At 38.4% G+C, this 72,089-nt stretch overlaps 1 protein-coding gene, 2 long non-coding RNA genes and 1 other non-coding gene across 4 annotated transcripts in view; 3 read left to right on the top strand and 1 right to left on the bottom strand.

Annotated features, from left to right (window-relative positions):
* Positions 1 to 1,549, top strand: part of LOC138708333 (uncharacterized) — a 2,857-nt gene extending 1,308 nt beyond the window's left edge. The window contains exon 2 of the long non-coding RNA XR_011334707.1: positions 507 to 1,549. This is a non-coding gene — a long non-coding RNA (uncharacterized lncRNA). The remainder of the gene's footprint in view (positions 1 to 506) is intronic.
* Positions 1,550 to 4,343: 2,794 nt separating this feature from the next.
* On the top strand, positions 4,344 to 5,444 carry LOC138708872 (uncharacterized; the record flags this gene model as incomplete). The annotated part of the gene is made up of 1 exon (XM_069839144.1): positions 4,344 to 5,444. A coding segment is annotated over one exon (1,101 nt), but the record flags the coding sequence as incomplete, so codon positions are not given.
* Positions 5,445 to 26,110: 20,666 nt separating this feature from the next.
* TRNAL-UAA (transfer RNA leucine (anticodon UAA)) lies at positions 26,111 to 26,194 on the bottom strand. The gene has a single exon. It is a non-coding gene; the product is annotated as a tRNA-Leu (tRNA).
* A 10,145-nt stretch (positions 26,195 to 36,339) lies between these two features.
* On the top strand, positions 36,340 to 49,181 carry LOC138708307 (uncharacterized). Its single transcript, XR_011334706.1, has 2 exons — positions 36,340 to 47,156; positions 48,192 to 49,181. It is a non-coding gene; the product is annotated as an uncharacterized lncRNA (long non-coding RNA).
* Positions 49,182 to 72,089: the final 22,908 nt, after the last annotated feature.

The raw sequence follows: 72,089 nt of genomic DNA, 5'->3' as shown, positions 1-72,089 counted from the left end.
GTAATTGAGAAGGCAATTACAAGATATGTCCCAGATAGAATTAAATTAATAGGAAACTTTTCGAAATTTCACTCACACTGTTTGGTAATGAGTCAATGTATTTGGAACTGTTGATATTGATAGATGTTTTTTGAATCTTACACTCCAACCATGAATTCCCGTTCCTCGTCACGTAACAGCTGTGTGGATGGGAATCTGTTTGTCGTTGATAAGAAGGCTCATAAACCTGAGCTTTAAGCGTGTTACCAACTCTTACAAGATTTAACATTACTAGGTTACATAAGAACAGATTATCTTTGGATAGGCAGCAGTTCCTCCTTTCTGGCATCATCTGTTCTTGCTTACATGCCCTTGACATTCCATCTTCTTGGTCTTGATGATAAAAAAAATAGTATTAGCAGATAAGTTCTTTTTTTCTATGCCTTGCATTATTTTACTCTAAATTTTAGAAATGCACAAATAATGATGTTTCTGATATTTGTTCGTTTTTACATTCTTGATTACAGGTTTGCAGCAAGCTGGACATGAAGATCAAGTTACGTCATGTCTTGAAGCTACTCATTTGTCAGAAGTTGCTGATCTAGTCCTGTTATGTGATTCATCGTATTGTTACTGTACTCCAGCTACGAGAAAAGCTCTGCGTGAAGGTCATCATCCTGTGTTGGCTGGGGGTTGGAGTGAGTTTTGTCAGCACTTGTGTTTCTAGGCCTCTTCTTGGTGGATGACGACACACAACTATGTAAGATGTGGCTGCAAAACAGTATCTGTCGGATACAGGGGGGAGAGCCATTAATCCTTCCCATTGAAGGCTTTAAGGAACCAACCTGGACAAATACCCAATGTCCCATCCCTACCTTCCCGTGGTGCAGCTGTTAGTAAGCATAATTTTACAAGCTGAACTAAAGGGAGGGGCTCCTCATCAATTAGCACTATTCAATACCTAATTCTCTCTTTACCCTTTCCTATCCAGTCCTCTGACTGAACTCTTACTTTCTTCGACCCCGACAGTATTAGAGCATTCGAGGCCTAGGGGTTCATTTCACTTTCCTTCCTACCCTTCCTACTTTTCTGTTCCTAGTGCTGACCTGCTATGGCACTAAAATCGTCCTCCAGTGGCTTAAGGAGGGAAAGCTGGTGATCAACAAGATCTCCCAACTAGGTCCAGTGGACCCGTCGACCAACGGCAGCTGTGGTCCTCCAGACATTCTGGGGGTTGTGTGTGAATGAAGTAGCCACCAAAACGTTAAAATATGGTGTTCACTTAAATCGGCTACAACTTGCCATCTTTTGCCCATTGTGCAACTCATACCAAGAAATGGATTCGGAACACCTCAAAATCTGTGCTTCAGTGGCTGGCCATGATAATATCTTTGAAAAATATTGGAGTGCAAGAGGTCAAATGACTTTATTGTCAAACGCCTGGCATTAGAAAACAACAACAACACAAAACCATTTTGAAGTACTTGTTTCACAGTTTACAAATGTGACGACTTGGAACCATCAGACTTCACAGCATGAAAGATGAATAAATAGAAAGTAACAAATTTAATTTCGTCCACTGTTGGACTTAATATGTTTTGAAACGATGCTCATATATTATGTTCCAAATGACCTTCATTCCATTTCATTGAGCAATGCAGCATTGTAATGTGATCATTTTCAGGCCTTTATCCTCCTATGTACACACAAGGGAATATCACACTATGTAGAGGAAATGCTCGTGATTGTCATGCCTTGACTACATGACTTTGTCATCTTGTTCACAGTGCAGCGAATAACTGGATGTAATCAATTTGGCATTGATCTTCAGTGCTATTAGTGTTGTTCAATTTTAATAGAATTGAATAAGAATCTGTCGTCTGATTCTCACAAATAGTATGTGCATACAAGCTTAATACCCAGTACTAGATGGAGGATAGCAGTTCCTCTGTTTATACCCCTTGTCTAATACATTTTCCTGTACTGTACTGTACTGTACAGGTGCACTTCAAAAGTAACGTATAAACACTTCTCAGAATTATTTATTTGCACGTACATGTCTGATACATCTTAAGGTATGGTCACACGTCGCTACTTTTGCAGCGCTGCAGTACAAAAAACTGCACAACTCTTGTACTGTGACGTGTGAACAACGGTGCAACCCGAAAAGTAGTGGCTGCCGAACCTGCTGCCCGCTACTTTTCCATGCTGCGTGCAGCTTAAAAGTAGCGACGTGTGAACAGGGTTCTCAAGGTTGCAGCCGCAGCATTTTTGATATCGGTTTTGTTGAAACTTTTGCTGTGGTTGCAACCAGTGTTACCACCCAAATGTGCCAATGATACTTTTATTGTTTGGATATATTTTTATGTTAAATGTGATGAAAATAAATTATTTGTAATAGTTATTAAATACACAACACAGTCTGAGTATAATTGCTGACGATATAATTCATTTTTTAAATTTTCCGTAGCGTAGTTCCAAACAGGAAGGTTGCCAACGTTGATTACGTGAATATACTGTTTGTTATCATTTAAGTATATAGGCGTTTTTAAAAGCTTTACAGTAAAAATAATGTCAATTTCTGAATACTAGATACGACAGAAAAGCTAATAATAGATAAGGAAGCTTTCGCATGAGTTTCTTAATAATGCGAACATAACCACAAAATGTATATTGAGAAGTCAACACGGAGATGGAAACCAGCATGACTGCTGCTGCAAAGTAGTGCCTTGTGTGTGAACAGACACGCAACCTCCAGTTGCAACTTTTGCAGCACTCGGGTTGCGCAGCACGAAAAGTAGCTTGCAGCACACTACTTTTGGCTTACGTGTGAACACAACACTTTTGCAGCTGCAGTACAAAAGTTGCACTGCAAAAGTAGCGACGTGTCACTGTACCTTTACTTCTCTACATAGTCTCCTTTATCTATGCACAGTTGCCAGCGTTCAACCCACTTTTCATAGCATGTTTTATACAGTAGTATTCTTTAGAATGCTGTTTCAGAAACTGGTAAACTACAGAATCTAGATTTGCTCTTGGTGAAAATTGCCTCCCACAAAGACCAAGTTTCAGCATGTGAAACACCAGAAATCACTGGGATCAAGGTCAGGTGAATAGGGAGGATGTCTCAGTGTTGCAATACCATGCTCAAGGAGAAATTCTGTTACAACATGTGCCCTTTGGCGGAGGGGGACACATCTTGATGCAAAATGAAATTTCTCACCAATTCAGGTCACTTGTCTGCAATTGCAGGCAAGAGTTTGTTCTTCAGGATGTCTTTGTAATGTTCACCAGCGATTGTCATGCCCTTTGGGAGAGGATAACCCCTTTTTGGTCCCAATATATTGAGTAAGATTTTGTCAGCTTAGGCGCCGATTTTGAATTTTTATTGAAGTGGTGCGTTTGCGTGTTTCCACTGGCTTGACTGTCATTTTGTTTCCAGATTGAACAGAGGAATCCATGTCTCATCCATAGTGATCATCTTGTCAAGAAAATGTGGGTCTGAGTGGTGTCTTGTCAACATCTCTTCAGAGCAGGTCATTCGATTTTGTATTTTTCTTCATCGTCCAGCATCCTTGGCACCCAACAAGCATTCACTTTCACCATTTTAAAGTCTTGTTAATGATTCTCATCACTGTTCCATTGGTTAAGCCTGTTCGAACGCGTTTCAGTTGCCTCACAGTTTCACAAGGAACAGCACGGGTAGTGGGTGGGAACTCTCCTATGGAGACAGTCCCACTTCAGGGACCAGAGCGACCCTGCCCACGTGAGCTCCAGGTTCCTCCAGGTGCGGGAGGTGGCAACCTGAAAGGACCCACCTGAGGTCAAGCCTGACGAGTTACCCTCAGGTGTAAGAAGACAAATATTTGTCAGAAGTATGAAGATTTTACTTCATTCTTCAATTACATTTTGCAAAAATGTGTTCTTCAGATGGTGTCCTTCATTAGCTCGTTCATGGAGCCATAACGGGAAATTTTCTATCATCGCTGCAAAACTTCGGAGAGATTGTCACTACTTCGGCCGTAATATTCTGTTTAAAATCCACTGTTGTCGTTGGTTGGTTCTGGTACACCCTACCCGTGAGGTACCCCCAAAGGAAGTATTAGTCTCTTTCTTCTGCAAATGCCTTGAACCACCGAAACATCTGGGCCCTTGACAAAACACTGTCTCCGTAGCCCTACCGAAGTTTGTTTCTGTTACACTATGTCCAAGTCTGAAGCAAAACTTGACCGCACACCGTTGCTTGAAATTCGTGTCACTCATTGTCAGAACGCACAAGCAAAACCTGTTTTACTACAACACGTGCTGTGGACATCAACATGACTCTAGCGAGGTCCAACTCGCACTGACGATGTATCACATGTTCATCTGTGTCCCCTCCAAGTCCCGCATCACCAGTGTCCCCTCCAAGTCCCGCATCACCAGTGTCCCCTCCAAGTCCCGCGTCACCTGTGTCCCCTCCAAGTCCCGCGTCACCAGTGTCCCCTCCAAGTCCCGCATCACCAGTGTCCCCTCCAAGTCCCGCGTCACCAGTGTCCCCTCCAAGTCTCGCGTCACCAGTGTCCCCTCCAAGTCCCGCATCACCAGTGTCCCCTCCAAGTCCCGCATCACCAGTGTCCCCTCCAAGTCCCGCGTCACCTGTGTCCCCTCCAAGTCCCGCGTCACCAGTGTCCCCTCCAAGTCCCGCGTCACCAGTGTCCCCTCCAAGTCCCGCGTCACCAGTGTCCCCTCCAAGTCTCGCGTCACCAGTGTCCCCTCCAAGTCCCGCGTCACCAGTGTCCCCTCCAAGTCCCGCATCACCAGTGTCCCCTCCAAGTCCCGCGTCACCTGTGTCCCCTCCAAGTCCCGCGTCACCAGTGTCCCCTCCAAGTCCCGCATCACCAGTGTCCCCTCCAAGTCCCGCGTCACCAGTGTCCCCTCCAAGTCCCGCGTCACCAGTGTCCCCTCCAAGTCCCGCGTCACCAGTGTCCCCTCCAAGTCCCGCATCACCAGTGTCCCCTCCAAGTCCCGCGTCACCTGTGTCCCCTCCAAGTCCCGCGTCACCAGTGTCCCCTCCAAGTCCCGCATCACCAGTGTCCCCTCCAAGTCCCGCGTCACCAGTGTCCCCTCCAAGTCCCGCGTCACCTGTGTCCCCTCCAAGTCCCGCGTCACCAGTGTCCCCTCCAAGTCCCGCATCACCAGTGTCCCCTCCAAGTCCCGCGTCACTGTGTCCCCTCCAAGTCCCACGTCACCTGTGTCCCCTCCAAGTCCCGCATCACCAGTGTCCCCTCCAAGTCCCACGTCACCAGTGTCCCCTCCAAGTCCCGCGTCACCAATGTCCCCTCCAAGTCCCGCATCACCAGTGTCCCCTCCAAGTCCCGCGTCACCTGTGTCCCCTCCAAGTCCCGCGTCACCAGTGTTGCCCAATCGAACACTACACGACCAGTCTCATTACTTTATTTACACACCTTTTACCCACCTCGTAATTCTAAGTGTAGATTTGTAATTACACAGTTTTCCGAAGTTCAATGAAAATCTTTATTAGTATAAGAGTGTCCAAAAGACTATATTGAGGTCTGTTGGACAGAACATTTTTGATACATTCCTGCGCATAGTAACATATGATTAAACACAGTATTAGTATAGAATGACTCTTTTCTACATATCGTCGTCACATTAGGCACTTTTTTTTTACAAGTGAGACGTTTCTTCCCTCTTCTGCCAGCACATGTTTCGTGGTATCATCTTTTACATTCTTGACACAACACCCAATCTTCTGAAAATTGTTTGTGGTTCTTATTCTCCAAACACTCTGCAATAATTCTCACTATCACTCTCGCGTTCATTGCTGCTATTCTCTTCTGGGTGTGGACGTTTTCTAGTGGTAGCACTCTGCGATGTATCTTCTGATAATGTGTAGCGTTTAAAAACTGCTCTATAGTTAGATTTTCTCCTTGAAGTGATCCTTGGGGTATCGGTGAAACTTCTTCGAAGGGTATTATTGCTGGTGAATATGATGTACTCTACATCGAAACATTGTTCCTCTTCATGGGCGTGATTACATTGGTGGTGGCTGCATTGTTATCTGTTGCATTGCTATTACTTTGTTCTGGTGTTTGTCCGAAACCTTACACGGAGCAAGAGCAGCCATCAGAAATGGCGTGTGTATTTCTGGGATACAAGCCACCAGCTTGAAAACCATGAACAGCTGTGGTAATTGTAGATGCTCTTTCCCATGCTTCAGCAAATAGGACACCAAACTTCAGCTCTGTTATACGTCTGCCATGATGGTTTCTTATCCATGTACCACAGGCTTGATTTAAAGCTGTCTTCAAAGGTTTAAAGAAAGCACGATCCAACGGCTGCATAAAGTGAGTGGTATGGGGGGCAGGCATATCAGTTGGATGTCGTTTTCTTCTGCAAACAATAGTGCCTCTTCATTGTTGACATGGGAACCATGGCCATTCAGGAAGAGAATCACTGGTCCAAGAGTTCGATGACTATAAAAATGTTGAAGCCAGAGAGTGAATAGCTTGGAGTTTTATGTATTCACTCTGAAGACATTTTCACCACAGATCCAGGTGGCATTCCGTCATGGGCGTGGTTACATTGGTGGTGGCTGCATTGTTATCTGTTGCATTGCTATTACTTTGTTCTGGTGTTTGTCCGAAACCTTACACAAAGCAAGAGCAGCCATCAGAAATGGCGTGTGTATTTATGGGATACAAGCCACAAGCTTGAAAACCATGAACAGCTGTGGTAATTGTAGATGCTCTTTCCCATGCTTCAGCAAATAGAACACCAAACTTCAGCTCCGTTATACCTCTGCCATGATGGTTTCTTATCCATGTACCACAGGTTTGATTTAAAGCTGTCTTCAAAGGTTTAAAGAAAGCACGATCCAACGGCTGCATAAAGTGAGTGGTATGGGGGGCAGGCATATCAGTTGGATGTCGTTTTCTTCTGCAAACAATAGTGCCTCTTCATTGTTGACATGGGAACCATGGCCATTCAGGAAGAGAATCACTGGTCCAAGAGTTCGATGACTATAAAAATGTTGAAGCCAGAGAGTGAATAGCTTGGAGTTTTATGTATTCACTCTGAAGACATTTTCACCACAGATCCAGGTGGCATTCCGTCATGGGCGTGGTTACATTGGTGGTGGCTGCATTGTTATCTGTTGCATTGCTATTACTTTGTTCTAGTGTTTGTCCGAAACCTTACACGGAGCAAGAGCAGCATCAGAAATGGCGTGTATATTTATGGGATACAAGCCACAAGCTTGAAAACCATGACCAGCTGTGGTAATTGTAGATGCTCTTTCCCATGCTTCAGCAAATAGAACACCAAACTTCAGCTCTGTTATACCTCTGTCATGATGGTTTCTTATCCATGTACCACAGGCTTGATTTAAAGCTGTCTTCAAAGGTTTGAAGAAAACATGATCCAACGGCTGCATAAAGTGAGTGGTATGGGGGGGCAGGCATATCAGTTGGATGTCGTTTTCTTCTGCAAACAATAGTGCTTCTTCATTGTTGGCATAGGAACCATGGCCATTCAGGAAGAGAATCACTGGTCCAAGAGTTTGATGACTATAAAAATGTTGAAGCCAGAGAGTGAATAACTTGGAGTTTTATGTATATACTCTGAAGACATTTTCACCACATCCAGGGGGCATTCCGTCGGTGAACTCTGGTTTGTTTCTCTTGCTTTTGAAAATTACAAATGGGTGAATGTAATTTCCTATGGCATTACAACAAACCATTACCGTAGTTGTGGCTCCCTTTTCAGCATTTGTGACCTGCTGCATGATTTTAGCACCATGTCGTGCTTTTACTTTCTTTGGCACTAAAGTATGCTGTAGACCAGTTTCGACTGCATTGTACAGACACTGTGCTTTACTTCTTAAATTTAAATTGTCAGCAATGGCTTCAAAGGCAGCATAAAACTCAACAATTTTGTTTTGGTTTAAACACGTTGCTTTCTCATACGATATCACTTCAGTTTTCCTTAATGAGAGCTCTGTATTGTGGCATTTGATTTACGCCACTGGCATTTTCTTTTGTCTTTATATGCTTTTTCCCTTTTCGTGACCTAGATGGCAGTGCCGGACATTTATTATCTTTAGCCTGGCATTTTTGTGGTCTGATACAAGGCTAGATGGTTCAACAGTTATGGATCAGAAAGATCTCTCTCTCTCTCTGTGTCCTTGTAGTCTGCAGACCAAATGGATATGCTTGCACATGTTCCATTTGATAGCAGAGTCAATACAAGTGCATGAATATCTGTGAATGCAAGCATTACACTCTGTACACAGCAATCGACAATTACATTGAGAAGTAACTTCTGACACTACATAAAGTTCCTTAACATGTGTTCATGAGGTCTCAACTAACCAGACACCATTCTCTTTCGTTATAATGTTCTCACTCATTTTAAGACTTGTCTTGTGTCTTTTTCTCAGCTCCTTTATTTTACTTGTTAATTTTCCTTTGTGCATTACTATTAGTCTGTCCACTAATTTATCCCTTATGAAGATCATAATAGCGTGGATGGCTTTGTCCAATCTTTTCAGATTTTTGCCATTTAAATATGAATACTTAAGTGTGTGGTGCATTCGTTCTAGTGACATGTTTGTGTTGAGACCAGCATGTAGTCTGTTGTGCAGTATGCCCAACACTCATAATTATTGGCATAATTATCTCTGAAATAATAACCGAATTCTTGTGTGTCAGGATTATTAATCATAATATTTAAAGCTTCAGGAAGTATTTTATGAAATGTTTCTGGATCTTTTTCTTCCATTAACGATCTTACTATCTTGTACACGTGAATTTGTGCTTCTTTATTTTTAATTTTACTCAGATTCTTCTTCCAGGCCCTATCGACATGTCATGTAAGTCTCTTTCCAGGCACTCCCATTGACATAATCCATGCATTGTAGAAAGAGTCGGCCATGTCTGTCATGAAAGTCTGGGGGCATATGGTACCTGATTTATCCCTCACAGAATTCAAGAACAATGAAATAACAGTAGTGTCACTCCTATTTGTTATTAGAAATGCAGAAAGAAACCCTTGTCGCATATCATCAATGACAAGAAGCGTAATTAATTCAAATCCATAGGCATTTGTTCCGTGCGTACCACCTAGACAAATGCAGTCGCTACCATACTTTTTCAATATTTCACACTGCGCTTCAGTCATTATTATTAACACAAAATCTTCTTGTATGATTTGAGGCTTTCTCGGCGTTGGTTCGCTAATATGTTTTCGCGGGATATCAGCCGAGTTAAGATTTTGGAATGCTCCAAGCTTTCGACTGCTATCTCTGCAGCCATCTTCAGGGAAATGATGTCCGAACAGAAAGTCGAAAGTTTATATAGATGTTAGGCTGTCTCAGGTGAAACGGGATTGGTTGGCGGATCAGCCAATCCGGGGCCGGGAATTGTCATCGCTCGTAAGCTCCGCCCCTCCCGGGATTCCTGCGTGAAGTTTGGCGGGCGGCGAGCCCTGTTCCGCCGGTTGGAATCGGTTGCCGTCCTCGGTCCGTGATCTTCATGACCTTGATTGTAAGAGGGCCTGAGTTGGTCTAAGGCCGGTGTCCATGCCTGACTGAGCTGGAGTCCACTGTCTCTGTTAAAGTTGTTTTTCTCCAGCTTGATCTCTATGGCCTCCTTGATTGTACGATCCCAGTAGTGGCTTGATTTGTTAATGACCTTGGTGTGGTCAAACAGTATTTTATGCTCCAGCTCAGTCAGGCATGGACACCGGCCTTAGACCAACTCAGGCCCTCTTACAATCAAGGTCATGAAGATCACGGACTGAGGACGGCAACCGATTCCAACCGGCGGAACAGGGCTCGCCGCCCGCCAAACTTCACGCAGGAATCCCGGGAGGGGCGGAGCTTACGAGCGATGACAATTCCCGGCCCCGGATTGGCCGATCCGCCAACCAATCCCGTTTCACCTGAGACAGCCTAACATCTATATAAACTTTCGACTTTCTGTTCGGACATCACTTCCCTGAAGATGGCTGCAGAGATAGCAGTCGAAAGCTTGGAGCATTCCAAAATCTTAACTCGGCTGATATCCCGCGAAAACATATTAGCAAAATCTTCTTGTTTAAGCAACGGATGATTCGGAGAATTTGTATCCTGAGGCTTGTAAAATAAGACACAAGAATTTTCCTGTTCTTGCATTTCTTGTACCCAAGCCTCTACACTTATTGCGTCATTCTGATGCCTGATGGATTTTGAATTCAGTTTGTATGAAGCTTCAATGTTATACAGATCCTTTCTAATGAGGAGATGCTGTCTCTCTAGATTAGTACCACTTATAGAGGAACAACTTCATCCAGAATTACATTAAATGGTACCAAAGAAGCTATCTTTGCTGCAGATTGGTCCCTCTCTGATGCAGCGACTGTCAAATGGCCTAAATCATTTTTATGACCTACATGGGTTTTATTGAAGGCAACAGTGCACTTTCCGTCATCATTTTCAACTAGTTTAATACTAGCAGGGGAAGTGGCATTAATTTTGTTCGTGCTCTGTATTTTTAGATGTTTGATGCCCTTTCCTTTAGATATGTAATAGCCTGATCTGTGACATGATAAATATTCATGGGTACACCCTTTCAAATTTGAAGAACTTTTAAATTTAGTATATTTGGAAAATGACTCCTTTTCAATATTACACTTCCATTTATCATACTGGTCCCTATTTTGAAATTCTACAGTCTCTCTATCAACTGTAATAGAATGTACTGTATGCAAATGATTACATAATTCTTCTGTTGATCCACAAGTAAAATTACATAAAGGGCACTTTTTACTTTCATGAAGAGCTGAGTTAGAGGGCAATCCATGAATTTTTCCGCTCATGAAATGTAGCATGATATTTTTGAATAAACATTTTGTCACAGTAAGAACATTTAAACTTGTATTTACTCAAGTCAGTTTGTCTCAGTTTAGGAGCAATTTCGTCTACTGTCCCAGGATGAGATCTATTTACATGCTTCCTAAGGTTATAATAATCATACTCCCTGTCGCACAGCTTGCAAACAAATGTTTTCCCCATTATTTAACTGTTAATACCTTATTTTAACACGAATACAATAACTTTTAACTTGAACAAAAACAAAGTCACTATTTTTCGGCTTTAGTGTTGCCGCCATCTAGCGCCAAAAGATTCTATTAATACGAAAACTGTAACACCACTGCCACCTGGTGAGTGAAATCTAACTATTTACTCAAGTGGAAGCTTTTGATGGTTGGGCTCTAGACGCAAGTATGGAAAAGCAGTGCCCAAATTGCCTTCCTCATTTCGATTACGCTTTTTGTATTTTGCCTGACAGCCTGACCATAATATCTTTGCAGTCTGTCTATGACTTCATCTATTAGTCTGCCCATACCTTCAATGACTTTACCGTCAGCTAATAATTTTTTTTTCTAGTTTTGTTTTTAGACTTCTCAATCGAGAACCCATTCTCTTTTGGATGTGGTCTATACATTCAATTTTTTTTTATAATGTCATAACCATATGGTTTCAGTGCCTCAATTGTTTTGAATGATTTGCAGTCACTATCTCTAAGAAATTTATATATCTGGCATTATACAAGGGAACTGATCTTTCATATATATTTCTCACACCCTGAACTTCCATCGCACCACTGTTTGCTCTGAAATTGGCTCTTCATTTATCTGTATGAATGTCTGTACTTTGCTGAGAACATCTACAATGTTTTGAAAAATTTATCCCCAGTGGTAGCTGTAACCACACCGTTGCAGGATTGGTGTCCTCGTTTCTACCAAGATCTATCTAAAGCTATGGTTAGATCTCTATTTTGAGGGTTTTCATGTTCATTTACTGTCTCAATAGCATGTTTCATACTTCCCTTGGCTACATCCTCTACTGCAGATCCCACAACATTGATGTAACTTCCAAATTTTGTCACAGGCTTTGGTAAATTCATCATTCCACACAGCATTTCACTGGCAGCAATACCTTTCTCTATAAAGTGAAGGACATAAACTAACCTAATATTTAGCTCATAAAGTTTCCTCTTTTTTAAGTCACCTATCTGAACAGAATTACAATTAAAAATGATACGTCATGGCCACAATTATTACATACCAACAATATTTCGCATGCAAGACCAATATGACGTTTTACAGAGAATTTAACCCTCCACCACAAAGTTTACAAGTCACGTGATTGAAAAATATCAGACAGAATTGGAATATTTCTTATCTCATTTGTATTCTTTTCATCACTATCTTTCAAAACCTGCTTGTAATTCTCATCACAGGAATTCAGTTTTTTCGTAGAAGACCTGAGAGAAACTGTAGGAATGTCACTATAGCTGGAATATGAGGTGCCCACATTTATATTTTCTTCACTTCGTGGTTTCACTTATTTATTTAATCCACTCATCAATGTAATTACAGAGTAGATAAAATGAAAATAACAGTAGTAATACATATAATAAATGGTATTTAAACTTAAACAGTTACAATCCAATACTACTCAGCAAAAGATATTAAGCAAATATTGCATGTACATCTCGGTAAACAAAAACAAAAGTATTTACAGTATGAAGAAAACTTAGATTATATTAAAGTAATAGAGCAAGTGATGAAATGCAAATAACTAGTCACAGATTAGTAACAATAATATAATAACTGATGAGGGACTAGACCTACGTTAAGTCAGAATTAGGAGTGAGTTAGTAATGATAATTGATATTAAATAATTTAAGAAAGAAGACCAAAATCACAATATGCAAACCAGTTAAGACCTATTTATTAGCAAAATACTTATGGAGTGTTTTGAACGCTACCAGTATTTATTTCCCTCAAGAGTGTGGTTCTATCCTGAAAGATGTCAATATTGCTCATCACTTTTTATTTCACACTGTTTTCCCATGTTCTTTTGCTTTTTAAAGTTTCTATTACTCGATTGTGGCATAATTATAACACACAGAAATTTTCCAGTCAACAGAACTTCAAACACTGAACGAAATATTTACTTTCTTGTACTTCAACACAAATGAAACGCATGTGTTTCTATGGAAGCAGCCGTGATAGATCAGTGTTGCCTTTTCTCAGGGCTGTCAACACACGAATTTCCCACAAAATATCACACTAGAAATAAAAGCGGTATCTTCGAAAATGGTATTTTTTTTTTACATTCTGAAACAACACTGTCAAGACGTCAGATTTGAAGTGCCACGCCCACAAAACGCAACACAATAATTCTTCAATAAAAATGGTGATACGAACATAAAAATTGCGGCGTTTTAAAGGAGAAAGTTAATAGTTTTTTTTATATGCAAACATTTTAATTTTGATCAATTTTTGCCTACCAGGTCCCCTTAATTTAGTGAAACAAATAAGAAATGGTGTCATTTTGTGCAAGTTTCTATGAATATACCTGAAGTATTGTAAAATAAAATTTACTGGTTTTTAAATCTTTGTAGTTTACGAGTAATGAAGTTTTTCGCCATTCCTGTAAAGAAATAACACGATTTGATTGAATTTTCCTCAAATAGGAAATTTAAACTGTCTCACCTTCAACATCCTGAGCTTTCGCTTTTTGGACACACGTCTTTTCCTAGGCATAAATTTCTTCTTACATGTATGCCTGGGATCTCTGTGTTCCGGCAATCTACATGTTGATTGGAAGTTCCGAGTAATTTTTTTGGTGTAGGCTGTAGTGGTTTACGAGTAATGAAGTTTTCCGCCATCCCTGTAAAGAAACAACACGGTTTGATTGAATTCTCAAATAGGAAATTTAAACTATGTCTCACCTTGAACATCCTGAGCTTTCACTTCTTGGACACACGTCTTTTCCTACGCATAAATTTCTTCTCACATGTATGCCTGGGATCTCTGTGTTCTGGCAATCTACATGTTGATTGGAAATTCCGAGTAATTTTTTTTTGTGTAGGTTGTAGTAGTTTACGAGTAATGAAGTTTTTCGCCATTCCGTAAAGAAATAACACGATTTGATTGAATTCTCCTCAAATAGGAAATTTAAACTATGTCTCACCTTGAACATCCTGAGCTTTCGCTTCTTGGACACACGTCATTTCCTAGGCATAAATTTCTTCTCACGTGTGCCTGGGATCTCTGTGTTCCGACAATCTACATCTTGATTGGAAATTCCGAGTCATTTTTTCGGTGTAGGTATCGTATGTGTGTATATTTGACTACAGTGGTCTACAAACTGATGAATCTTATCTCGCGCGTCTTCTTCCTGATAGGCATTTTCTTCAGGCGCGACATATGCATATTTGATTTTCGTCGTCTGCTAGCAGATGGAATTCATCTATTCCATCTTCCTGTTTGGCATTTTCTTCAGGCGCGACATATATTTTAATTTTGTCGTATACTAGCAGACGAACTTCATCTCTCCCATCTTCATCCTGATTGGCATTTTCTTGAGCACGACATACACTGACTGATCAAAAGTATTCGGACACACCTGAAATTGTACTCTGGCTTTCTCCTAGACACACTCCCAGGTAATGCACTTCAATATGAAGTGGGTCCACCCTTTGCGTGTATGACAGCGGTAACTCTATTAGGTAGAATTTGTAGGAATGATAGTCAATTCTTCTTGAAGAGCTGTGGTCAGAGTAGGTAATGATGTAAGATGTTGCAGTCTGGAGCGAAGTTTTCGTTCTAATTCGGCCCAGAGGTGTTCTATTGAGTTGAGATCGGGACTCTGGGATTGTCAGTCCATTTCCACGATGTTACTGTCCTCGAACCATTTCCTTAAGGCCAGAGCTTTCTGGGATGGTGAATTGTCATCCTGGAAGAAACGGTGGTCATCACCAAACTGGTCCTCTGTTGTAGGTAGTATGCAACCAATCAGGATGTGTTGGTAATATTCATTATTTAGATTCCAATGCCGTTTTACGAAAAGACCAAGTCCATGCGATGAGAAACAGCCCCATACTTTGACACCACCTCCCCGAATTTTACAGTACAGGCTGGCGGACGTGGCAAGAACAAAACACTGTGGAATACGATTCAATTATTCACTGTAATGTACAGAGTGATTTATATAGAACTGACACATTTCTTTCATTAATTGTTTCAAAACGAATTGTGCTAGCAACAACTTATTATACCTAAAATGTAGAGGAATTTTGGGAGATTATTTACCTCTATAGCAAATGTTGAAAATGTCGTTACTGGCTGAGCTCTGTCGTTGTGATACCCTCAATGCCCGGCGCTCCGTAATCGACATGAACGATGCTTGCCCTTTTCACTCACCAGAGATCCAGTTGTTTCCAATTTGTTTACCAGTCCCAGTATTGTGTTTTTTTTGGGAGGATTGCGAACACCAAATTCTCTCTGGTATGCCCTTGAGTAGCTGTAATTGAATTCGTAATCCAGTATTGCTTCACAAGGAAGAATCGTTGATTTAAAGTGTACTGCATTTTCACGTTGACACAAAATGTCGAAAACAGCTGCCAACAATAGAAATAAAACAAACATCTGCGCATCTAGTGCTGCCAACAATAGGAATAAAACAAACATCTGCGCATCTAGTGACAAGGAATCGAAACTCCAGAACATTCTGCTTAATTTGGTGCTAAAATTGGGTCAGTGCTGCCAACAATAGGAATAAAACATTAACATCTGCGCATCTAGTGACAAGGAATCGAAACTCCAGAACATTCTGCTTAATGTGGTGCTAAAATTGGGACATTGAATGAATTTCCAACGGAATAATTAAAGAAAGAAATGTGTTAGTTCTATATAAGTCACTCTGTATAAATGGTTGCGCTGCCATCTCTCATCTCACTACAGGAACTAGGACTTGAGCCATTATTGTAGATGAAGGCCTGGAGAAACAGAATTTGATGTTATCTTAAAAAATGGTGTAACCCTACATACCACATTATTGCATGTGGGTGCTCAATTGTAGAGTCCTTGAGGCTGTCATGAGATTGCCTCCTAGGATCGTACCTCTTGTTCTTTCATCATTAACAAAATTTCGAAGTGCTGTTCCCATTCTCTTGGCGACATGGTTTATACTCTCTTCCTTTTTATGTCTGCTCCGTAAACCCTATTTTTCAGCAAATGTTTATATGTCTTGCTGTCAGTATCATTCACCTTGATCGAGTACTTGAAGCCATGCTGCTCTGATCTCTTCCAGAGAGTAAGGGCTGCTGTCATCTCCATTGCAGGTGAAGAACCACTATAATTTGCTTCACATGAAGATTCATGTCCTTCAAGCCAGAAATTATAATCTGGTGTGTTCACCCCTAAGTCGTGGTTGACTCTACAGGCCTGACAAAATATAGACAGAACCTCATAACCTAATACAAAGCCTGTCTGTACGTCAATGAAACAGACCACACGGTATAAAGAGACGTGTCCACGACGCTGCCAAGTACCGTCAAAGCTCACGGCTCATTATGTTTATTACATTGGCACTTGCATTTTTAGGATATATTTTTCCCGAACTTATTCCCTAGCTCTTTCCATCAGCTGGTCTGCAGATTGTATTGCAACACTGTGTACTTTTCGCACAGGACTGTCAAATACACTGACTCATACAGTTCATATTTAGAGTCATACAAAATGTCTCCGTGGTAGGATAACCTTTACCGATAGCATTGAATACTTTGATACCTCTTCTATTTACGTCAAAACTTGGCCTTGATGACTTGGCATTACATCGCACTGATCTGTACTCTGGTTGTGAAAGACTACATACTGAGCATGGAATTTTGATCTGGCTTGCAAACCCACAAGTTTGTGTTTGTTTTATTGTGTGCCCTATACTAAAACACTACGGACATGCTACCTTACTAACTAAATTTGAAAGCAAGATACTTCTAAAATAACATGTAATTAGGTTCTGATGAATGATCCATTTCATTTGTTTTATTTACACTTAGGCCTATAGTTTCCTTAATATATTCCAGCCTCTTAACAATAGACCTAATATGGTCAGCTTGTGAATTTGTATTGGAGGACCAGGTAATATTTGTTGCTCATGGTTCTCATTTATGGACAATGTATTAGAAGCTGTATTGTTTTAGAGCCAACTTTTGTTACAGATTCTAAATGGTTTTTAGCATAGCTTTGTTCTTTCTAACTCTGCCCATTATGAATGCAGCCTAGTTTATTACACTCAAATATAAATAAAACTTATCTAAAGTCTATAATTATACGAATTTATACTACACTTAACATTAAAAAATGACATGTTGTTTTCACTAATGCGTGCCAGTTTGAAGGTTGCCTCACAAACCTACAATACGATATACACTTGTATTAACCTATAAGGGAAACTGATATTCTCTTATTACATATTTCACACGAATGTACAAGACTTATGTACAGGGTGACCCAAAAAAAGCTCTCATTTGAAAGGATAATAAAATAGAAAGGATTGCAGAGAGAAACTTGTTTATTAAAAAATATACAATGGGTATGACGATAGTTTGTAATGACTATGTTTTGAAAATGACGTCTGGTAAGTATTGTCCATTGCGAGCAATACACATTTGAAGACGATGTCTGAAATCGATCATCACCCGACGTGTCATGTATTGTGGAATAGCTGCTACCGCCACTTGAATTAATCTCTTGAGGTCGGCAAGAGTGTGGGGCTGATGTGTGTAAACCTTAGTTTTAAGGTGACCCCAAAGAAAAAATCATTTGGGGCGAGGTCTGGTGAACGAGGCGGCCAAGCAACATCCTCGTGTAATGACATCAGTTTTCCGGGAAACAGGTCTCTGAGCATTCTCATATTCCAGCGGTGTGCGCTGCACCGCCATCTTGTTGGAACCACACATCACGTTTATCAGTCCTAAGTTCTGAAGTTGAATCCGTAAGAACTTCTGAAGCATGGCAACATAATAGTCCTCAAATGTTGACGCTGGTACTCACACCTAAAAAGACGACAAAATCCACAAAATACATTTTAAACAGGAACAGCAACAACTCTTCCTACTTCTCTCCTCATTCTCTTGTGGTGTAGGTCCTCGAATGATGGCGCTGATGTTATTAGGTTATCGAATGATTGCGCTGGTGCTATTAGGTCCTCGAATGATGGCGCTGGTACTCGCCTAAAGAGGCGACAAACCCCACAAAAATACATGTCTTAAATAGAACCATCCTCTTTTGCTGTAGGTTCACGAATGATGGTGCTATAGGGTCGTCGTATTATGGCGCTGGTGCTAATAGTTCCTCAAATGTTGGCGCTGGTACTCACACCTAAAAAGACGACAAAACCCACAAAATACATATCTTAAATAGGACCAGCAGCAACTCTTCGTACTTCTCATCCTCTTCTGCTGTAGGTCCTCGAATGATGGTGCTGGTGCTATTAGGTCGTCGTATGATGGCGCTGGTGCTAATAGGTCCTCGAATGTTGGCGCTGGTACTCACACCTTAAGGGGGTCGGAAAGGTCCTATCTTAGTAATGTTAAATATGCATACATATAATTTTCTTTTTCTCAGAGACTGTTAGGATTATAGTTTTGAAAAAAATATGGGTTGTATAATGTACATTTCTGATTGCTTTAACACAAGGATTTTTAAAAATATTAATTATTTTCAAAATTAAAATTTTTTTTCAAAAAGTAGACATTTTTACATTTTTCAATGCTTGTAAGACCCTAACTTCTTTGAAATGCAAAAAATAAAAAAAATCCCGTGTTAAAATATGCTCAGGGCCTCAATAATTCCATCCTCGGAACCAATTCAGACAAGTAGATCCTGAGAAAAAGAAAATTTAATATGAAAAGTTTACAACTTACGGGAAACCGGCTTCAAAGTTTGTCAATGCATTCCAGCATCATATGATGGGTTGTCAGCATCCTCCTCATCTTCATCTTGCAGTTTTCTTTTTGCTGCTCTTCTATGTTGTCTTGCCCTTGACTCAATGTCTTTTGCAGCTTTTTCTGAAGCCCTCAGTCTCTCCTTGTCCAAAATAAGTAGAGATTTTATTGTGAAAAATCCAACATTTGTCAACAACCTTTTCAGAACCTCACACCTAGCAATATTTCCATCATTAAATGTTGCCACAGCATCATATACTCCAAAATGCAATGTATTAATGGAAACAAACACTGTCTTTGGTATCCTTGTCCAGATGACACTGTTGATGGACTCGTTGGGATTTTGGGTCCGGCTGTGAAGACATTTCTTCAGTAGTTGAATATCTGATAGATCCCTGAATACATCTTTTATTACTTCTACAATTGCATGAGGTAAGGGTCGTTTGTGTGTAAACTGTTCACCAGTGGCTTTAGCCTTGTTATATTTACACCATGAGTTTCTTCCTTCAGGACATAGTCCATGATTAGGCTTATTGTCTGAAGAGGAGATGTGAAACAAAACTGCCCATACTGCTTTCCTCATGTTTTCTGCACTGTTCACATTTTGTCTAATTGCCATGCCATAATAATTTTGAATTTGATCAATAACAGCCTCAGTAAGTCTGTTCTTTCCATCTAAACTCTTGCCATCTTGTAGTTTTTTGCCTTTATAAGATGTTTTCAGTCGCCGCAGTCTTGTGCCCATACGTTTTTGCACATGGCCTATACATTCCAGTTTAGTTATGGGTACATTTTCTCCATATGGCTTCAGTTCATTGATTGCTTTGTAAGCCTTCGAGTCGCCATCTCCTAAATAATTTATGTATCTCACCTTGTCACAAGGTTCAGACTGTTGAAATATTTTGACGACTCCTGCCACTTCCATGCCACCACTATTTCCACTGTAGTTTGCTGTACAATTTTCAGAATGTTCTTTTTTATTTGGACATCTACAATATTTAGACATGACAGCAACACCTATAACCTTGCCAGTATCTACACTTGTGGCAGTGACTACACCATTCATAGAAGTATGGCCTCTCTTTTGCCAGCTACCATCGAGGACAACTGAAAGATCTCTTATGTTGTTATTTTCAACTACAGCCTCTTCAATAGCATTCTTCATGGACTCTATGGCTACATCCTCAGCAATGTTTCCAACAAATTCATTATATTTTCCAAACTTCTGAGGTGGAGGTGGTAGATTCATTATACCACAAAGTGCAGAAGCAGCTGCTGCACCTTTACCTATTGCCCTCAGTGCATACACCAGGCGCACATTGATATCATAAAATTTAGATTTTGGACTAGGCCTATCTTCATTGTGACGTTCATATGAACTGCAAAATATCTTACTAAATTCACAGTTATCACAATACAGTCTGAAGAGTGTTGCTAATCCAACTCTTCGGTCAGCTTCCAGTTTTAGACCATTTTTACCACATTCTTTACATTGGGTGTAATTTAAAAACACATCACACAATATATTCAAATTAAAAATATGATTTACATCAGTTTCACTACATTCTTCCTCATAGACACTGTATCCTTCTAAACCTTTCAACTTCTTCTGACTACTGCTAGGTGGAGGTGCAAATTGATTGTTATTTATGCTGGAGCACTCCATGTGAGCCTACCACTTCTCCTTGTATAGGTATCCCCACATTTTTTCGCTTTTTGAACACTTTCAGTTTACTATAAACCATGATAAAATAACCACAAATTATAACTTCGCTATAAAATACACTGAAAACAAGAGCGCAGAAGTTCAGACAGATTTCTTCTCGAAACAACTTTCTTACACGTAAATACGATTTCAAACCGAAACAAACAATCAAACTAAGAACAGACAGCGATAAGCGACATCTATACAGGTTAACCAATGCATAAATATCTCTCTTTAAGAAATAAATTACCTCCAAGGCGCGAAATACGAACATACAAAATTTTATTGTGTGAACTGTCAAACCGTTAAGGCCTCGCCCCACCATGTCTTTTATAAACAATGATATAAACAATTTATGAGCACAGTAATATATGTGTATCATATATCATTGGAAAGGGGAAATTTTGTAGATTATGAATGAAGAAAAAACAAAAAATTGAAAATTTGAAGATTTCCACCTTTCCGGACCCCCTCAAAAGACAACAAAGTCCACAAAATATATATCTCAAACAGGAACAGCAGCAACTCTTCATACTTCTCATCCTCTTTTGCTGTAGGTCCTCGAATGATGGCGCTGGTGTTAGGTTCTCGAATGATTCCCTGATGCTTTTAGGTGCTCGAATGATGGCGCTGGTACTCACACCTAAAAAGACGACGAAACCCACAAAATACATATTTTAAACACGGACAGCAGCTACTCTTCGTACTTCTTTCCTCATCCTCTTCTTCTGGAGGTCCTCGAATGATGGTGCTGGTACTCACACCTAAAAAGACGACGAAACCCACAAAATGCATATTTTAAACAGGAACAGCAGCAACTCTTCGTACTTCTTTCCTCATCTTCTTCTGCTGTAGGTCCTTGAATGATGGCGCTGGTGTTAGGTTCTCGAATGATTGCGCTGATGCTATTAGATCCTCGAATGATGGCGCTGCTACTCACGCCTAAAAAGACGACAAAACCCACAAAATACATATTTTAAACAGGAACAGCAGCAACTCTTCGTACTTCTTTCCTCATCTTCTTCTGCTGTAGGTCCTCGAATGATGGCGCTGGTGTTAGGTTCTCGAATGATTGCGCCGATGCTATTAGATCCTCGAATGATGGCGCTGGTACTCACGCCTAAAAAGACGACAAAACCCACAAAATACATATTTTAAACAGGAACAGCAGCAACTCTTCGTACTTCTTTCCTCATCTTCTGCTGTAGGTCCTCGAATGATGGCGCTGGTGTTAGGTTCTCGAATGATTGCGCCGATGCTATTAGATCCTCGAATGATGGCGCTGCTACTCACGCCTAAAAAGACGACAAAACCCACAAAATACATATTTTAAACAGGAACAGCAGCAACTCTTCGTACTTCTTTCCTCATCTTCTTCTGCTGTAGGTCCTCGAATGATGGCGCTGGTGTTAGGTTCTCGAATGATTGCGCCGATGCTATTAGATCCTCGAATGATGGCGCTGCTACTCACGCCTAAAAAGACGACAAAACCCACAAAATACATATTTTAAACAGGAACAGCAGCAACTCTTCGTACTTCTTTCCTCATCTTCTTCTGCTGTAGGTCCTCGAATGATGGCGCTGGTGTTAGGTTCTCGAATGATTGCGCTGATGCTATTAGATCCTCGAATGATGGCGCTGCTACTCACGCCTAAAAAGACGACAAAACCCACAAAATACATATTTTAAACAGGAACAGCAGCAACTCTTCGTACTTCTTTCCTCATCTTCTTCTGCTGTAGGTCCTCGAATGATGGCGCTGGTGTTAGGTTCTCGAATGATTGCGCTGATGCTATTAGATCCTCGAATGATGGCGCTGCTACTCACGCCTAAAAAGACGACAAAACCCACAAAATACATATTTTAAACAGGAACAGCAGCAACTCTTCGTACTTCTTTCCTCATCTTCTTCTGCTGTAGGTCCTCGAATGATGGCGCTGGTTTTAGGTTCTCGAATGATTGCGCTGATGCTATTAGGTCCTCGAATGATGGCGCTGCTACTCACGCCTAAAAAGACGACAAAACCCACAAAATACATATTTTAAACAGGAACAGCAGCAACTCTTCGTACTTCTTTCCTCATCTTCTTCTGCTGTAGGTCTTCGAATGATGGCGCTGCTAATCACGCCTAAAAAGACGACAAAACCCACAAAATACATATCTTAAACAGGGACAGCAGCTACTCTTCGTACTTGTCATCCTTTTCTGCTGTAGGTCCTCGAATATTGGTGCTGGTGCTATTAGGTCCTCGAATGATGGCGCTGCTACTCACGCCTGAAAAGGCGATAAAACCCACAAAATACATATTTTAAACAGGAACAGCAGCAACTCTTCGTACTTCTTTCCTCATCTTCTTCTGCTGTAGGTCCTCGAATGATGGTGCTGATGCTATTAGGTCCTCGAATGATGGCGCTGCTACTCACGCCTAAAAAGACGACAAAACCCACAAAATACATATCTTAAACAGGGACAGCAGCTACTCTTCGTACTTGTCATCTTCTTCTGCTGTAGGTCCTCGAATGATGGTGCTGATGCTATTAGGTCCTCGAATGATGGCGCTGGTACTCACGCCTAAAAAGACGACAAAACCCACAAAATACATATCTTAAACAGGGACAGCAGCTACTCTTCGTACTTGTCATCCTTTTCTGCTGTAGGTCCTCGAATATTGGTGCTGGTGCTATTAGGTCCTCGAATGATGGCGCTGCTACTCACGCCTGAAAAGGCGATAAAACCCACAAAATACATATTTTAAACAGGAACAGCAGCAACTCTTCGTACTTCTTTCCTCATCTTCTTCTGCTGTAGGTCCTCGAATGATGGTGCTGATGCTATTAGGTCCTCGAATGATGGCGCTGGTACTCACGCCTAAAAATACGACAAAACCCATAAAATACATATCTTAAACAGGGACAGCAGCAACTCTTCGTACTTCTCATCCTCTTCTGCTGTAGGTCCTCGAATGTTGGTGCTGATGCTATTAGGTCCTCGAATGATGGCGCTGGTACTCACACCTAGAAAGACGACAAAACCAACAAAATACATATCTTAAACAGGGACAGCAGCAACTCTTTGTACTTCTCATCCTCTTCTGCTGTAGGTCCTCGAATGTTGGTGCTGATGCTATTAGGTCCTCGAATGATGGCACTGGTACTCACGCCTAAAAAGACGACAAAACCCACAAAATACATATCTTAAACAGGGACAGCAGCAACTCTTTGTACTTCTCATCCTCTTCTGCTGTAGGTCCTCGAATGTTGGTGCTGATGCTATTAGGTCCTCGAATGATGGCACTGGTACTCACGCCTAAAAAGACGACAAAACCCACAAAATACATATCTTAAACAGGGACAGCAGCAACTCTTCGTACTTCTTTCCTCATCTTCTTCTGCTGTAGGTCCTCGAATGATGGTGCTGATGCTATTAGGTCCTCGAATGATGGCGCTGCTACTCACCCCTATAAAGACGACAAAACCCACAAAATACATATCTTAAACAGGGACAGCAGCAACTCTTCGTACTTCTTTCCTCATCTTCTTCTGCTGTAGGTCCTCGAATGATGGTGCTGATGCTATTAGGTCCTCGAATGATGGCGCTGCTACTCACGCCTATAAAGACGACAAAACCCACAAAATACATATCTTAAACAGGGACAGCAGCAACTCTTCGTACTTCTTTCCTCATCTTCTTCTGCTGTAGGTCCTCGAATGATGATGCTGATGCTATTAGGTCCTCGAATGATGGCGCTGCTACTCACGCCTAAAAAGACGACAAAACCCACAAAAAACATATCTTAAATAGGACCAGAAGCAAGTGTTCATACTTCTCTCATCCTCTTCTGCTGTACGTCCTCCAATGATGGCGCTGGTGGTATTACGTGCTCGAATAATGGCTCTGATGCTGGTACGTCCGTGAATGATAGCGTTGGTAGTAGAGAAGAAATGTATGTGACGTCACACGTAATCTCCGTGATCCGCTCTGTAGGGGTCCCCCAATCCCCTTCCCCTTGACCACTGGTCAGTTGAAGCCTCACCAGGCATTCTTAAAAAATCCCGTCATTGTGGCGGACGTGGCCAGAACAAAATAGCGGGGATGGAGAGGTGAAAATGGCTGTGATGATGTGGTGGGCGTTCCGCATGCAGTGGTGTGCGACGAGAAGAAATGGAGCGATGATAAAGACGAGAGAACGAAAAGGGCAGGGTAGGTGTAAGTCGATCAATGTTCGAAAAGAAAAGCACGAGAGCCATCATTGCATCCCCCTGTCACCAACATGGTGGAACCCACCTGGACCGGAATTTCTTTTCTATGAATAACATAATTAATACTTTAGATATTGAACTTTATTTTTTAAAACCTGCAAACCACGCAAAAAACAGACTATACAAACACATACTATAAAAAACACGCTATAGAAAACTACAAATCCCACACAAAACACACACTATAAAAACACGCACACAATGTCTATTAAACAATAATACAATTACGTTTTGTTCTTTTGTTTGTAATTTATTTTTGAAAAGAAAAATAAAAGATACTTCGCCTAGCACACAAACACACACTGAATGTTACTTTTCATTGATATGCAATGAATCAGTCAAGTTATATTAGTGGGATAGTTGTGTTGTTGAATGATGATGAGCTGTCATCGCTACAGCACAAGGGCAATGGGAAGGAGAATGGTCTGCACAAGAGGGAGACAAATTACGAAATATAAAGGATACTGTTCGAGTTTGGGATTCGTCCACAAGAGCGTCACAACACGAGGTTTTACTCACCCCCTTGAGGATTGGCGACTGTCATCTGACACATGGCCATCTCCTACATGGCGAGCCTCAACCGGAGTGTGATATGTGCCATGTTCCAGTTACGGTGGAACATTTTTTATTGCGTTGCAGGAAATATGACTGTGCCGCAGGCAATATGGAATTCGGCCGACACTACGTGACGCTCTTGGAAATGATTTTAATTGTACAAATGCAGTTCTGAGATTTTTATCGACTACAGGTTTGAATAAGGTGATTTAGTTTTTTATTGACCCGTTTTACTTATCCTCCGGACCCTTTACATCCGGAGGTTACATTTGTTTTATATTTGATTTTACATTGTTGACATTTTGGTCTTTATACATCCGAACATTTTATATAATTTTATTGTTTTTAATATATGATTTACAATTTATCTCTGGTGGTCTTAGTTTTATTGCTTTGTTCGTCTTGAAAACCACCTAGGGTCGTAGAATTGCACACGTTTATGATTGTGTAGAAATCGCCTTGTGTATACTGCATTTGTGTGCCTCGTTTTACCGTGACAACGCTTTTTAGTTCTTTTAGCACTCTGATTATTATATTATTTATTCTGTCTTTGTTATATTAAGAATTTTAGATAAGGGCGCAAATAGCCATAGTAGCTGACGCGCCCTTCTTAAACCCTACTACTGCTGCTGCTACTACTACATAAGCACATCTCTTCCCTCTGGTCAGCCTCAGCATCCTGGGCGGGATCGTGCAGTTCTTCAGCCTCAGCCTGCAGGATGGGATCGTTAATAATTTGGTTCCACAAATACTCTTCGCTGCTGTTCGAAGAGTGGCCTGTATCCTGGTTACGATTCGAGACCTGCAACAATTAAAAATTGAAATACCGCATGTGGGATTCGAACCCACGCCTCTTTATAGAGAACTGAGCTTAACTCAGTCGCCTTAGATCACTCGGCCAATGCGGCTTGTACTCACCTTATTCATTAGGCCTTTGTATGTGACACAGCCATCGCTGCACGTTTGCAGTCCATCGCTCCTCAGCTCGCTACAACAATAGCTGTGGTAGCGACCGTCGCAGACTTCGGCGTGAGCTGCTTCAGCATGGACCACGTATCCAATATAGCTGTACACCGGAGTGCCGCACAGGTAGACGTGGGTGGTGTCTTCATGTAGTTGGTTATCGCCATATATCTTCATTAAATTCCTCGGGTTGGAATATGTTTTTATAAGATTCCTGAAGAACTTCCTCTTGGGAGCGAAACAGTTCAAATCCTTGTGACATGCTGAATCCTGAAGTGATGTTAATTGCTGAACACTAGTAAAAGTAAACCTTCCTGATCTATTGCGGCTTTATTTCATAGCCCTCTCCTCAGATTCCTTAATTTTCTTTTCAATATGCTTTCTTACTACTACCTTCAGTTCATCATTCCTAAACACTGCTTGGTTCTTGGTTTTGAAGTTGTGGAGCGCCATTTCATTATTAATATTTCCGAAATCGCAGTCCGCAAACAAATTGAACTTAACCGATGTGAAATCACACATAACTTCTTCTAATTTCTCTACAATATCTTGGGAAACGCTTTCCAATACGGTAGATGTCAAATATGTTCTGACTCGAGTGTTAAATGCTCTTTCAATGGGAATGAAGGCACTGACCTCATTATGTTTCGTAGAAGTACTGTGTTCTGGAAACCGCTGGTCTTCGTAGTTACTTGTAGAAACTGTCGGCTGAAACAATTACATGTGATTAATGATTTGTTTGTTTAACGACAGAGCAACAAATCCAGGCATTATAAATTTATTTTTACATTACAATCATATGCGAAGGTCCTGGGATTGGTGACGCAGCCGGTTTTCCAACGACGTCATGCTGTGACGGTAACACAGGTGGAGGATTTGCCTATAACATTTATAAAACAATTATTGAAAAGTAAAAAATTTAATAAATGTAAATCATTCAGTATTATGGTATACAGTACATATTCACACGTTCGCCATGTGCGGCAGACTTGTGGTCCTTCGAGTATCTGACGCTCTAGAAGGACGCGTTACACAGGTCGCAAGGAAAGTTGTCTCTACTGTGCACTTCCCGAGTATGAAGTCGCAGGTTTGATAATGTTGTAAACACTCTGCAACACGCATTGCACTGCTATTCCCTGTTACCCTCATGCTTGTCACGGCAGTGCTTTCTCAAATCTTTATTATAGGTATAACTAGCACCACACAACTCGCAAAGGAATCGCTGATGCTCCATCTTGGATGGCAGTTGATGATGTTATGACATGCGATTCAAACAGTGTCGTTATAAATATACAGATCTGCTGCGAGGCCTCCTGCATGTTATGTATCCGATGTTAGGGAAAGGCGTTGAGTTAAAATGAGACGTTTGGAAGTGCCTCGAGTCCGCCATATTGAGAGTGTCGCGAGAAAGGCAGGCAAAATTTGTGGCACGCTCTTAAGTTCGACCGTGCCGCTAGAAAAGTTACAGAATGCCGTGAGATAAGCTAGAGGTAAGGTCAGTCATATTTGGAGTACTCAATCTTGGGAGTGCCGCAAGTACCAGTGCTTGGAGAAGAAAGTCATTCGCGAGAAAATAGTAGACAGCAGTCCAGTCGTAGGACTGTGAGAACTTGAATACTCAGCGTGTGGTCCAGGTTTAATTTAGGAATAGGTCACACGGATCCGCTGATGGCGGCCATCTTTGTACGAATTTTTACAACTTGCATTTTGAATGCGGACAGCGGGCATATTCGCCGGACTTATCAGAACTTGAATGCTCAGCGCTCAGTGACGTCACACGGATCCGCCAATGCCCGCCATCTTTGTACGAAATGGACACAAGTTTCATTTCGAGTGTAGACAGCAGCCATAATAGTAGGACTTGTCAGAAGTTGCGTGCTCAGCGTGTGGTCCAGACACGTGCTCTCGTATGTCGTCCGGATCCACCAATGACGGCCATCTTCCCTTACTTGTCAAAACTTGCATGCTCGGCGCGGTCGCATGGATCCGCCAGTAGTACAGAGTGTTCCGCTTATAAGTATAACAAAAGAAATAGCTATAACTTCTGAATTAATACAAGTATATAGTTGAAACCAACTGCTACAAAGAATGAAAACTGGGAATTTTTGTTACCTTATGTTCCATAAACCTCAACATGGCTTCCATTGGTGGCACGGGAAATATCCAACCGGTATTCAACCTCGACCCAAGTGTTATGAAGCATCTGTGGTGTAACATTGTTGACAGCAGCATAAATTCTTTCTTGTAAGTCTGCCAAATCACGTACTGGCGTCCTGTAGACCTGGTCCTTAACAAACCCCCACAGGAAAAAATCAGGTGGTGTTAGATCTGGTGATCTGGCAGGCCATGTGATGTACGGTGATCCTCTTCCGATCCATCTTGCAGGGAATTGTTCGTCTAAGAATGTGCGAACCATGTTGGCAAAGTGTGGTGGAGCCCCATCTTGCTGGAAAATTGCTCCATCTGGGAGTTGTGGCACAGCATACAGTTGCAACATATCCAGGTACGTGTTTGCAGTGACTGTCTTTTCAGCAAAGAAATAGGGACCAATGATTCTGTCACGCATGATCCCACACCAAACATTCCATTTAGGGGAATCCCGTTGGTGTTCAATTACGACACTTGGATTTTCCGACCCCCAGATGCGACAATTGTGTCGGTTTACTTTTCCACTGACGTGGAAGGTTGCCTCATCTGAGAAACAGACTCGAGTTAGAAATGTGTCGTCATCGTCCACTTTATCCAACATTGTTTCTGCAAAGCGTTTTCGTTCCAGTTTATCATTCGGCGTAATCATCTGATGAAGTTGCAGCTTGTACGCTCGCAAACGCAATCTTTTATGGAGCACTGTATGCACTGTTGTTGGTGGGATGTTCAACTGCACACTAGCCTGTCGAATGGATTTCCGCGGGCTTCTCTGAAATGCCTCGCGAATGCGTTCGACATTTTCGTCAGACACTTTACGCTTGGAATGTTTACCTGCATTAGACAACAAACTTCCTGTTTCTCTGAGCTGCCTATCCCATTTCATTATTGAGACGTACGTCGGTACAGCTTCCCTCGGTCTAAGATTGTACTGACGGCGAAACAAGCGCTGTACACGAATTATGGATCTATGTTCTGCTAATGACAGCACACAAAAGGCTTTCTGCTGTGGCGTCCACATGCTGACTGACTAAAGATACGATACGAATTCTCTTATTTAATGATCTGCGCATGCGTGAGTCTTCTAAAAATAAGTAACAACAATGGATTAAAACTTCCCAATTTCCTCTTTACAATGGTGCCAATCTTAACCCATTTGCATGCATTGTTATGAAATTATAACTATTTCTTTTATTATACTTATAAGCGGAACACTGTATATATCTTCGCAATGCCTCGAGAAAACCACTCCGAGTCAAGTACGCCATTTTGTGAGAGCCCTCGATGGAGGAGTGTCGCGAGAAAACATCTACGCCATAATGTCTTCTGGTAGTAGATAGATTTTTATTAAGACGTAAGAATGACAAGCATTCATGGCGTCGTCAGTATACAGAAAATTAACAATACATAATATAATATAATACATCTAGTGCTAAATATGCTAGGATACAGAATTAAGGCTCATTCACAATGAAAATTAAACAACGTAAACATTAACATAAGCACATAAACATATGCCACAAACTTAAGTAGCCAAGGCCCATTCACAATGAAAATTAAACATAACGTAAACATAACACGTGTGTGGAAACAAACATACCGAATCAACAAAACTACAGAATCTATTACATAAAAATGGAGAATTGCACAATGACTGACGATGTAGCTATTCAATTTATGTTTCTAATAACTACAATGGCATCAGTATATGGCTTCCAGTACTCGAAATCAAAGAAACGGAGATGTAAAAAACGATGGTGGATTCATCCATTGAATCAGAGAAGAATACAACAGGGGGACTTTTATAACCTTTTAGAGGAAATGAGAGTTGATGATCCCCAACAATTTGTGAAATACATGAGAATGAACCCAACCCAGGTTGATACATTACTGAACTTGGTTGTTGTTTAATGTAATATCTTTGTATGTCTTATGTTTCTTGTCGTATAGACAAGGGTTTTCTTGGTATAAAATAATCAACTTTTCGTCATATGATTCCATGTTGCGCGCCTAGCTATCATCACGGCCAATAGATCAAAATATTGCCTGTAGGCAAAGCCCTTGAGATGTTAAACAAAAAGTGAAAACACGCTTTCCGCTTGTGTACTGTTTCCAAATCGCATAAACATAAGCATAAAAGTTTGGAGTTTGCAAACTTTCAAGTTAACGTCTTATGATTAAGATTAAGTTTATGCTTACGTAATTCATTGTGAATGCTTTCATTAAATGACATGGACACAAGGTTTTATGCTTACGTTATGTTTATGTTTAATTTTCATTGTGAATGGGCCTTTACAAATGTTTTATTTTATACGCTGAAGGTGAGAACATTTTCGGCGACACAAGCTAATATATACAGTATTATACATATTGCTTAATACTAATTTACATGTAAAAGTCAATCTTAATTGTACCACTGTGTAAATTGCAATGGGGACCACGCTTCTAGTTCTAAAGAATGTCCGAAATACATAGAAGAGAAGGATATCCAAGAACTTCGTGTCAGAGATAACGTAACATTTTTCGAAGCACGTAAGCGGTATTATGACGACCAGAAGAAAAAGTCGACCACAACATATGCGTCAGTAGTCCATAAAGGTCTTAAGGGATGTGATGCCTCCACGCAAACGCCACCTCTGGACGACACCCGTCAGAGAGTAGAGATATCTACTCAAACTTATGTCGATGCTGCCACTCAAACAGCAGAGCCTGATGATGATAGCTGTGGGCTTACTATCAGACCATACAGTCCAAAGACCAGTGTACCGACGACAAAATCTACCGGTTCCACGGCGGAGAGAAAACCACGTCGTCGAAGTCCCCGATCAGACGAGACGCCCCGCTCTCGCTCCAGGTCGGGAGAACGAAGGTCAGAAAGTGAATCCCCACAGCAGCGAAATAAGCAGTCGAGACAATGCAGCTCTGGTGATAAGAAAAATAGAAAATCTCCCGTGAAACCACCATGATCTAAAAATTGTTGATGCGTAACGACATAATTCAGTGGAATGTGAACGGAGTTCGCAGCTGATATGCAGAATTACAGCAGCTAATCTATGATGAAGAACCCGCTATTCTATGTCTCCAAGAGACACATCTTCGGCCTGAACATTCCCTATCCATTCGTGGTTACAGGGTTCACCGGCACGATCACCTGGCTGGAGTCAGGGCCAATGGAGGATGTGCTATCTTGGTGAAAAATAGTATCATGTCCTCTGCAATTAACATTCAAAGCACCATTCAGAATATAGTAATCCGAATACACTTACCTACCATAGAATTTACAATAGCTTGCGTATATCTACCACCCGACTTCGAATTAACGATACGTGAATTACAGTTTTTAGTAGATCAGCTCCCCACCCCATTTCTCTTGGTGGGAGATTTTAATGCCTCCCATCACCGCTGGGGTTCGATGAATGACAATGACAGAGGGCATGTAATAGTGGAGATTTGTACTCGTCTTAATCTCATTACTCTTAATACAGGAGCAGCCACACATCTTTCTCTCGCCCACAGCACCTACTCCATGATAGATCTGTCCATTTGTAGCCCAGTTCTGTCGGCGCACATGGAGTGGTCGGTCATGGATGATCTCCGTGGAAGTGACCATTTTCCTATCCGACTTCGTCTCTCTGTATCATGTCCCACGGAGTCGCGCTGGCCTAACTGGGTTATAAAAAAGGCGGATTGGACTGGATTTGCCGAGTCCCTTTCGTTTAATGACAATGAAAATGACGATGTCGACTTAATCATAGAGCACTTCTGTACAAATATCATACGGGCAGCAGAACTACATGTACCTCGTTCCTCATCAACACCAAGACGTGTCCCTGTACCTTGGTGGACAGAGGGGTGTAGAGACGCTATCCTGGCCCGTAAACGAGCTCTACGACTCTTTCAAAGGCATCCAACGGAAGAGAACTTCATCCAATTCAAACGCTTCCGTGCCAAAGCTCGCCGCACCATTTGCGAAGCTAAGAAGGTGTCCTGGACGAAATATGTCTTTTCACTGAAAAAGAATGTCCCAGCCACAACCGTATGGGGAAAAGTCCGTAGAATAATGGGAAGACGTAATTCTGCTATTCCGGGTCTAGTACATAATGGCAATATGATAACCAATCATTTGGATATGGCTGAGCTCCTTGTTACATCATTCACGCATATCAGTAGCTCAGTCCATTATGAACCTAGATTTTTAAGAATTAAAGAGGCTGCAGAACGAAATGACATCTCGTTTATATCTGATAACACAGAAAAGTATAATACTCCGTTCACGTTACAGGAATTACAGTCAGCACTAGACAAATCCCCTGACACATCTCCTGGCCCAGATAATATTCATAATCAAATGCTCCGAAATTTACCACCAGCTGGGAAGATATATCTTCTCTCTTTATATAATAGAATCTGGACAGAAAAATCCTTTCCATCTCAATGGCATAAAGCCATTGTAGTTCCTGTGCAGAAACTAGGAAAGGACCCATCCCTACCTAATAGTTACAGGCCTATCTGTCTCACCAGCTGCGTGTGTAAAGTTATGGAGAGAATGGTTAGTAATCGCCTAATGTGGTTCCTGGAATCAGAAAACCTCTTGTCTAAGATCCAGTGTGGTTTTCGTAAGTGCCGATCAACCGCAGATCACCTTGTTCGGTTGGAAGGAGCCATTAGAGACGCCTTCCTCAAGAAGGAGCACTTGGTAGCAATCTTCTTTGATCTTGAGAAAGCTTACGACACAACATGGCGTTATGGGATCCTACGCATTATCCACAACTGGGGTCTAAGGGGAAGTCTTCCTACTTTTCTGGCCAATTTTTTGGCAGAGAGGTATTTCCATGTACGAATAGGTACCACACTTTCCAGTGAACATTTACAGGAAAATGGCATTCCGCAGGGGTCTGTACTGAGTGTTCTTTTGTTCTCCATTGCGATTAATGGTATAGCTGCTAACATAAGTCCTCACGTAACACCTCTTCTTTATGTTGACGACTTTAGTTTGTATTATAGCTCACGATATCTGCCATCCATTGGGAGACAACTGCAGCTAGCCATCAACACTTTGTCTGAATGGGCTATATGCAATGGGTTCAAATTCTCTACTGGAAAGACGCAATGCATCCACTTTGTTAACTCCCGTGGACTTCACCCACACCCGGAGTTACGTCTCAACGGAGTAGAGTTACACTATACAGACACTGCAAAATTTCTGGGCTTAATATTTGACTCTAAATTAAGTTGGGAGGCACACATACGGGATTTAAGGCGGCGCTGTGAAAAATCTTTGAATATCTTACGCATTCTGTCAGGGGTACATTGGGGTGCAGACCGCAAAACTCTTTTACGTATCTATCGTGCTGTTGTACGCTCAAAATTGGATTATGGTAGTTTTATTTATGGCTCGGCAAATAAGTCGAAATTGAAAATGTTAGATCCCATCCATCATCAGGGTCTAAGGCTTGCAACAGGGGCTTTCCGAACGAGTCGGATAGAGAGCCTCTACTGCGAGTCTGGGGAACCATCACTGTATCAGAGACGTAATATGTTGTTGTGTTCCTATGGGATAAAGCTCCGAGCCCAACCTGAGCACAACACATACAAACATTTTCATTCCATGGCTTTAGATTTCCGATACAGACAGGATCCACGGCGACCTCGTCCAGCTGGCGTCCGTTTCCGGGAGGGACTCTCAGAGCTGGACATTAGGCTGCCGAATATAAAGGTAATAGAATACCCGCCTACACCACCATGGATTATGAATCGTCCAAAATTCGACTTAAGTTTGAGCCAGTCTCTTAAGAATTTTACACCCAATTTTATTTATAGACAACGCTTTTACGAAATTTTATCTCAGCTTCCTTATAATAGTATAATTTATACTGACGGATCCCGGGTGAATGATCGTGTGGGTAGCTCCTTCGTTGTCGACGGGCAGGTTTATAAATATAAACTGAGTTTGTATACCAGTGTTTTTACTGCCGAACTTTATGCTATTTACAGAGCTTTGTTATTTTTAATTCGACAACCTCGGGGTAGATTTCTAATCTGCTCCGACTCTTTGAGTGCAATCCAGTCTCTGCAATCATATTATTGCGATGATTCTCTCATTGTACAAACCCAGGTTCTCTTCCACTCACTCCTATCGTCGGGCTCCGATGTGGGAGTGGTGTGGGTCCCACGCCATGTTGGAATTCCTGGTAATGAGACAGCAGACGCTGGAGCCAGAGACGCTGCTCTTAATGGCACACTGGTATACTGGCGAGAGAGGTGGCAAGATGTTGTGACTTACATAAGGAACTGTATTCGGAGAGATTGGGAAGAAAAATGGTCTGCACAAGCGGGTAACAAACTACGACCAATTAAAAATACAGTTCGAGAATGGGATTCGTCATCAAGAGCGTCACGGCGAGATGAAGTTATACTTACTCGCTTGAGGATTGGTCACTGTCGTTTGACACATGGTCACCTATTGTCTGGCGAACCTCCACCGGAATGTGACACTTGTCATGCCCTTCTTACGGTGGAACATTTTTTACTCCACTGTCGCAAATATGATTTGCCTCGACGCCAGTATGCAATACGTCCAACGTTACGTGACGCTCTTGGCAATGATTTTAATTGTGTCAACACAGTGTTGAGGTATTTATGTAACACGGAACTCGACAAGGTGATCTAAGTTTTAATGTCCTTTTAGCCCATTGTTATTTCTTTTCCAGACCCTTTACATCTGGAGATTATTTTAGTTACATTTCTTTTAATACACCTTATTACTCGGACCTTATACATCCGATTTTTAATGATTGTTGTTATAAAACATTGCCACATATTTCTTGTAGCAGTGTTTGTTTTATATTTTATGATTGTCTGACATTATCTTGGGACTACTATGTGTTCGTTTTAATGTTATTTTATATCAGGAGTCACCTTGTCCGTCCAATATTAGTGTGTTTTAATGTGTCAAAGTTTTTAGTCAGTGTGAATTTTAGTTATACAATAATGTAATTTCACCACACAAAAAGAAAAACAATAGGCATGGGTGCAAATTGCCATTGATGCTGACGCGCCTTTCAAATTTCACTATCTATCTATCTATCTATCTATCTATCTATCTATCTATCTTAATTGTACCAATTTCAGAATACACTAATTCAGATATACTAATATTTTTCTTCCAAGCTAGAGCCAATGTGGCACTGTGCCATACAGTCTCTCTGTTTTCTCTTCCCAGTCTTGGCTTTAACTCTAGTGATGCTAGTTCAGCAGTAATATATTTTGCAAAAGCAGCATCACCATTTTTAGGGAGGGTTTCTAGTTTCAAAGGACTGTGTAAATCTGTTGGTAGCTCCTGCTGTCATTTTGAAGTGGTGTGGAAAAGTCGCATCCATTGTATTCTGATGATGTGATTTCCTCATCCCTTGTGGTGCTTATTGTCTACTCCCACTGGCAACAGCATCCTGAATCACTATCCTGACTTGTCATCCTCCAGTTCAGAATGAAAGACACTGGAATGATGATTGTATTTCACTTTTTACTACAGAGTAATATGGAACTGGGGATATATTTTTTATTCTTATGCCTCTGCTCAGGTATACATTTAATTTACTTTCCATGCGAGTGCATGAAGCGGGCTAGGATTAGCCTTTGAAGTAGAAGACTGGGGATCAGCTGATGAAGCTGAAGGCTAAGGATCATCAGGTTGAACTGTGTTGTCTTCCTCATCATTTTTATTGATGACTACTGGTAGTTCTATTGCTGGGGTATTGGGGAATCTTCCGTTTTACAATTACTTGGGTTTAGAAGAAAAATCCCTGCTGACTGAAATCCATTGGCTTTTTTTTAGTGTGACAATCCTGATGTAGTCGTGATTAAATATTTCTGCATTATCATAAGGTGTTATTTTAGATTGGTGGTTACTGTTGACTTTCAAGAAAAGCTCACATTCTCTATTAATTGCGTTCTTCAATGGTCCATAAAAACAAATAGCTAGAGGCTGCAGTTGATATGCTTTGTGTGGTGGCAGTGACATTACGTATGTTATTTTCCCCTACAGAAATCAAACACCGGGTATTGTTTTATGTCTGGAGTAATAGTCGAGAATCAACAGAACAAGATCATCAATGGTGGATTTCTTGTGCGAGTTAAAATGTTTTATCCATTCTACGAAAAGCTCTTCCAAATCCAGCCTTTTTTTAAACAATAAACTTCATGCCGTGGGCCTCTCTTCAGAAGCAAAGGTTTCTTCCATTGTCTAGGGTAAATAAACACGAGGAACAAAATTCCCTACTGCATTCACTGTACAGATGATTATGTTTTTGTCTCTCTCCCAGTTGGTAGGAGCTCCTACTTGTTTTTGTCCTTTGGAACCCACAATTTTCCCATCTTGTGAACAGTTGAAATCCCTATCTCCCACATTGTATATTTTGTATGCGGGAAATGTTCATTTTTGCAAGATATTGTGAAGTTTTGAGAAACGTAATTGTACTTCAGTCTCAATAAAGACAGCAATTGTGTTCAAACTAGTGGGTTCGGGTTTTCGAAGACTAATATCAGGATTTCTTTTTAAAATACTACATTCCCAATCTGGACCAGCTGCTTTTGTCACCTTGTGAAAACTGTGTGGAATCTTGGGTTAGATTCTACTAGATCAAAAGCTAGATGTCCCAGTTATGCGGCAGAAAGCCACATAACAAAATTGACAACAGCAGAATATGATCACAGATTTTGTTCTCTTGCTCTTTTGAGCATTACTAGCTTTGAATCTATCTCGCAATGTTGTCCTTGGTATATTAAATATTTTAGATGCATATTGCACTGAACGGCCTTCGTTCACAGCCTTAATAGCTTTCTGTAACTCGTCTTTAGTCTATTTCACCTCATCTGTACTTCCAAATCTGTTTCAAGACATCTGTAAAGAAAAGATACGAACCATTACCACTAATCATTGCGAGGTGGGAATACTGCCACCCATGGTGCCATAACCTCCCCCTCCCCTCCACTAATGTAGAAACAGCCTGTGCTCCAAATTCTATCTAACCAAGAAATCTTTACATCTGGAGGTTACATTTTTCCTTAGTATATGATTGTAACAAACTTGACATTCGGACCTTTTACATCCGTGCATTTTATAAATGTGCCAGACAATTTATTTCTGGTGGCATTTGTTTTATTGTTTTGTTGTTTCTTTTTAAATAATACTTGGGGTCTGAGAACTTCTTACTTTTATGGTTTTTTATGCATCACCTTGTTGAAACTGCATTTGTTTGTCTCATTTTAACAGTGACAACGCTTTTTAGTTCTTTTAAGTATTCTGGTTATTGTATTGTGTTTGTGTTTAGTAAAAGATTTTAGATAAGGGCGCAAATAGCCATAGTAGCTGACGTGCCCTTTTTAGACCCCACTAACTAACTAACCAAGAAATCTAACCATGCAAAGGAATGGTAGAATGTACATGTCATTAATCAAGATTTGATAATACGTTATAACAATTGTATAAAAGTTAAACTGCATTTACTTCACTTCAGATGACATCACAAAATAAGATAAAAACAGATTATTTTAGATTTTGTTCTCACTCGACAAAGCACTCTTGCACAACGGAAATGGAACTATCTCGCAGTACTTATTCAGTCACCAGTGAATTTTCTTACTCATGGTTTATCAAATGGTGGTGGAGGATTTCTCTCATCCTCCGCTACCAATTTTGTTACAAAATTATCACCACGGCATGGCGCGTCCTCAGGTTGCGGATAGAGGAGATGGCCTCCAGATATGGAGGGTAGCTGCGAATATATTGAATAAGCAGTCGTGGACAGCCGATAAGGGGTGGTCTTCCAGCTTGGGGGTTGGGCGAAGGGCTAACAACCCATCACCATAAAAAAACAGCTTGTTACGAATCCCTACAATAAGCCTCGGGATAGGACTGATTCTCTGGCACGACCACAGCAAAGGCTGGAGGGAAAAAGACCTTTGGGGAGGCCGAGACGTAGATGGGAGGATAATATTAAAATGGATTTGAGGGAGGTGGGATATGATGATAGAGACTGGATTAATCTTGCACAGGATAGGGACCGATGGCGGACTTATGTGAGGGCGGCAATGAACCTTCGGGTTCCTTAAAAGCCATTTGTAAGTAAGTAAGTAAGTAAATTATCATTACTATACAGTGTTATGGATGAAAATTACTACACATTATTTTTTACTATGAAAAGGCACAAAACATATTTTACAGAGGACTATGTTACACATGAAGCAACATATTGAAGTTCATTTCGGCTTGTTTCTGGTGCTGCAAAATACACACCATGTACAAGTCCCAGGAACTGGCATATGATCACATACGTTACTAAATTGAACATTGTGCATGCCAGGTGATCTTTTCTTAAATTTCGCTTTTGTAACAATAACACTTGGATTAGGATTAGGGCTTTCTTTTATTTAGAGGAGCAGTCTCCAATCAATTCGTTAACAAATGTATTCGTGAATTCAAGATAACTTTCGTCTTTCCTTGTTGCAAGAACACAGGTCTCTTTGAACAATAGAAATGAAGTGACAATTGCAGAATCTACAACATAATAAAATAACTTCATCCACTCTAGTCTAGATTTTCAAGTTATGTCATAGGTGGAGTGATACCAATCTAATTTATCAACTCGACCTATAAGTTGTGGGTAGGGGTTTTGGTTTGTGATCGCGTAACTTGCTAATAAATAAAGAAGCCAAGGGAATCCATAGTGGGTAATTAGTGACTGCCTGAAATTCTGACTTCACTTACACATTTAATAACATTATTCCAATACAATATAAAAACAGAAACTGAAGACAGATTATGAATATTCCACATTAATAGACTATGTGCTAGCGTGCTAGATAACAAGTTACTATAAAGGTTTACAAATGTAAAATTAGTATTTCATATAACTCTTACAAGTGCGAGTGCCCTAACAAAATCCTATAAAATCCATACCTACAAAAACTTATAATCTAACCAAATTAACACAATTACCCTGAACACAACTCTGAATAAATAAGAAAGCTAACCATAAAAGATGAATAACCCAATACAAAGCTAATAATTTAACCACTAAAAGGCCAACCCAAAATGACAAACCACGCAGGAGTCCCAAAAATGAAGAAAACCCGACTGCAGATTCACAAATACGCCATAAAAGGAAATGTAGCTTGGCGTAGTACACTCGATTAAGAGCTTATGCGTTGGGTCACACACACTAGTTACCTCCATCCAGCACTTACAGTCAGAGTGATAGCCTAGTGTATATTCTGGCGTAAGCCATAATGAAGATGTTAGTCGCCAGTTCTAGTAGATCAATAGTAATGTTGGAATAAGCAGGCCGGCTCCAATCACCGGCACCAAGAATTAACTCCTTGGCTTGTAGAACTTGCAGCGAATATACCGATGATACCATATTGAAGGCTGAATATCCTTATGAAGTTTGGTGTCGGGCAACACAGACACACCGCGTGCGTAATGTAATCAGCCGCCAACCGCCGAGACCCGTGCTATCACCCTCCATAGGTAACAAGGCGCCCCATATGCCTAGAACTACGGCCACTGCGCAGCAAAGTTCCGCTCGCCGCAGAAGTATCCTCCCGACTCCCCCGCCGTACTTGCTCCGGTCTCTACCCCCGGGACAAACAACCCGGAAGTCAGGAGCCGTTATATTACGAAACAGCAAATGAAATGGCAGCTCTCAGAGTAAAAAAAGAAACAACAAATATGATAGGTGGAATAAAGGTAAACTAACGCATCCTATTAAAAAAAAAAAAAGGAAATAAAAAAAAAACAAAATAAAGGAAACACAACGCACTCTGATAACATATAACAGAACTACCAGCAAATGATTAAGAATATATATGAAGTACAAAACTGCGGGAAAGATGTCGGGAAAAAGCAAAAGAATAAATGTGGTGGACCACACCACAAAGTTTATTATAGTCTGCAATTGCTTGTGGACATGTAATATCTTCCTTCTTTATTTCTTCTTGCCATAAAGGTAATGTGTTCAGGATTATGCATGTTGGATGCAACACCTACTACCTTCTTTTCTCTGTTTCTCAATTTACATACAGAGATATCCCCAGCCATATCAAAATCAGAATCCCATATTTTATAACTCTGTCAGCAACCAGAGAGATCGTCGGGAAATATTTTCTTTTTGTCAAAATTGTTAGGGTTTAAGAAGGGTGCGTCAGCTACTATGGCTATTTGCGCCCTTATCTAAAATTCTTAATATAACAAAGACATAAATAATGTAATAATCAGAGTGCTAAAAGAACTAAAAAGCGTTGTCACGGTAAAACGAGGCACACAAATGCAGTATACACAAGGTGATTTCTACAGAATCATAAAAGTGAGCAATTCTACCACACTAGGTGGTATTCAAAACGAACAAATAAAATAATCTTATATTATATCTAGATCTACAAAAATTAAAATCTTTAACAGTAACGTGAAATCAGTCTTATTATATGGCTGTGAGACATGGAAAACAAGTAAAATTATACAAAATAAACTGCAAACATTTGTTAATAGATATTTACGAAGAATCTTAAAAATTAGATGGCCAGATATAATCACAAACTCAGAACTATGGAAGATAACAAATTAGAAAGAAATCACAATAGAAATCAAAAGACGAAAGTGGAATTGGATAGGGCACACACTCAGGAAAGAAGATGGAGCAGTAGAAAGAATGGCTTTGGATTGGAACCCCCAGGGTAGTAGAACAAGAGGAAGGCCAAAAAATACATGGAAGAGAACAGTTTTGGAGGAAATTGCTAGGGAGGGGAAAACATGGAGCAAAGTGAAGAAGTTGGCTACAAATAGGGTCCGATGGAGGCACTTTGTGAATGCCCTATGCTCCTCATGAGGAGATACAGGAGTTTGATTGATTGATTGATTGATTGTTCCACAACCATACATTCCCTGAAACAATAATTTTGACAACAGAGGCAAACCACAAAAAAATTTATCAAAAACAATGTCCTAGAGTTTGAAAATACCTGGCTAACTCTAAAACATTTCTCTCACTCAAAGGGCTGTCTAACCATCTTCTCCCTTACCTTAGTACACTTGAAAATGTAACATATAGCCTGAAACTGCACAGTAAATAAGAAATACTTTGTACCCATGCTTTATAGGTTTGAGTGGCATGCCTTGTTTCAAACTACATCCGCCTCTGAAAGCCACCATACTCTCATCAATAAAGAGATACCTGCTAGGATGGAATGCATTCTTGAAAACCATATTCAAATGAAATATTAGTGGTCGTACTTTATACAGCTTAATGTAATTAGGTTCGTTTCTCTTGGGTATGATGGTGTTATCATTCAAATTGATGATTCACAGTATTTTTAAAAATCGTTTGAGGGATATTACTTCAGCATGGAATAATTCTTGTTGGGTTCTCAGCCAGTTGAGTTGGAATGTTGTTTCGAAGCTTTTGATGACTAGCTCTGCCATCTTCAGGGATTGAACTGCATTCTTCTCTGCTCCAACACGCTTTGTTATTGCCCACATAAGAGATTCTGAGTCATCAATAAGATTATATTTGGAATGACTATCCTCTTAATGGCCATTCAATTAAGGAGCCATCTCTTGGACCATTATCCCCATCTGCCATTTTGCAACTGCAATGAAGTCAGCTGGCAAATTGCAGTGATCATAACTTAACAACTTCTAACGCAGAAAGAGCTCGACTTCACAACTTGTGGCACAAAAGACAGATTTAACATTTTCTGTTAAAAAAATTGAACACCATTCAATATGACAGGTGCGTCATTTCATGTAGTAAACGTTTTCTGATCCGTTAATAATTTAGCACCGTAAAATGGGGTGAATAGAAAGACTTTTTAACTTTAAAGTATCCTGGGTAGTGTAAAACAATCATAAATCAATTCTTTTTGCAGCAATTTATAGGTAATAACCGAGTATTTATATGGTAAAAAAAAATTCGTGTTTTAAATATTGGACATCTGGAAATTAAAACAAAAAAAAATACTTGTTTCTTTTTATGTGCAAGTGGGGTGAATAGAAACACGTGTATATAATACTGTTGTGTTTCTAATCTGCATGACTTGAGGCGAACAGAACTATCCTACTTTTTATGTAAACATTACAAATGAAGATAAATATAAATAAATATAGTTTCATGTTTTGAAGTACAAAATAATTGTTAAAAAAACTTGAAATGCACACATGATTAATCATAAAGTATGCCAATTTAGTTTGAACTTTAGGCGACCTCTGCCATATTGTTCCGGGTTCTCCAGTTTTGCTTTCACTTGACTGTATTTGCAGTCACACTCATCTCAGACATCTGGATAATAATATATTCGTTTAAGTTTTTAGTTGGCTTGTGCTGAAGAAATCTTCTAGTAACTTCTGTCATTGTTTTTTTAATGACTTCATCAATAAATCAGCGATCCCTCTCCTTACTTGATGCTGCTTTTGATGAGTCACATGGGAAGGAAATTAGCACCCAGTCACCTTTTTCTACATCGTTTTTTGAAAAGGGGGTGTTCATTTTCAGCCAAACCGGTAACTGTTATATTCGTCGAATTTTCAATCTCCTCTTCTTTTTCTCTCTCTGATTCAACAGTTAAAGCAGAATGTTGAGAAGGAATCTGTCCTGCAGAACATTCTGGTTCATCTGCCTCATCTGAGGAATCTGGAACTGTGGCATTTCTGCGAGGTTCAATGTGAAGCTTCTTCAGATTTCGTCTGGGCATTGTAGAATCATATCTCATAGATTCTAGTATGGTTACAAAGCTTGAATCAATGGCAGCGTCACATTCTCTTGAATCATTATTTGATGCTGGTATCAATTTCAAAACTTTCTCAGAGTTGAGAGGAACCCACACTTTCTGAAACCAGCCTTGATGTTTTCAGACTTTTTTAAATCTGTTTTTTCAAGCTGCTTCGCAAGTAGACGAGAAAATACATCTTCAAGCACATTTGCTTCTTTCCTACCAGGACCTTTTTTCCAAACTTCCAACACTGACCTCCAAGCAGATTTCAATAGCCCAAAGAAGGCCACATCTAGTGGCTGTGTTAGATGTGTGGAGTTGCTTGGCAAAAAAATATAAAACTTATGTTCTGGTCCGAACATATCTTCAGTTGCTAGAAATTGGAACTCGCTTCCGAGTGATATAAGGGGTTGTTGGACAATAACTTCATTTAGGTCAAAATTACATAAATTCTTACTTAGATGAATTGCTGATTAATATTTGTTACTTATAATGAAACTAACATCTGTCCATTCTTATTATTATTATCATTAATTTCTCTAAATAGATTTACAAAACCTCTAATGGCAATTACATTAATATTCTCATTATAGAAATAGAAATATATATATTCTCCCTGTAACATAGTCCTAGTAAGCTTATATTAAATTAATTTTCATCATTTTACTAGCTATCTCAAATATTAAATTAATTATAATTCATTGAAATAAATTAGCTCATAAATTAAGTTACTACTTTACCTTATAGATTTAACTAAATTTAAATTAATGTGTAGTGAAGAATATTGCTGGAGAACCTTTTAAGTATAGTGTAAATATTTGTAATTTAAATTTATGTATTGTATTGATTAAGGCTGGTTGAGTGGAAGAGAAGGCCTTATGGCCTTAACTCTGCCAGCGAAAATAAAACATTATTATTATTATTATTATTATTATTATCTTTATCGACTCAACTGAAAGATGTGAGGACAGATTGTCCCCAATCATTACTTTCTTCCCTTTCATCTTAGCAAAGTATGGGAGAGCAATGCACCTAACTCAATCATCAAAACAAAATGAGTCGAATCAGCTGACTTTATGCAATTATATAGAGTGCCTTTGGGTCCTCCTTCCGTCCAGGGATGGTATAGGTTTGTTGCTCTATACACAACATATAAGGGGAGGAGAGTCCCATCTGCAGCAGCTGCAGACATGATTGAAGTTGCAGATTACTCTGATCCATTATTCTTTCTGGATATTTGCTTCCTTGCTTGGCCATTATCTTCTTTCTCCCAGGATCATCAGACAGATTTGTCTCATCGCAATTTACAATGTTAGAAGAAGGAACATCAGTCAATGTTTCCTCCAGCTTAGACGTGGGCATTTAAAGAGATGCGCCACACTACTCTGATTGCTGCAACACGCATCACCTGTTAACGTAATACTCAGCGGTGGATCGCGTGAAGTATTGAAACACAGAAAGTTAATCAATTAAGCAGGACAAAAAGATACACAGTTTTCTGAATGTTATTTTTATGAATGACAATGAAAGAAAACAAATTTTCCAAAACAAATGCAAACTATTTTACAAAAAGCTGAAACATAACTGTATTTCTAATTTAAACAATTACTGTAAAAACCTTATAAAATTACATAAAACGTACAATTTCACAACAGTTAAAATGTAATGCCATAATCTGAACCTATTTGTTCTGAAAGGGCATCAATCACTAATTTGCATCACTAGAAAATAAAATTAAGGAACTTATGAAAAAACAGATTCTTAACAAAATATCAAGCACATTACTAAGAAACAGAAAAAAACAATTAGGCTATTTTTAAACCTATTACTGTAGTTCTTTGTTGTCAATTTACGTCAATTAACTTATGCCCTTAAAAGAAGGGATTCATTTATTCTTCTTCGTCACGTAAATTAGCAAGTTTTTCAAAATTTGAAGTTATGTCAGACATTGCAATTGTGAGCTGATGGAATAAATTTTCGTCTGAAATGCGTGATCTTGATTTCGATTTTACAATGGTCAACTGAGAAAACAACTGTTCACAAGTATAGGTTGAGCCAAACATAGAAGCAATTTTCATAACAAAACTCCGAAGATGTGGATATTTTACTTTTGAACGTTGCTCTTCTTCGCTGCCAGTAACATTTTGTAGCATAATAAGCACCTAACACTTTCCCCTTCTTCGCAACAAAAGAATCCATTTTTCCATTATTTGTGGAAGTAATATTTTTCGACTTTTTAACTTCAGGAGCTTCCTTAGAGAGCGAAATTTTTTTACTGAAATCCACCGCTGACTGCCAGTACCTCAACCGGTCTGACAGGTACCCCGGTATGGTGAACAGCTATGGGTGTGGAGGGAGGGAGATCACGTAGTTGCGTTCGACTCCGTGCGACATGTACTACTGATGCCCACGTCCGCTCCAGCTTGTCAAAATATTCCTTGACGACACTATGGCTGGCAGACTTGTGTTCTTGTTCATTTTATGTTCTGGCACACTCTAAATGACAATCTGTCATTGGGACTTTTCAGAAAACTTATGGCAAAGTCTTACCCTGGTGTATTATTGGCAAACCTTTTAACAGTTTTTCCAGAAGCATCAAGATAATGTTTAATTAGCATCCTTAAATCATACATATCCCTTGGATAACTTCACTCAGCACATTGTATTGTATTGTATTGTATTTATTAACATTCCATGGTATTCATACATGCTTACAGCTAGAATATGGAATAAGTCAAAAAACTTAATACTATTATAAAATCTTAATTTATAGTCACAGTCTAGATGAAATATATACAGACGAGATTTACAATATAGTCTACTAGTACAACACATAGTTTTAGTATCAATTTCATGAAGTGTTATTGAATGTCATGAATTCACCCACAGAATAGAAGGCGTGAGAAATTAGGTACTTCTTTAATTTGGACCTAAATAATTTTATGTTTTGAGTTTCATTTTTTATATCGATAGGGAGGCTATTAAAAATTTTTACTGCCATATAACGCATTCCTTTTTGATAGCACGATAGACTTGCCGATGGAGTATGAAAGTCATTTTTTGACATGTATTTATGCTATGAACTGTTGAATTAGTTACAAAGTTTTCACGATTACATACGAGGAAGATTATTAATGAAAAGATATACTGACAAGCCATGGGCATTATTTGTAGTTTTTTTTTAAATAGTCCTACACGATTCCCTAGATTTGGCACCTACTATTATTCTAATTACTCTTTTTTTGTAATAGAAATATACTGTTACTATCTGTGGAATTTCCCCAGAATATTATTTCAAAACTCATTACCGAGTGGAAGTATGCAAAGTATATTGTTTTTAAGGTATTGATATTTACTATCTTTTGCATAGATCTAATAGCAAAACAAGCTGAATTTAGTTTGGGGGTAATTTCTTTAATATGATTTTTCCAATTTAACACATTATCGATTTTTAAGCCAAGAAATTTGGTTGTTATGACAAGTCTCTCCATAAGTTTTTCTTATTCTTCTGTAGATAAAACTGGCTGTCCACCCTGTTTTTTAATGCAACAAATATTGACCAATTAATTGAAATGTAGTTTAATGGGAGCTTAAAGCCCAATTTGCATTGGTGAAACGCATTTTTCTTTTAAGTGACAATTAAAGTTAAATATGTTTGGTGAAATCAGCCCTAAAACATGAAAAGTACCACACAAGTAATCGAGACCACTACTTGGCAATGGATAATCGAACAGAGTCGGTCACGATATAGTGTCCCATTGTCATCTTGGAAAAGAACAGATCCCCACAATTCTGCATGGATTATCAGAAGGTGATATGGATATGATAACCTAAAAAGGAATGTTAAGAAAGCACATGCAAACGAAAAGCTAGAAGGATTTCGAACTGAAGGAGGAGCTGCTGTGCCTTCTTATGATGATAGTACTGCAAAAGTACTTGCAGTTACTCAAGATTAAATAGATCCACTGCCAAATACCTTTGACTTTGATGCAGAGTATAATTGTAAGTTTAAAGTTAATAGACCTATTATGTGTTGAAGTCACTGCAGTCTTGTAGATCTGTAACATAACCTACATTAACGTGAATAGTAGAAAGTTATCTGTTTATAAATTTGTTTCTTGAAGATAATTTAATTTGCTCTATTGTAGACCCATACCATAACCATATGGAATTCAGTGGAAAATAATTTGTGTATAAATAGAGCTATGTTTGACGAAGATAATGTTTTATACATTTAATTTCATTTTACTTTCATTGTAGACGAAATCGAAAATCGAAAAATCGAAGGAGAATTGGGAGGAAAATTTTATAAGGTACGCAAAACGCGTCCTTGCAAGGGGTTGGGGGCTGTACAAAACTAAATATGTGAGCTCCAAGCCTCTTGGCCACTAGTCTCACTCCGGGTTACGCTGCTCCTCTGAAGGAGCTCTAGAAAATTTTGAAGGGGAAGCCGAAATTGGACGTAACCTCTTAGGTACCACATACGCGAGGGGGGCTGAGATTGATCAAGTGATCACGGAACGGGGCGAGGAGGAGTTGGCTGGTGTTTGCCGTTAGAATGGCAAGACGCCGTCATCTGTTGTTCGATGACAAAGCATGTAAAGGCCGTCGGAAGAAGCGCCGTGTAATCTAATCTGCAATTTGAGAGGTCCCTGTCCTTTCAATTTGCGACTTATTGAGTGACCTCGTATATTTAATAGACTACTTATATTATCTGAACTAGGGCATACATCGTTTATAATAATGGTGGAATATATATGGGGAAGGGCATATAGGTCCGTGGCCCATTTCTTATAGGGCTCATCCCGACATTTGTCTTATGCCTGAGGAAAACCACGGAATACCTTAGGCAGGATGAGTTTTCTCATATAAGAGACTAGCCAATTTGGCTATTATGTAGGAGGTGATTGTTGTCCTGAGCCTTGTTGAATCGTCTCAATTTTGAGACAAGCCATTTGGCTATATGATGGCTCAATTACGAAGAGGGGGGAGAGATGTAGTTAGTTAATTAATTTAAAGTAATTAGGGAGATTGTAGACGAAATTACCGACAGCATTATTGATCTTGGATGTGAGACATACATGGAGGCAGATCTGGCAGGAGAAGTATGAGTGAAGAAGTAGTTACCAGTGAATTAATAGCAGGTTTTCTCTGCTTATCTCTTGGAAAAAAGAATGTTCTAATTCCATCAGATGATTTATTATTACGATTTGGTGCTGCACAATATCCCCAGTGAACACAATTTTCTATCCTGCAACAGATATTTTGCACTGTAGAAAAATAATGGAGTGCTAAAGTTTATGTACCATTCCAATGGGTTGAAGTGATAGTGGCTGCTGGTCCAACCAATCCATTGCAGGTTACTTACATGCAATCAGAAGACTTAAAAAATTTTGATATGTTGGACAAGAATGTCACTCACCCCAAAGAATTTAAAATAACAGAAGGAATGTGGGATAAATCGCAATACAGCAAACGCCAGTAGGGGAAGTTATCCGCACCCACATTAAATGTGCATTCAACACAACACTAGCCTATCACGTACAGTGTCTGTTGAGCTAGTAGGGGAAAAGTGGAAGGGGTGGTGGGCAGAGCTTTTACATTCGCTATATTGCGATTTGCCCAGAATGTGGCTTAAATGTTCGCAAGATGATCCCTTTTCTGTTTATGTGCAGAAATATCATGGAACTCTACAGTCATAGGTCGTGTATTCATTTCACAAGAAACCGTGTGGGAGAAATATTATACCTGTCCCTATTCCACCAACTTCACTGGAACCTTTGTATCAAGGTTCCTTACTCATAAAAAAATAGAAGAAACGAGATCTTACACACAGGTGAGAGTTCATTACTGATATTGAGCACTGGAAGTTTTACATAGATTTAATGTGGTGTACTTTGATAACTTTTTTCTTACATTTTTAATTTTTTCTACTTTGCAGTGATTTTGAGCATGTGATGCCTATGTTGTATGAACATTACATTGTACTGTCCTTAGAAATAAAGAATCTTTAATTTTTGTTCATAACTTTTCTCTTACGTTTTAGTTATTTTTCTAATTTGCAGTGGTTTTGAGCTATTGTATGAACATTAGATTGTATTACTTATGGCTTTTAAGGAACCCAGAGGTTCATTACTGCCCTCACATAAGCCCGCCATCGGTCCCTATCCTGAGCAAAGAATACAATGCATGCAGTTTTGAATTGTGTAACTTTCTCTCCATTCTTCTGTAGCTTCATCCCTCTTAGCCCCAAATATTTTCCTAAGAACCTTATTCTCAAACACCCTTAATCCCTGTTCCTCTCTCAAAGTGAGAGTCTCAGTTTCACAACCATACAGAGCAACCAGTAATATAACTTTTATAAATTCTAACTTTCAGATTTTTTGACAGCAGACTAGATGACAAAAGCTTCTCAACCGAATAATAACAGGCATTTTCCATATTTATTCTGCATTTAATTTCCTTCCGGGTGTCATTTATATTTTGTTACTGTTGCTCCAAAATATTTGAAAAACATTTTTTTTATTAATTTTTTTAGAATCTTTCATTTTCGTTCATAACTTTTCTCTTACAATTAATTTTTTTTCTACTTTGCAGTGATTTTGAGAATGTGATGCCTATGTTGTGTGAACATTACATTGTACTGCCGTGGCTATATAATAATTTTAGGTAAGCCAGTAATAATTGTGAGCGAAAAGTTATTAAGCAAATTCTAGTAGGGACATAGTTTTGAAATCCTTCTTCGTCCATAACTATTTTTTTAACATGTATACACATTTTGAATAACAGTGTACCGGTAATATGTTTAAGCTGTTATCGCATTTTCTTTTATTTCTTCTTCTGTTATATCTAGTTCTAATATTCTTGATTATATCTTTCGAATGAATATGATTAAATGGTAAAAAAAATCTGAAATCATTTTGTTCCGCAAGCGAGGAGTTTAGGAATTGATTTGCTTCCAAGAAGTTTTCGGAATATTTTTCAAATATGTTTTTTCCTACTCTTTATGTCATCGATTTGCCGGGTCGAAATCGAAAATAAATTTTTTCCTAGTACAAGGGGGGGGGGATATTATTCAAAGTACCTTCCTTCGCCATAACATTACTATAGAAAAGGACCAAAGTCCAGAATGTTGTAAGCAAACTGTGTGTATATTCATATTCGTATTAGCAGGTTTGCCCTTTGAGTTAAATGGTGTTTCGTGTCATATTGAAATTTTATAGATTATTAGAAATTTCTGACACATATGTGACCAGTAAAGTTGTGACAAGTAATAACGATGACAATAAAAACGAAAGTCTCAGGACAAGACAGTTACTGAAGAAGGCTCTGGGCAGGATCAAGGCGAATTGCCACCAAAACCAACGAGTTAGAAAGAGAGAGATAGTCCAAAACTGTTTCTATTCCATACTCTTTGGCAAGACCAGTCTGACGACTGTGAGAGTTAGCAACACTGCTCTGATGTGTTGGTGTGACGCCCAGTGTCACCAACTCAGCGGTTTGCTCGCTAGATCTAGCGTTTTTCGGTGTTTAACGGATAAAATTTATGAAATTTATATTGCTGATATAGGGATATAGCGGATATTTTTAGCACTCTCAGCGGCAAAATAATCTAATTTTACATTGACAATATAGCAATTTAGCGGTTTCTGTACGGTTTAACAGCAGGTTTTTAAGAATCGAATTGGCAACACTGGTGACGCCTGAATATAATGGCGTGGCAGTGAAGTGTTGAATTTGAGTGAATTAGTAACGAACTTGAAGTATTAAAGTATTTTATGTTCGAAGGTAACGAATTTCATAAAATTTGTGCAATTAAGTTGCAAATGATTGAGTTCATGGTTTCTTGCAGGAATCCCAATGTCTATTTATTAAGAATTCGGAAGATTTAGGAAATTGTGCAGTGGTGAAAAATACGCCATTGCTGGATATATTGTAAGTAAATTTACAAGAGGTATTAGATGCGTTTTGTCTATTGTAATGTAATTGCGTGTTTGCATTTTATTAGGTAAATTCCTAGGAGACGCCTTCTGGTTGGATTTAAATTATTAGATTAACAAGTGAAAGCACACACACACTTTGTATTCCGAAGTGATATACCCATAAAGGCAAAAAGTTGTGTAATCAAGTTGTATAACATTGTAAATAATTGTCTGATGGTAACTCTGCAAGGGTGATTACCATGTGAAACAAATGCGTTACATTTTGTGCACTCATGAGTACATTAACTTTTAATAACCGGTACTTGGGCAGTCCCATAAAACGTCCCTTGTTTACGAACTTAATGTACCCATAAGAACAGCAGTCTGCATCTAACTTCGTATGCGCAAGATGGAGGACGAGTACATATACAAAATTATGAAGGAAGGATGTAGTCTAGGGTTGCCAGGTTGAACTATCGCCAAACCCGGGGATTTACGATGCCCATAAAATTAACTAGGGCATCCATTATTATTATTATTATTTCCATTATAATTATATTTCGTTTTGTATTGCAAGTTAAAGGATCGGATAAAAATTCAACAATATCGGATTTGATTTGATGGAAAATTAATATTTGAAATCTTAAAAAAAAAAAAAAAAAAAATAGTTTTCAGCAAGTTTCCTACTTTTAATGCCAGATTTTTAGACTTTAGTAATTTATTTCTCCTTCAAATAAAATCCACTCGTGGTGAAATTTTTAGGAATGGCACAGAAAAATATGCTCTCTTAAATGCATGTTAGTTAATTTTTTCAGAGCCTCACATACAAAAGTTGTAAAATTGTTAAACATTCAGCATTAATCAAAGCTTTACTGTATTAAGAATAGACGTAGGCCTACCTTAAAATTTATATTTCTTGGAGCACCTTGCAGACTTTAGAAGTCTCGTGTTTTCCAAGGCTATTTTGTAGAATTCCTGACAGCTTACACTCTAGTTCATTTTAATAGAAATTTCTGCTTTCACTAGTTCTGTTGACATCACTAAACACCCTTTCCACATGCACGTTACTTACTGGAATTGCTAGCACATGTCGCATATTAGGGGGCCGTAGATCTTTCGAAAAAAGATATCCAAAGTTTGCAACACTGATTTTTATCTTTGTCTTGCATCAGTGTTGTTATCACTTCCTTTAAAATTGACCACTCATTGTAGAGTTCATTTCCGTCGAACTCGAAAGTAATTTGCAATTTCTTTGCTACGCGAACTAAGTCATTAAATGAGAACCGTGATGGGCTCGATAGATCAAGAACACATATAACTGAGAATATGTTATTGTAACTAAAATCGTACCACTTGGTTAGATACTGCAACAATCTGTCATACACAGTGGTGGACTCTTTCATTGCAGTTTGTTTTTCGGCCTCTGAGATTTTCAAGCGACATATTCACTTCAAAACCAAAAAAAGGACGCGCTTCCGTTTAAAGGCAGTGGCAAATTGTGATTTTGTACGGATTTAATAGTTACATAATATTGATAAGCGTATTTTGTTTTGAGAGAATGAAGTTGTTTTCATACGTTATATTGTAATATTGGACTTGGTCGTGTTATAGTACAGAGGTTACGAAATGTGACGGTTGTAGTGGGACGCCATTTTCGTGTTGCGAATATTATGATTTATTTTAAATGTTTTACGTGATGTGCGTATATTGTGTAGCTATCAGATGATTTTGTATCTTAGTGGGTGATATTACTTACGTGCCTTTTAAGTTTTTGTTGTTTTGAAGACGGCTTGTGTAACGTTGTTGGTTGCTGTTTGTTCATTACGTAGAGCTGTGTACACGGTTTGGCTGTTGTCTATAATGGTGTACGTGCAACTGTGTACACGGATTGACTGACTTGTCTGTAATGGTGGAACGTGTTAGTAGGGATCGAATGTGATGACGTCAGGTGTCATGGGGCGTTTGAAGTGTGGTAACACAGGCTTAGAGTGCTAAATTATTTAAGCCTGGTTTCCAAATTTTTTTTTTTTTTTTTTTTTTTTGGAAACGTTAGACGTCAGTTTAGGTGTGTGTATTTGAAAGACGTTACTTCAGGTTTTTTTTTTCTGGGGAAAGCTTGGACGCCAGTTTAGGTGTGTGTATTTGAAAGACGGGTTTGTAAGAAGTCGTCGCTGAACGATTCACATCGTTTATAGTTCACTTCTATTGTTACACAACAAGATGGATGCACTGAACGATTCACATCATTTATAGTTCACTTCTGTGAACGATTCCATTGTCTATTGTTACACAACACACTAAACCTGGAGTAATTTAAGCTTATTAATAAAAATAAATAATTCTACTTACTGTTTTTTATATGCTCACCTGTATGTAATTTCTATTTTATACTTATTTCATTGTTATTTTCCATCCAAAGATCATTAAGAACGATGAATATTACTTAATATCTCCTATCTTTCTTCAAATAGTGTTCATATGCCATGTTAATTTTCATTTGTTTTCATAAGTTAACAATGATGCAGATTGGAAGCAACATATAAGAAATTATTTTCCTACACAATCCACGCTATATTCATGTTGTTTTGAAATTATTAATCGAAGATGGTTTGCTTATTGTTTATTACACGCACATTTGTATGTAATTTCTATTCCATACGTTTTTCTTCTATCCCCGATCATTAAGAATGGTGAATATTATTCATGCTTGTTTCCTGTATTTCTTAAAATAATGTTATGTGGCATGTTAGTTTTTATTCGTCGTTATGTACGTAAAAATGATGAAACCGAAAGACGTTAGTTTAGGTATATTTTGGAAAGATTAGACGTTACTTAGGTGTATTTTGGAAAGGTTAGACGTTTAGGTGTGTATTTGAAAGACGTTAAAGTATATTTTGGAAAGATTAGACGTTATTTTAGGTATATTTTGGAGAGGTTAGACGTCAGTTTAGGTGTGTGTATTTGAAAGACGTTACTTTAGGTACATTTTGGAAAGGTTAGATCAGGGGTCGTCAGCGCAGAGCACCCTGGGGCTAGCGTCTCTTACCCACAGAGAACACAGTGCACCATGGTGCACTCGTAGCTCCTAGTGGATATGCTCTCTACCTCTTCCTGCTGCACGATGGTGCACATGGGACGGCACCGCTTACCCATTTCACATTTCAGTGAGTGCTGACTGGGTTAGACGTTAGTTTAGGTGTGTGTATTTGAAAGACGTTTAGGCTATATTTTGGAAAGATTAGACGTTACTTTGAGTATATTTTGGAAATGTTAGACGTCAATTTAGGTGTGTGTATTTGAAAGACGTTAGTTTCGGTATATTTTGGAAAGGTTAGACGTCACTTTAGTTGTGTGTATTTGAAAGACGTTAGTTTAGGTATATTTTGAAAAGGTTAGAATTTACTTTAGGTATATTTTGGAAAGGTTAGATGTCAGTGTGTATTTTGAAAAGGTTAGGTGTTAGGGGTTGATTGTCATGTTGATCGATGGTCGGAGTGGTTATGAGTTATGTTATTTGAAATCGGCATTTGAAAAGTTGTAGTGACAAATATTTTCGAGATATATCGATGTAGATTATTCGAATACCTTGTTATTTTGTGAATGGTGATTGGATTTATTGGAGGAAATACACTACTAACCAAGGCAAAGGTTAAATTTTACTTCAATTTTTTTTTTTTTTTCAAAAACGAAATTTCTAGCCTCAATTTTTCCTGCGTCATTTCGAATTCACTTTTCATGTATTCCATTTTTCTTTTGTGTTCTTCTTTCCTGAGAGCTATGCCCTGCTTCACATCTTTCTGTAGCTCTATCAATTTCAATTGTGTGTCCGATAGCTTGCTGTATTTTATTCTGCAATCTGTTGTTAAATCACTCTTCTTTCTTTTTGCAATTCTGCTTCCAGTAGCTCTTTCTACAGACACAGAAAACAATCTAATTTCAGTGAAGGTGCAACACAGGACTATGATAATGAATGACGAGATCAGCTGTGACCTTCATTTCGTTGTTCATCATATCTTCAAACATTGACCCTTTCCCTGTTAAGCTCCACAAGGTCATAGCCGTAGTCGTCAATCACATATTTGGTATCTTTACAGAAAAGCTACACCAAAGAAGATACAATTTCCTTTTACTTCGCTGCCTTCAGTGAGATGCATACAGTGATGAACACGTGTTTTAATTTGCAGCCACAAAAACTTTCAACATAAAAATAGTTTGATTCTCACCTGTATATTGTATGCGCGATTGTATCCCCCGTCCCCCACCCCTTGTTACTTACCAACATAAAATGCGACGGGTCCAGGACAAATTACTAGAAAAATATTGCGTCCTTGATCTCTGAAGTGTTATATTTGTAACAGTGGAGGGAGGGGACTATTACAATAGTGGATTAGAATATAAAGGTATAAGATAAGTATCAAACGATTTTTATGTTGAAGTATTTATGGCTGCAAACTAAAAATCACATGAATATAAATTTATCACTACAGGCCAATACAGACGCCAATAAAACAAAGAAAATTGTGCCTACTTTGGTGTGACTTTTATGGAGAATTATCTCATATTCATAAATTAATAAATAAGTAATTACTTAACATTCACAATGCCTAGAAAAATAAAAAATTAGATTTACCTTGAGTAACAGTGTCGCCCGCCTCAGCATATTCTACTTCTTCTATTTCAACTCTAGGGAGTAAGGGTGCTGAAATAGGCTCCCTCAACTCTCCCATTTCTGTTGTTGAGATGATCCAGCTACATCAATTACATCATTGTCTTATATAGGTTCCAAACCTGTGCCATTGTCTCCCATCATATTTTTAATTATATGGTCTACTGGTGTAATTTGCACAGTAGTTGGTGTGCCACCACCAGTCTCATATACTTCTTGCTTTTCTTCAGAAAATTTCTTCTTGCTGCATTTGTTTACGTTCTCGTATTTCATCCTGAGATTTTTCGCGGATCTCAGGATGCCGCCACTACACGAATTAAAGTCATTGCTCAGTTTTTCCCACGCTTCCGTCTTAGCTTTCCATGTAGTTGAATCTGTTTTCTTACATTCTGTTATCCCACTATATTTATTAACTAAGTTGACTAACAATTCTACCTCTCTGTCGGAAAAATTCGCACTTCGCTTTGTGCATTCTCCACGTGGATCAGCCATATTCACACAGTAATGTAAACAAACTGCAGCGATCGTTTTCTTTTCTATATATTTCCAGTGATACCAACTATTCAACTACCGTTCAACTCAACCGAGAATCTGTAAGACGGCGCATTCAGTTAAACTCTCGGTTATAAAACCGGGCCTTAGCCATTCAAGATAATGAATCGTCAGCTAGGGTACGTCCAGTTCAGATTCATATAGAGTGAATCAGAATGTGACTCTTCTTCCCTTTCCCCCGCTCATAATTTTACGAAAAAAAAGCAAATTCTCCAAACAATTTCATTAATTTTTCCTATTGTCAACTTTTTGGGTCAAATACCTGTTTTGATTTGGACTCTGCTCTCAAAATTTTTCTGATTTTCATCACTGAAACCATCTTAGGAAATATTGTCAATGAATCGAATAAATATGCTGCACAGAAGGGAAATTCATTAGACATTACTTTGGAAGAATTGAAAGCATTCATTGGGATTCTTGTCATAATGAGGTTTCATTCTTTGCCAAGTATTAGACTATTGGTCTTTTTTTTTTATTGTGCTAAAACAGCATGTTCCATTGCATACAATATTTGCAATACTACATGCTATGTTTATGTTACATATTTCATAGTTCATAGTTGATATTCATATAGCAGTACATTATTGCAATATACAGAGTCGGTTAAAATAGATATTACAATCCAAACATTCAAATAAATAAAAATTATCTACTCTACACAATATATGATCAACTAGCAATTATAAATCTTATGCTTAAGTACATTACAAATCCACAATTAATTAATACATTACAAATACACATTACACATCCACAATATTAAATTATCTACGTACTATATAGAATCAATCCGCTCGCCAGTTACAAAGCTTATGCCTAAATGCATTATCAGAAAAATTTTGTACAAGTGTTGCAATATGACATACTATGTTTATATTATTAATCGAATTTGATATATGTAGAATAGTTCATAGTTATCTAGCAATACACTATTGTAATAGATAGAGTCAAATTTAAATTATACCTTACAAATTCAAAATTAACAAATGTATTACAAATCCACAATTTAAAATATTATATTTTACAAATCTACAAATTTAAAATATGCATTACAAATCCACAATTTAAATTGTACCTTACAAATTCACAATTTAAAATATTATATTTTACAAATCTACAAATTTAAAATATGCATTACAAATCCACAATTTAATTTATACATTACAAATCCACAAATTTAAAATATGTATTACAAATCCACAATTTAAATTGTACCTTACAATTTCACAATTTAAAATATTATACATTACAAATCCACAATTAAATTGTACCCTACAAATTCATAATTTAAAATATTATACATTACAAATCCAAAATCTAAGAATATGCATTACAAATCCACAATTTAAATTGTACCTTACAAATTCAAAATTTCAGATATTATACATTATAAATCCAAAATTTTAAAATATGCATTACAAATCCACAATTTAAATTGTAACTTACAAATTCACAATTTAAAATATACATTACAAATCCACAATTTAAATTGCACCTTACAAATTCACAATTAAAATATTATACATTACAAGTCCACAAATTTAAATAAAATTGTCTACTCTATACAATGGATGATAAGCTAGCTTATGCTTAAATACATTACAAGACAACGTTGTACAAGTGTTTTAATATATTTATATGCTATTTTTACGTTACATACATGTTCACAGTCATTTAACAATACACTATTGCAATAGACGGAGTCATATTTGAATTGTACATCACAGATCCACAATTTAAAATCTTATAATTGTATGCTTATTTGGGTTGATGTTTACAAAGTGTTGTACTTATTTGTGTTCATGTTTATAATGTGTTAAAGTCTATTGATTGTATGAATGTTTTGAATTGTTTGTAGTGTTTCAAAATGAGTTGATCTTGAGCAACTGGCCACTTTCCATGATTCATTACTATTTGATGTCTGAAGATGTCCCTCTGCTGCTGAAGTTTTCTACACCTGTATATTAGATGATCCACAGTTTGGGCCTCTTGAAGACAGGAGCATGTGGCATCATTTATTATCCTAAATCTTTGGAGATAGGATTTTAGTATGCCGTGTCCAGTTGCCATAGATGCATCAGTTAATATGTGTATCAATTTCAGTCAGGCACTACTACTGCGTCCACAGTTATTGAACCTGGTACTCCAATCCTTATTCTTGTGGTCTGTTGAACAAACACTCATGAGGCTTTACCCTATGCTGAAATGAGTGACACATGAGTACTACTTCTTTATGTAAGTACATGCATACGGTTTCTTCCCGGCCCAGACGGCGATCCAGGAAGCAGTGCAATTCTGTGCCAGCAGTTGGCAGCGCCATGCACCACAACAGCAACAGTCTACTTCAACTCCAGAAGGCGGTGATTTGTTGAGAATCAACTTATTATTTAATAGAATTACATAACTATCACAGGACTTCAGACAGTGCTAACATTCACATACACTTTTTGTACAGTCCACTTTAAGATATTCAGCTTCTTCACCCACGAGTGAACTAGTTACGCACAGAAACACTGTTTTTAGATTACAGCTCCAGCACATCGCTTCCACATGACACCATCTTTAACTACTCATTACTATATTGGTCTTGTAATCCCAATTTCCATGTGGAAAGAATTGCTGATATAATGTCCCTCAAACGATTTTTGAAACTACTGCGGTTCATTCATTTGAACGATAACACCATGCCCAAGAGAAACAAACCTAATTACGACAAATTATGTAAGATACGACTATGATAGATAGTTCATTTGAATACAGTTTTTTAAGAATGCATTCCATCATAGTAGGTACTCTCTATTGATGAGAGCATGGTGACTTTCAAAGACAGAAGTAGTTCGAAACAATACATGCCACTCAAATCTATAAAGCGTGGGTACAAAGTATTTGTAATTTGTTGTGCAGTTACAGGATATATGTTAAATTTTCAAGTCTTTGAAGGTAAAGGAGATGGTCGAGATAGCCCTTTGTGTGAGAGAACTGTTTTAGAGTTGGCACAATCTTTTTAAAATTTAGGATATTGTTTATTCTTTGATCAGTTTTTTTGGTCAATGTAGAATATCCTCCGCCCACTGAACGAATATTGGTTAAATGAGCGTTGAGCAACTTCCACCGATTTTGGAATGGACACCGACGCACATAGGTTAGGTTAGTTTAGGCTTTTATTATCCCGTCAAGATGAAGGTGAAAGCGATTGAGTGTGATTTTTTGTTTTCTATGTTGGCAGTCCAAGTGCGTCGGTGTCTATTCCAAAATCGGCGGAAGTCGCTCAACGCTCGTTTCACCCGAATATTTCACACTTTTATCACTGCCAATGTTGCACTATAAACCAATTTTCGCAAATCTAATGTAAAAGACTGCCTACACAAGCAACGAGTTATACTAAATGTTTAGGATTAGTGTAAAACTGGCCTATGTCTCCTATAGTGGGCGGGACATAAGTAACATTCACCGTTTTTTTTTTTTTTTTTTTTGTGGTTTACCTCTGTTGTCAAAATCGTTGTTTCAGGGACTGTATGACTGTGGAACAATTTTGACAACAAGAAAACATTTTCCGAAGACTGCTCTGATTGCTGGTAGGGTTCTGAAATATAGGGATTTGGATAATGGACATTAAGGACGGAATTCATAGTCATCACTTATAAATGAGTGAACCCGTAAGTGGTTACTTATACTCATTTATAATTCATAGTTCACCCTCATTCACATAATGAGTGATTATTTAAGTGAGCTGATCTGTACCCTTAAGTGACCACTCATTTTCAAAATGGATACTGAGAATGATTTTGAAGATTTTGTGGAGTTTGCTGAACGAAATGAGGAAAATATACTTGTCCCAAAGAGGTATATTAGAGACATGGAGAATAGAATTGCATATAACATGAAAAAAAATAAAACAGATACAAATGCAAGATACAAGTGTAATTACAAATTGAAAATAAAAAATGAAAAAAAAAAAAACAAATAGATACTACCTAAATAAAAGACACATAGGCTGTAGATATAAATGAAAAATACCAAATAAAAATAAATTAAAAAGAGTTAAGTATAGATATCATAGCCAAAAATGAAAAATGTAGCTGTGATTGGCAAATTACAGAGTAAATACAGTATAACACCATGTTAATAAATTCAGTATACAGTATTATATAGTACGTCTAATAGGTTTAATTAATTTATTTAAGAAATTCACCACTACAGAGCATGTGTTCCAATTAGTATGATATCTGATTATAACTATAACTACCATGCAACTAGAATTTAACATATCATGAAACTATTGCTGTATATAACTTATTCAGTACAATAATATTGATAACTCGTTGTTATAGCAACCCCACATGCAGAGCTGCTTTCGATTAGTTCAATGAGAGCCAGCTTTTGTTATGACGTCATGTCCGGCATCTTTAAGTGAGTGCTCATTACGTGAAAATAAGTGTTGTCTTTGAATTCGGAATTGACTTAAGGGTTCCCTTATTATAAGCAAACACTTATTACTTAAGGGTTCACTCATTTTATAAGTGACGGCTATGAATTCCACCCTAAAACACGAACATTGACAATTCATTCACAATGATAAGAAAGTCTTAATTGGTAAGCAAAGGTTTTGAATTAAATATAACAGTAATGGGAAATTTTTGTTTGGAATACTTAAAAACAAGTGTTTTATCTTTTCAAATTTTTTGTGAATTGAAGGAGGAATAACAGGTTATCTTTAGGTAGGCAGCAGTCTACCAAAGCCCTCTTCTTTCTGGCATCTGCTATGCTTAAATGCCCACATCATTTCCATCTTCTTGATCTTGATAAAAGAAAGTGGTATTAACAAATTAGTTCTTTTTTTGTATGACTTGGCATTAATTTGCTCCAAATTTTAGAGTAAAAATTTCGTAGAATGCTGCCTTTCCTTCTGTTACAATTTTGAGCAATAAATTTATTTTGATGACGGTTTCAGATGCACAAATTTTGAGCAATTCTTCTGATAGTTTTTTTTTTGTTTTTACGTTATTGATTACAGGTTTGCTGTAAGCTGACATCAGAATCTAGTTACATGTTTTCATTTGAAAGAAGTTCCTGATCTAGTGCTGTTACATCATTCATCGTATTGTTACAGTTCTCCACCTACGAGAGAAGCTTTGTAAGAGGATCAACCTGGGTTGGAAAGAGGGAGTGGGTTTTATCAGCACTTGTGTTCTAGGTCTGCTTAGTGTTAATTCTTACTGTTAGACTTAACACTAAGACTATATTTAACTATAGCAATTTTTTATTTTCCACCTTTGCTTATCTTAATGTTATTAATTTACATTAACGTTTTCGATACTTTTGTTGTATCATCTTCAGATGTTAGGATATTATGTCAACATGTGTGATGAAAACCTAGCCTCGTATTGTGTTGTGGGTTGTTTCAAAATGCATAGACCTTATCATGATTTCCTAGTCTACTAAAGTTGATCATAGCTATGAATTGACTTAATTCAGTGTTTCTAGTTACTTGTTAAGATTCTGTTAAAATTCACTATAAAAGTCCGTGTCGGACAGTGTAAAATTATGTAAGAGCAATAATATAAAACATTAATGTAAATTAATAACATTAAGATAAGCAAAGGTGGAAAATAAAAAAATTGCTATAGTTAAATAATATAAGCTTATCGGTATTACCACAAAATGAAACTACTAAGACTAGAATTCAAGAAATAATAAAACAAATAGAGCTACTACAAGAGAAACTATCTACTGCAACAGAACACACTGAATTGAATTTGATTGGTTCTTATAAACACGTGATTATTTCGTGCTACCAACACATGGCGAGGAGTATAGTGGTTGTAGATTTGCTGTTGTATTTGGAGGTAAAAAACACACTGTGTCATTTTCCAATCTCAGCTGGTGATTATGGCAAGTGATATCTACAAAAAGAAAAAAAGAAAAAGCATTTCTTTTCTGTTTGCCTTCTTTTAAATCAAAATCACACAACCATTTTCCAGAATTAATGTGACCTGTCATCTATACGTTTTTATTGCCATATGAAGAAAAAACCACCTATGTCGAATATAAACACCTTGGTTGGAGGAACTTGCCAGTCATTAAAGGTTTTTCACCCTCTCTGTTGGTGCAGAGATTGTCATGTGGTCCCCCCCCCCCCCCCCCCCCCGAAAATTTCCTGTCAGTGCGTTTGTCTGATTTTAACATTAGAGATTTCTAAGGCAATGCACTAAACATAAGCTGTTTCATTTCTGTTACAGATGCATCTTGAAGTGTATCCAACTATTGAAGGCAGATGATCCTTCTGGTCTTCACATGTTTTGTTATTTACTGTCACATACTTCACCATAGATTGAGCCGGAAGCAACATAACTCATGCTAAAGTATAATACGAAATATTTATTTTCAGTCAATGACTTTACTTTCTATATGTGTAAGGTACAAGTCCTTATATCACATAATTTAATACTGTATTAATGTTTTCGTTGGTCATGCCGACATCATCAGATACAACATTTTATGCAGCAATATCATCTCTAATAAGTACATATGTCTCTACAATCAAAATACAGTATACATTAATGAGCATAAAACATAATAAAAACAACATAATTTAGGACATCAATATATCTCTTTTCTTGTGTAAAGAAGATACTGTCAATTGATTAAAAAAACACGTGTGATTACAATGCATGTACATATATAAAATTGCAGGTCTTCACTAATAAAATAATAAAACTGAAATCTATATGATATATTATGTGAAGAGATGCTTACAGTCTTTGATCTATACCAGCTGATTTGTTTGTGCCCATGTTCTTGTTTTCTCATTACTACACGCCTTTTCACCGTCCAAAAGATGTATATACGTCATAATGTGTAAATTAAGATTATGCCTTGAGACCTTAATTTCTCAAAGTTGTTGTGTATTCAAAATGAATTGCAAAATCATTCTAAAGTGCTGAAGCTAGTTGTAATATTAAATAATAAACATGAGCCATGTAAATTTCACAGACATATTTTATTTAAATTCAGGAATCCTCATAACAATCTTTCAATAATGCAATGATCGTTTAACATAGATATTGATAAATATAATCGATACAACATTCATACATCATCTTCCCGACAAATCATATTACATTATTATAACAATAATAGCTAAACAAAACAAAATATCAGATAAGATTAAACTACAAAGTAAAATTAAAGCTTTTGTGTAATAGTCCACGAGTTTCTTTGTCTGTCTGATAGTTCTCGTGGATGTTTGGAGACTCGTGATTAACATTAATGTAACAGAAGGCGTTCTTGGAGACCTCGAGGACTCTTTGTACAAGGAAGGTAGGGTATAGTGGCACTGGTAGACCAAGTGTGTGGATTTCGGTTGGGATTATATTGAGAAATAAAAAATTGTTTCAGAATAATCCTAGTTTTATTCTATGTCAGGTAATATGTTTGTCAAATGAATTGGAGACCCCGAGGACTCTGTTTATGAAGAAGGTAGAGCAGCACTAGTGGACCAAGTGTGTGGATGTCAGGTTTACAAATGATTGTTTCAGAATAATCCTAGTTTAATTCTATGTTATGCAATGAACTTTTCAAACAACCCTCGTACTTCTCTGGGGTTGCCTGCAGTACAGTGGCTGGCTTTTGATGCACTGGAATTGTTCTCTACTCCTTTGTGACTTACTCAAGCCTGCTTCCATTCTCTTCATATGACAGCTATGCCCAGGACGTCATCAGTACTTGTGTCATGGTTCACATCTGTATGTGCCATAACCAGGACTCCATTTTATTTTACCCTAACCAATAAATGCGCATTGTAGATTCCCTTATCACATACATTCCCTTAGTCCCCCCCCCCCCCCCCATGGTTGAATATTCCTTACCAGTATCCACAAAAGCAGATACCATTCTCATATTGGCCTCAAATGATTGTCTTGATGTGGTTTCGCAGGAAACGTGACTTACATTTGTATGTGCATAACAGTTGTCACAGAACCATTTCACAAGGATGAACTGTTACAGCACGGCCACACGTCGCTACTTTTGCTGCGCAACTTTTGTACTGCAGCTGCAAAAGTTGCGTGTCGTGTTCACACCTAAGCCAGAAGTAGTGCGCTGCTCGCTACTTTTCGTACTGCGCAACCCAAGTGCTCCAAAGTTGCATCTGGAGGTTGCGAGTCTGTTCACACACAAGGCGCTACTTTTGCAGCTGCAGTCATGCTGCGGGTTTCCATCTCCGTGTTGACTTCTCAATATACATTTTGTGGTTATGTTCGCATTATTAATAAACTCATGCGAAAGCTTACTTATCTATTATTTGCTTTTCTGTCCTAACTAGTATTCAGAAATTGGCATTATTTTTACTATAAAGCTTTTAAAAACGCCTATATACTTAAATGATAACCAACAGCATATTCATGTAATCAATGTTGGCAACCCTCCTGTTTGAAACCGCTACAGAAAATTTTAGAAGTGAATTATATCGTCAGCAAATATGCTCAGACTGTGTTGTGCATTTAATAACTGTTACAAATAATTTATTTTCATCACAACTAACATTAAAATACATCCAAAAAATAAAAGTATCATTGGCACATATGGGTGGCAACACTGGTCGCAACTGTAGCAAAAGTTTCAACAAAACCGATATCAAAAATGCTGCGGCTGCAACCCTGAGAACCCTGTTCACACGTCGCTACTTTTAAGCTGCGCGCAGCATGGAAAAGTAGCGGGCAGCAGGTTCGGCAGCCGCTACTTTTCGGGTTGCACCGTTCACACGTCGCAGTACGAGAGTTGCGCAGTTTTTTGTACTGCATCGCTGCAAAAGTAGCGACATGTGACCGTACCTTTTTGCAGTAATCGGGGTCCAAGGGAGAGTGATGCGTCTAATATGATCTCATCAAGAGAGATCACATAGCCTCTCCTCTCCTACTCCGCTCTCACCTATACGTGGTGGACCCTATTAAGCTGAGTAACCCAGTCCAAGGTTGTGGTAACCAATCCCTTCGGCAGACTGGGTCAGCGAGCAAACGAGAGAAGGAGGTTCTGGCATGGCTGCTTGGGGATAACCTGAGATTAGTTGTGCCAGAATGGTATGAATTGGCAGCAGATTCCTTATCTGTATAGGTGGCAAAGAAACCTCTAGAAGGTCAACGGCAGCACCCGTGGTTCTGAGGTGACAAACTGGAAAGGGGTAAGAGGTGATGGCAGCCTCCTAGGACTCTGGTCTCCAGAATCAAGTATCCCTGGTCTCCCATGCTGGGGGTTGGGCATGTGGCTTGCAAACTACGCCATTAAAAATGCCATTGTTGGGAAACCAAAATATCCTCAGAAAGGATGCTGTGTGGAAAATCGACCACAGCCATGGTAAAGGACTAAGTATAATTTGTGTGAAGTGGAACTTTTTTTTATATACAAACCAAGAGTGGTTACAGAATGTGCTGAGCAAATAACATACAAAATTGATATATGTGCCCTACATGGCTTGGGACTGGAACAACTCAAAAATATAAATGTGCAATGGTTTACAGTGAGGTGGACTGGATTTTACTTAAGTAAAATAAGTAAGGATAATGTTATCGATTTAAAACCTGTTAACAAAGGAATATGTCTGCTAAGAGTTAAAGGACACTTTTAGAGCAGCTGGCTATGGATTAGAAGGTCCGGGGTTCGATCCCAGCTGGTGACAGGATTTTTTTCTTGTTGCCAAACTTTCAGAACGGCCCCGAGGTTCACTCAGCCTCCTATAAAATCGAGTACTGGGTCTTTCCCGGGGGTAAAAGGCGGTCAGAGCGTGGTGCCAACCACACCACCTCATTCTAGTGCTGAGGTCATGGAAGCATGGGGCTCTACCTCCATGATCCCCAAGTGCCTTCATGGTATGTTACGGGGATACCTTTACCTTTTTTTTTTTTATGATGTAACAACTTGCCCAGACATTTTCAAACATTTTTAACAAGAGCCAGAACAGGTCACATTGTCACTCAATTGTACCTACACCGATTTCACATTTCTGATAATCCTACTTGTCTGTGGTGTAATAATCATGATGAAGATCTGGAACACATTCTTCTATATGGTTCATACATAAACCACAAAAGAAGTAAATTAAAATCATCAGTACCAGTTGCCGTATATATTGACTACACCCCACCTCTGGCTACTAGCAACAGGCATCTATAATGAACACCAATCAAAATACCCCTCATTTCTCGTAAAAAACAACTACTGAATGGACTGCGGTGGACTATGGTGGACTTTATGTTGTCAGCAAACAGCTGGATACATTAGGAAGATTGATTGATTATGTAACATCAATATCAGTGCATGCCCCAACAAAGGAAAAGAATGATACTATAAAAGAACAATTCTACAATGAATAAGAAAACGTATTTGGCACAAAACCGAGCTACAACATGAAGGAGACTTTAACGTAAAAATAGAAAAGGAATTATATCTGGCAGCTGAATGTGGTAAACAGTATAACAACAATAATGGCAGAATGATGGCATATTTTGCCAATAGAAGAAATTTGGGAATTGGAAGTATCTGGTGTCCAAAAACAAAAATACTTGCAAAACTAATTGGTGTTCTCCAGATAAACAAAAATACTTTTTTTTTAAATTATTTTACGATGCTTTATCAACATCTCTGGTTATTTAGTGTCTGAATGAAATGAAGGTGATAATGCTGGTGAAGTGAGTCCGGGGTCCAGCACCGAAAGTTACCCAGCATTTGCTCAGCTTGGGTTGAGGGAAAACCAAGGAAAAAACCTCAACCAGGTAACTTACCCCGACCGGGATTCGAACCCGGGCCACCTGGTTTCGCAGCCAGACGCGCTGACCGTTACTCCACAGGTGTGGACACAAAAATACTTACAAAACTAATTAGTGCTCTCTGAATAAACAAACATACAGTGAAATGGATTATATCATGGTAGACAGGAGACATTGTTCATCTGCTATTGATGTAAGAAATCTAAGAGAGTGAACACAGAATAAATACCATTTACTAGTTAGAACAAAGATAGGAGTAAAGAAAAAAAACTAAGAATATTCGAAGTAATGCAATAACATGGTGGGATGTTGGAAAACTTCAGCAATTAAGAAAATTACGTAAAGAAACTGCCAGGAAATCTTAAGATTATGTGGGAAGAAAAAACCGAAGTGGAGGAATTGTGGGATGAAATTAAAAATAGTATTAAGGGGAAGCTGTACTGAGCCAGTACTCCTATCTGCTTGGAAAGCAAAAGTAACCAAAGCCAATACTCATTTCATTGATGTTGAACATGAGAAAATTTTGAAAGTTTATACACATATTTTCGCCTACGAAGGAAGAGCTCTGTCTAGGGAAGGAGCATACAAAATTTCAGCCTCCTATCAGTAGTTTCTTAGTGAAGTGCACTTGGGTATTGAAAAAATTAAAACTGAGAAAATTGCATTTAAAGTTTACATATAACTTTAAAATTCTCCAGCCCAATAATCTGAATTGTTGGCATCCTCCGCATCTTCTCCTCTTCTTTTGAGGTTTCTCTTCTGTTTTGCTGTCTTGGACATCAATTCCACAGCCTGATCTGCCTTTGCCACTCGAATATCATCTAACTCTCTGAGAAATGTCAATGAATTATAACTTGGTGCTACACCTAAATTCTGTAACACTCTAGCTCGTCCTATGTTGCCTACATTGAAACTGATTACTGCGTTATAAACTCCTGTTTTCAAAGTTTTGAAGCCCATAAACACAGTGTTTGGAACCATCAACGACACAAAATTGTTGAAGGGTTCATTTGGATTTTGTATCAATCCGTGTACACTTTCAGAAGGTCTGGATGAACGATGTCTCTACATTGGCTTCAATTTTATCATCACTTCTGCTGGTAATCCATGATGTTTATATGTAGATTCATCCACATTGCATTAACACCAAGAATCTGATTCCTTAGGGCCCAGCTGGTGGTAGGGTTGCTTGTCTGTTGAAAACTTGTGGAAATTACGTCCACACAGCCTGCTTAATTTTATTTACATCTGTATTATCTCTGATAACATGACCATGATAAGCTGCAATAAGTCAATTGTGTCTTTGGTCTGTTTCTACTTCCAATGATTCTTACCATCAGGTAGTTTTTGTCCTTTCATATCTTACACTAATTTTCTCAGTTGATTGCCCATTCTCTTCTGTATGTGTCCTAAACATGACCATTTTTCAACTTTAAAATGTTCACCATATGGTTTCTCATTTACAACTTGTTGGAAGCCTCTACTGTCTCCATCTCCAAGATAAGTGGAATACTTTACACCCCTCTCTTCTAAAGATCTCTTGAAAATCTTCACTGCTCCTTCAACTGCCATTGCTCCACTTGCTCCATCAAAGTTCTTAACGCAGTTGCTAGTATGACCAACTTTGTTCTTTGTCACTACACAGCCATGACAATAAAGAATTGTTTTATAATTTCTGTCAAATCATCTTCAGGTGGAGTTACAAAATGGACCAATTGAACATAAGTGAAATGCAAGAAATATATACATATACACACATTAATGAAACTGTTTAAAACCAACATGACACAAAATTTGTCTCCAAGTCACTCCCATATAATAAAACATTCTATAAAATTTCATGCTAACAGTCATTGAAAGTGATAAGCACACTGAATCTCTTGATGTTATAAAGTTTCAAATATGAAATTGTATGTGTGTGTTAAGTAAAATTTCAAAGCCATTAGTGATGTGTTCAGATGAAGGTTACAATTATTGATGTTCTATAAGTTTATTAGTCATTCGAACAATAAGGTGAGTGTGACATCTAAGGGGGATATACAGGTTTCAATACTAAAATGACTACAATATATATAAATTTTTTTCTCAGTAACAATTCATTCTTTCACCTATTTTGGTATGCTCAATACTCACTACTTCTACTATCCTGAACTATTTTTAAATTTTTTGTAACTATTGCCAATATTAATAATCATCATCAGAATTAAGTTGTTGTTTCTAGTGCACTGATTCTCTTTTTAAATTATTCGTAAATGTCACATAAACAAAACTACATACAATCATTGAAATATCTGCACACAAATATTTTTAATTTCAATTTCTTCTGAGAAGTTCAAATTTTCATCTCTTTTTACATAAATTTTTATTTATTTTTTTTAAATAAACTATAAATGTCTAAGCAATGACTAGGTAATATTATTCACAAGTATGAAAGAGAGTTTCATATAAAATTTCACTGCAGTATCTTAAAAGCTTGTCGAGTTATCATTAAAACAGTTCTGAAAAATAAAAGCTATGGGAAATGAGCAGTAAACATACCTAATGTGTGGGAAGATATTAAAATTCTCCTGCTGCATAAACTAGACCTTCCTCACTCGCCTTTCTGGATTCCTCTTCCAGTCGCAGCTTCTTTCTGCATCTTCTTGCCTCTGTTGATTCCAGGATCCTTTTGTTGGCGAAGCGGAAACGATTCTCATTCAGTTCATTCACTGAAGCATGGCAGTACTTTCCAGGGACGATACCAAGCCTCTGTAGCACCTTCATTCTTGCTTGCATACCATCATTGAAGGTCATGGCAGCACCATAAACAGCATTTTCCACTATTCTTCTACCAACAAAACCAGTTTTGGGGCAAATTTTCCCAATTTTAGAATTCAACGATTCGTTATTATTTTGAGTATATCCACCAACACATCTGTTTAGCAACTCAGTACTAACCAAAGATTTAAATACTGGCTTTATGGTGTTCATGATGGCAAGTGGTAAATTTTTTTTATGCCGGTACTGGCTGATGGTGCCCTCATGTACTGCCCGTTGATAGGAGCACCATGAATCTTCACCTTTAGGGCAGAAGTTATGAACAGGATTGCTGTCAGTTGAACTTTTGTGATACCAAATGGTTCATATAGCCTGTCTCATAGCATCAACAGACTCACTATTTGCCCTTATAGCATTCCCATAATACACAGTGTGTTGATAACAGCATCAGTAAGTCTGTTTTTGCCACCAATTGGTTTACCATCACTGAGTTTTTTTCCTGCCATATACTTCTTTTTCCTCAGTTTAGTCCCCATTCTCTTCTAACATGGCCTACATATTCCATTTTTTTAATGGTAACACCAGATCCATAGGGTTGTGATTCTGAAACTGCTTTATAACTTTTTGTGTCTCCATCACCTATGTAGTTCACATACCGAACATTGTGTGTTGCAAGAGAGCGATTGAAAATTTGTTTCATTCCCTCTACTTCCATGTTACCAGATGAGCCTTTGTGGTTAATAGTGCATTCACACTCATGACTTTCCCACCATTCACTATAAGCTACAGTGTCAGCTTTATTTGCCATCGATCACAACCCTTGCATGATATTGATAACACTTGTGTATCAAGTACTCTGTCTGATTTTGCACCAATCACTGTACATACCCCTTGCAGTGAAGAGTGTCCCCTAGTCAGCCAAGTATCATAAGAAACAGCTATATGTCTGGAGTTTGTTAGACTTCTGCAGCTTTTATTACAGATTCATTTGCAACTGCAGACGTAGCGGACAAGATGTCTAGTTACCAGGTCATAAGTACTTTGTTTTACAGGAGCTGGCAAATCCATCAGTCCACAAAAATCTTTCAACCCACTAAATCTTGTCCTAGGCATCTCATAGCATATATAACTTGTCTATTTATTGAATAAATGTTACTTTTTGTGCCTAACTTTGTACATTTGTCAAAGGATTCTACATTTACACATTCACTACACACTATATTGACTTTACATCCTAAACCTACTACTTTATTTACATTGATATGTTCACTAGCTCCACAAACACCACAGACACTTTTCTAGGGTTCTAAATAGTATATTCACATTAAAAATCATGTTCACACTATCTACATCACAAGCAGTTTCTTCCTGATTTGCTGCGAATTTCTTTCCTGAAGCACTGCACAGGTTAGGTGAAACACGTGCTTCTTCGCTTGCATTTATTTTGTTTGTAAACCGATTATCAACGAATTTCTTTCTCTTTGTATAATACCCAGCCTTTCGTTTACCCATTTGAAGCTTTGTAGAGATATATATATATATATATATATATGAGCCATTCCATTTGTAACGGATGTTACAATTTTACTCATATATAGTTCAATATTTATTAAAGTTTAATACATAATATCAATTCTTGCCATCCTAATTCACTTGAGTATTAATTTGTCTGACTACTGAAAACAAGAACCTAAAAGTACAAACCATATAGGAGTCCCATAAAAAAAATAGCTGTAACGGATGTTACAATAAATGAAAGTGTTACTTCACTTAGTATCCATTTTCTTAAAAACTCTGTTCACTTTGGCCAATGATGATTCTCATTATAGGTGAGCTGATGCAGAAGGTTTGAAAGAGGTCTGGTAAATATTGAACTCACAGAAATATTTAAATATGAAGAAAAATTATTTAATATTCTTTGTAACGGATGTTACCTACAAAGTGTAACGGATGTTACAACAGCAAGTTTATATAAAATATGCATGGAAGCCTACAAATAGAGACATACAAAATAAAACAACTTAAAATAATGAGTTCTTGGGATCACTTTTTGTCATTACAAGTTATTAATCTCACAATTTTAAACATTTTTTTCATATACATCGACAGGATTAGTGAACTCATAAAAGACCCTGGCTCCCTTTGTTACTATTTTAGGTGGTGATATAATTTTTACTATCTGTTCATACCTGATGTACTTTTCATCACGTTCATCTATTTTAAATAATCTACCTGTCTTCCCATGTAGCTTCAGAAACACAACGCGAACTTTGTCATC

The sequence above is a fragment of the Periplaneta americana genome, chromosome 1, assembly GCF_040183065.1.
Source record: "Periplaneta americana isolate PAMFEO1 chromosome 1, P.americana_PAMFEO1_priV1, whole genome shotgun sequence".
Lineage (NCBI taxonomy): Eukaryota > Metazoa > Arthropoda > Insecta > Blattodea > Blattidae > Periplaneta > Periplaneta americana.
This window is presented reverse-complemented; position numbering and strand designations above follow the sequence as displayed.